The 72,089-nt window shown below is 37.4% G+C and overlaps 1 long non-coding RNA gene and 2 other non-coding genes across 3 annotated transcripts; 2 read left to right on the top strand and 1 right to left on the bottom strand.

Annotated features, from left to right (window-relative positions):
* Positions 1-5,020: 5,020 nt before the first annotated feature.
* On the top strand, positions 5,021-5,126 carry LOC145561104 (small nucleolar RNA R71). Its single transcript, XR_014093684.1, has one exon. It is a non-coding gene; the product is annotated as a small nucleolar RNA R71 (small nucleolar RNA).
* A 15,705-nt stretch (positions 5,127-20,831) lies between these two features.
* LOC145561126 (small nucleolar RNA R71) lies at positions 20,832-20,937 on the top strand. The gene has a single exon (XR_014093706.1). It is a non-coding gene; the product is annotated as a small nucleolar RNA R71 (small nucleolar RNA).
* A 20,897-nt stretch (positions 20,938-41,834) lies between these two features.
* LOC145559730 (uncharacterized) lies at positions 41,835-42,926 on the bottom strand. Its single transcript, XR_014092907.1, has 2 exons — positions 42,599-42,926; positions 41,835-42,162 (listed from the first exon to the last, which is right to left on the bottom strand). It is a non-coding gene; the product is annotated as an uncharacterized LOC145559730 (long non-coding RNA).
* Between the last annotated feature and the right edge of the window lie 29,163 nt (positions 42,927-72,089).

Genomic DNA, 72,089 nt, shown 5'->3' with positions numbered 1-72,089 from the left:
ATTTCGTAGGCTCCATATGGAAACACTTCCATGACAATGTACGGCCCACTCCACGTTGACCTAAGTTTGCCCGGGAAAAGCTTCAAGCGGGAGTTGAATAGGAGGACTTTTTGGCCTTTGACGAATTCCTTCTTGACAATTTGAGCATCGTGCCAAGCCTTAGTCCGCGCCTTATACATGCTTGCGCTATCATAGGCATTCATCCTCAACTCCTCTAACTCATGTACCTCTAGAAGCCTTTGCTCACGCGCACTATGGAGATCAAAATTGATTTGCTTGATTGCCCAATGCGTTCGATGCTCCATCTCCACGGGCAAATGACAATTTTTCCCATAGACAAGCTTGTAGGGTGTGGCCCATATTGGAGTTTTGAAGGCGGTCCTATAAGCCTATAGTGAATCAATGAGTTTGGAGGACCAATCCTTCCTTGTTCTAGCAACCGTCTTCTCCAAAATCACCTTGAGCTCTCTATTGGTGACCTTCGCTTGACCCCTCGTTTGAGGGTGGTAAGCAAGCCCTCGCTTGTGAGACACCCCATACTTATCAAGTAGTCGAACGAAGGTGTGGTGCTTGAAATGCGATCCCCCATCACTAATTATTGCTCTTGAAACACCAAATCTCGGGAAGATCACTTTCTTGAAAAGATTGACCACCACCTTAGAGTCATTCGTTGGAGAAGCCACGGCCTCCGCCCACTTAGACACATAGTCAACGGCGACCAAAATATACTTGTTCCCATGTGAAGAAATGAAAGGGCCCATGAAGTCTATAGCCCACACATCAAAAACTTCAAGCTCAAGGATGGGGTTTTGTGGCATTTCATCCCTTCTAGAAATATTCCCCATCCATTGACATCTATCACAAGTCTTGACAAATATCCAAGCATCCTTGAATAGAGAAGGCCAAAAGAGCATAGATTGAAGGACCTTTGAGGCGGTCTTTTGAGCACTCATATGCCCACCACAAGGAGAAGAGTGGCACATATGGAGAACACTTTGATCCTCGTCGTTGGGGACGCATCTCCTCAACAAACCATCGACCCCTCTTTTCAATAAAATGGGATCATCCCAAATGTATCTCTTGGCCTCGTGCTTGAGTTTTCGACGTTGTTGCGAAGTGAAATCCGGCGGTATGGCACTACAAGCTAAGTAATTCACAATATCCGCATACCACGGCTCCGATTTCACTTCAAGGACATATAGCACATCATCTCTTAGAGCGTCCTCTATTGGCAAGCCATCATCTTCAAACCTTGCACCGCCCAACCTTGAGAGGTGATCCGCCACCACATTCTCGGCTCCCTTCTTGTCTCTCATCTCATAATCGAAGTCTTGGAGGACTAAAACCCATCTCAACAACCTTGGTTTAGCTTCCTTCTTCCCTATCAAATATTTGAGAGCCGAGTGGTCGATATACACAATTGTCTTAGAACCAATGAGGTAGGTTCTAAACTTCTCAAATGAATGGATAACCGCTAGGAACTCCTTCTCGGTAGTTGTGTAGTTTCATTGGGCATCATTGAGAGTTTTAGACAAATAATGTATGAAATGAAGTTTCCCATCCTTTCGTTGTCCAAGAACCGATCCAATGGCCTCGTCACTTGCATCGCACATGAGCTCAAATGGAAGAGACCAATCCGGACCTTGGACAATAGGAGCGGTGCAAATGGCTTCTTTCAACCTACAAAAGGACTTATGACAAGCATCATCAAACACAAACTCCTTATCTTTTGGCAATAGGGATGTGAGAGGCTTAGCGATTATTGAAAAATCTTTTATAAAGCGCCGATAGAACCCGGCATGTCCTAGAAAAGACCTCACTTCCCTTACGTTGGTGGGGGGAGGAAGTTTTTCGATGACCTCAACCTTGGCTCTATCAACCTCAATGCCGGCATGGGAAATTTTGTGCCCAAGAACAATCCCACTTTCCACCATAAAGTGGCACTTTTCCCAATTCAACACGAGGTTAGCCTTCTCACACCTTTCTAAGCAACGAGATAAATTAGATAGACAATCTTCATAGGTGGCTCCTCCAACGGAGAAGTCATCCATGAAGACTTCTATCTCATCCTCAATCATATCACTAAAAATGGACATCATGCAACGTTATAATGTTGCGGGGGCATTACAAAGCCCGAAAGGCATCCTACGATACGCATAAGTACCGTAGAGGCATGTGAAAGTCGTCTTCTCTTAATCCTTGGGGTCAATCGGGATTTGAAAAATCCCGAGTAACCATCAAGGAAACAATAGAAGGAATGCTTTGTAAGCCTTTCCAACATTTGATCAATGAACGGTAGTGGAAAATGATCTTTGCATGTACTTGTGTTAAGTTGGCGATAGTCAATACACATGCGCCAACCGGTAACAAGTCTAGTGGGTACTAGTTGATCATGATCATTTTTCACTACCGTCATGCCCCCTTTCTTAGGCACAACTTGCACGGGAGATACCCAATCACTATGAGCAATTGGGTAAATAATTCCCGCATCAAGAAGCTTAGCCACTTCTTTCCGCACAACCTCTTGCATGGAGGGGTTAAGCTTTCTTTGCCTTTGCCTAACGGGTTTGGAATCTCCCTCTAGATCAATTTTGTGCATACATAAAGATGGACTAATACCTTTGATATCATCAATGGTATAACCCAAAGCTTTCTTGTGTTTTCTCAAAACATTGATCAAGAGGGAGGTTTGCTCCTCCGTTAGGTTAGAATTTACAATCACAGGGAAAGACTCATCGGGACCAAGAAATGCATACCTCAAGCCTAAAGGTAGAGGTTTCACGTCTACCTTTGGTGCTCCCTTACCATTGGGGCTCTCTTCTCTTTCTTCAACTTGAAAGAGGTCATGAATGTAAGGATCCTCTTCTTCCATGCTCGCGCCCTTGCACTCCTTCTTGCTTTCCTCAAGCAAATCCTCATAGAATTATATGTATTCTTTGTGAGTACCTATCTTTGATTCATTCAACAACACACTTTCAAGAGGATCATTTTAATAGCATGCAAGTGGGAGCGAGAAAATTCATTAAGAACGGTATCAAAAACATCTACCCTAAAGCATTCACCACTTGAGGAGGGTTGTTGCATGACATTATTTAAATCAAACTCAATAGAATCATTGTCAATTTTCAAGGATATCTTCCCCTCCTTCACATCGATGATAGCTCTAGAAGTAGCTAGAAATGGCCTACCCAAAATTATAGGAATCCTCTCATCCTCATCCATCTCTAGCACATAGAAATCCACAGGGAATGTGAACTTTCCTACCCTAAGGGAAATGTCCTCAACTTTGCCCATGGGGAACTTAACGGAACGGTCCGCTAGTTGGAGAGTAATGTTAGTGGGAGAGAGGGTTCCTACACTAAGCTTTTGGTAGACGGAATAGGGCATGAGACTCACACTTGCTCCTAAATCACACAAGGCTTTATCAAATTCAATGCCATTGATAGAATAAGGGATGTAAAATTTACCCGGATCTTTCAATTTGGTAGGTAGTTTGTTGGAAAGAATTGCACTACAATTGGCGGTCAAACCCACCGTCTCACACTCCCTTCTCCCACTCAAAAGGTCTTTCAAAAATTTGGAATAGTGGGGCATTTGCTTCATAGCATCAAGAAAAGGGACGGAAATATGCAAATTCTTAATGACTTCCAAAAACTTCCCAAATTGGGCATCAAGTTTAGCTCTCACAAATCGTTGTGGAAAGGGTATCTTCTGCTCTCTAGGTTGGCGATTTAGGGGCAAGGGGGTGGCTTCTTTTTCCTTGGGCACCTTAACATGTTTTTCCTTTTCAACACTCAATGGCTCATTGGGTTTTTCACCCTCATTCTCTAACTCCACCTCTTCTTGGGGTTCTTTCTCAATTAAAGGGTCACCCCTTACTACCTTCCCACTCCTAGTTGTCACGGCATACAAAGGTTTTGGGTTGACTCCTTGACTTGGGATGTGAGAAGAAGAAGAAGAATAAGAAGGGGATGAATTAGATGAAAGTTGAGCAATTTGGGTCTCAAGCATTTTCATATGAGCATTGGTTCGTTTTTGGGCCTCTTCATGTTTCTTTTGATCCTCCTCACGCATTTTCAAAAGAGCATCTAATTTAGCCATTACGGGATCGATTGGAGGGGCTTCAAGTTGAAGAGGTTGTTGAGGTGGAGGAAGTTGGGGTTGATGGAAACCCGGAGGCCTATTTGTTTGGGCATAGTTAGAAACAAATTGGCCCCTATTGCCTCCGGTGCCCTTGTTAGGAACATTGCTTTGTTGATTATTTTCCATGTTACCTTGGTCACCAAAATTTTTATTTTGGTGGTCATGGTATCAGGAATTAGGTTGTTGGTTTTGATTACCATACCCCCTTTGGTTAGAGTAGCCTCTTCCATTGAAATTGGAAGGGTCTCCCCCACCATGGTATTGATTATCATAACCACCACCACTTTTGTTCCAACCACGGTTTCCACCTTGATTCCAATTCCCCATTTGATTGGAGTTTGGCCTCAAGTTTCCTACATTTCCCATTATAGGAGTAAAATTCATAGCATTGACATTTTCCATATTACCATCATGTTCATGGGAAGGGGGTTGAACTTCACAAGTATATACACAATGAGAGGTATCATGATCATAGGTTTCACAATTAGAACAAAACATGCATCCTTGGGGCATTGTATTGTAAGAAGAGGGGGAGGAAGTATCCATACCATTGCCTCCCTTGGTTGAAGGGGAGGTATTACCATGAGGGTTGGACCTTTCTTTCATCAGCTCATCCATTTGCTTGGTCATTTTGGAGATTTGGGTAGAAAGGTTGTTGATTGCGTTGGCTTGCTCCAATGCATAAACACCCTTGCTAGAAGTAGCATCCCTTTCTCCTTCGTACCAATCATCACAGTGCTTTGCGGCCTCCTCTATAATACACTCCACTTCATGCTCTCCTTTGTTCATGATTGGTCAACCGGCCGCGGCGTCTAGGCTTGTTCTTCCTTGAGGTGTGAGACCTCCATAGAAAGTGTGAATGAGTTGATACTTGGGTATCCCATGGTGTGGGCATTGACGTTGAAACTCTTTGTATCGTTCCCATGCCGCACTTAGAGACTCACCACTTTTTTGGCAAAAACCTTGAATCAAAGACCAAGCCTCGGCGGTCTTCCTATGGTTATAAAACCTCCTCAAGAAAGCCGTAGTCACTTGGTCCCATGTTGTGAGAGAATTAGGGGGCACCTCCTTCTCTAGCCATTCTAGACCTCTCCCAATTAGCGAAAATGGAAACATTTTGAGGCGAATATATTCTTGAGTCACTCCATTGGCCTTTATTGTGTCACAATATTTCTCAAACTCTTTTAGGTGCTCATGAGGACTCTCAAACTTTCCACCCGAGAATTGTTTCCTCTCAAGCAAGGCAATCAAATTAGGCTTGATCTCGAAATTGTTGGCTTGAGTAGTAGGAGTTAGGATCCCACTTTGCGCTCTAAAAGCTTCGGGGGCCCCAATACGACTCAAAGGCGTATTCTCTCCCATTTTAGAACCTTCTTCACTCTCAAACTTATAGGTTGAGAAAGGGTTGATTTCTGAACTCGAAGATGATTTAAGGCTATCTAATTCTTCACTTGAGGGTGAAGAGGGTGGAGTATCTTCTAATTCTCTTACTCCTCTCGTTGGAGTGTATATGGTAAATAGAGGATCGATGGGAATCAAAGATCTTGAGCGGGTTCGTCCTCTGTTCATACCACAAAGCTAAGAAGAACGTAAGCACTGACAAGTAATAAAAGTAGCAAACACTAACAAATAAAGATTAGATAGTCTCAAACAAGCAATGAAATAGCAATGGAAGCCGTCTCCCCGGCAACGGCGCCAATTTGACAAGGCAATAATCGTGTCGTTGAGCGACTACACCTAAATCAAATGAATTTATAACGTTTTACTAACCTAATACGTGTATATGGTAAATAGAGGGGTCTAACCACACGGAGAAATGCTTAAGCACTGCATTCATTACCTAGGGTCTAAGCTATCTCGGAACAAGACGTGTGAATAACTAAAAGGTTAAACTAAAAACGAAATGGATTAAAATTGATATAGCTAGGCACCAAGGGAAATGGGTAGGTGAAGTTGACGCTTAATCATGCAATAACAAAGTAGCATATCAATGGTAAACTAAACATGCATGAATACCGAAGTAAAGGGGTCCAATCTAACCGCCTTCCGGGGTTAATTGGCTTCTCCTAACATAGCCTCTATGTTACCACATTAGAACCATATATTAGAAGGTGCAAACAAAGAATTATCGATGGTAATGAATCTAAACTAAGTCAACTTCCGTTACTTGTTAGCAAAGACTCATCTTTGATCAACTAACAATGTGCACTTGCAAGAAGACCAAAGAATATCAAGCATGCAAAGACTTTAACCACCATTAACATAACCCCAACATTATAAGCATGAACAATTAGCAACTACACCATCCCCACACCCTTGGCTAGGTGACTACTCACAAATGATATTGAAAACAATATCAATCATCAAATCAATAAGCATCAACATGATTAATAAGCAAAGAAGAAAAATCAAAGCATATAAGCAAAATCAAAAACAAAGGTAAAGAGAAAGAGTAAGAGATTGCTCATTAATTGAAGATGAAGGTCTGCAAAGGATTGAACAAACTCCTTCTTAAAAATCCAAGTTCATCAATGAAGAAAACCACACTTTCTCTCTCTACAAATGAAGACTAATAGTGTTTCTCTCTCTAGATTAAGCTAAAATGTAGAAAAATTAAAACTAAGTTAATCTAATCTCTCAAAACGTTCTAAGATGGGACTTATATAGTCCGTACAGAGCCAGCTGATAAAAGGAGAGGTCCGTCCGAACAATGGGAAGGTTCGGCCGGACTACAGGGTAGGTTCGGCCGGACTACAGGGTAGGTTCGGCCGAACCATGGGTAAGTTCGGTCGAACCTCCCTAATCCTGGTCTGGCCAAACTCCTGTGGTTCGGCCACTCCTGCAAAACTGCCAAATTTCATCTTGTCCATACCTCGACGTTCGGCCGAACCACTGAGCAGGTTCGGCCACACCTTGGTTCGGCCACACCTTCAGGAGGTTCGGCCGAACTTCTTCTGAATCATATCTCCTCCAGCTTCCCTTCAGCTTAGCTTCCTCCTCTTGAAAATCCCGATGGTTCCTACAAAGCATAAGCATGAAAATCACAATAAGAACAAAGCGAGAAGACTAAGAAAAGGGAAGATAAAGGAGAAAGAAAAGAGGAAGCAAAACTAAGGAAAAAGGCTAAGAAAAAGGGCCAAACAAGTGCAAATGAGGGGAGAATCCTTAGAGAAAAAGGATAAAAGAGTGGCATAAATGGCACTCATCACTATGGTATTTTAGTCATAACGTTTGATCTGTGACTCTGATTGGAATGAAACCAACTCCAAATTAAAGATAAAACTCGGGGCTACAGATCCATAGTTTTTACGACTCTAAGTTCTTCCTAGAACTCCGTCTATGACCAAAACAAGTTTAGTCACATAATAAGTATGCACAAGTAAGAGATGCCCAAGTAGTCAAGTAGTCACAACATGATGCAATGAGTTTGCAACCTAACCATGGCTCTAGTTCTCTAAAGCTCGGGATACGGATTAGTCAAAGAGGGTCCATGGTTAATTGTCCAGCTGCACCGCGCGGAAGCCTTACCTTTTGAAGGGTTGGCGCGAGTAGATGGGACCTCGCGAGTTAAAAACTCACTTCCATGGTTTGGTGAATTCAACATTCTCGGATGTACCCTTTTTTACAAAGAGCGTTCAATCAGGTAGATGGAGCATGAATTCCCAGAGGGTTATGTCCATATGTAGAACACATATGGGTTTCAGAAAAGTGAGAAAAACTCAATCAGGAAGTAGGAACGAGCAAATAGTGCTAAAAACTGGTTAAATTAGAACGCATATTTCTTGCTTGGTATTGGAAGAACTTGGTGCCAGCAAATAGAGGCCGGGGCCATGATTTGGCTTTGGCGCCTGGCGACAAGAGTTGTCGCCTGGCGCAAGAGTCAAATCATCAGCGCTAGACTCTGTTTTCTGACGATAGTTCCTACATTCCTCAGCAGCTTTCTATGCTCGATAAAATTTTCCTATTTCGCGCAGCATTATTTCGATCCTAGTTGTGAAAGATATTCCTTAAATTTCCTACGTGTAAAAATCCTATGTTTTTAACTCATTACGGATGGTCTTTCCAATGAGATCTTTTTATGCATATAACAATAATGTTAATCAAAATTACGCACATTAAATACTTAGAACTTTTCGAGTCTCATCCACTCATTCTAAATCATTGCCAAACAAATTTAAGGAATTAAAATAGAAATCCTCCCAATGGAGTCGCCAAAAACTATAGGGAATATTTCAAGCATTACCCCAAACTTGAACCCCACTGTGATCATACACTACAGTACGGTGGCGTCCAAAGGGAAAGAAGATAGAGCAAAAGAGTCGCCAACAAGTTTTAGGAACTTGTAAACCGTTCACGAGGTGAAGGTTACACCCCTTAACGATCCAGGAGTCAACTCTAATATGTCTAGAACCATGACTAGCAGTTCGAGGATGAACGTACAAATCCAACCTAAAATTGATTGAACCTGCCCTAATAATAGGCCTTTACTTTATTCTGATCGTATTCATGTGCGCTTTCTGACTAACATGGAATCGTTAGAATAATCCTAAACTTGTTTAATCTATGTTGGTTGAATATTAATGCACAAATAAAATATTATTAGCGATCACTTGAATTATAATCATATTAACCCTAAACAAGATTATTAAATATCTAATTAAGCGTGATTACAAGTACAAATTCCCTTTAAACATGCATAAAAGGCGTGATCAAGAAATAACATTACATATCAAGCAACATAATCATCATCATAATAATAACAATTATAATCATAATAATCATAATAATAATAATTATAAAAATAATCATAATCATGTTAAAGCATAATAATAGCAAGATCCTAGGCAAGATCCTAACAAGATAACTAATAAACCCTAGCATGTCACTAAACAGTAAAAATCAAAGCTTTAACCCTAACATGATACTAACATGAATATTAGGAAAAGAATAGGAATCATCGCATGAATTATAATTATCCTATTTGAAATTAGAAATTATAGTTGTTACCCTAAACATTATACTAGGAAGATCAACACGCCCTAGCTAACATAACACTAGGAATAATAATATCAATAAATCAATTAAAGAATTTACTTGAATAACTCGTATCTCTTTCTAATAACAAAATACACACATTAGTAACTTCAAGGAAAATAATAATCAAACAATTAAATTAAATAATTGAAATAGAGATTTTGGACCGAACCCTTAGAAATATCAAACCTTTCACGTCTAGGGCGAATGCAACTTCGAACTATTTTATGTGTGTCTAGTGCTAATGTATGAGGAATTGTGTTTGTAAAAGGGTTGGTTTTGAAAGAGAGAGAGAATCAAGAAATTCTTGATGAGAGTTGATGAGAAGAATTGATGAAAATTGATAGAAATTATGATTGAAAACAGAGGTTTTAGGAGGCTATTTATAGAAAAAATGAATCAGAGTTTCGAAAAGAATAAAAAATGATCGCATCGTCAAAAACGCGCGTGGCGCCAAACACTGGACCCTAGCCCCAGACGCCAGAAATGGCGCAAATGCTAGACTCTAGCACCAGACGCCAGGAAAGGCGCCAAGCGCTGGAAAACAGTTTTTTCGAATTTTATTTTATATCATATCTTTTGATCCAACCTTATTGGAATCAGAGTAAAAGCTTTTGTAGATAAAAAGATATGGCCGAAATAGTGGAAGGGTGTCAGTTTTTGATAGAGTTTCATATCTCATTCATATCTTTTTCGTTATAGCTCGGATTTAAAATTATAATATATCATTGGAAAGATAATTTCAAGATCTATCCAACCATATAATTTGTTAATAAAGATTATGAGGCACAAAAGGAGTAATTTTATTCAATTTCAAACTCTTTGAATAATAATTATCAATCCTAACTCCATTAGGATTTAAAAGAACCTTCTAGAGTATTCTAGAATACTAAAATCAATCCTAATAGCATTAGGAATGATAATTAATAATATGCCCTCCTCTAGATCATTCGGCCGTAGGTAAAAACCAAACCGGGCCCAGTTTAGTATTTTGGCCATAACTACCTCATTATTCATCGGAATTGGGTTATAATCTATTGTTGGAAAGGTCTTTTCAAGCCCTATTAAACTACACTATTGTTGGACCCTTTTCATGGACCAAGATAAACTGGAATGCACGTTTTTCATAAATAAGGTATGAAAAGGAGATATTTTAATAAAAACATTCTCATCACTAGAATTTTCACACTTTCACTTCATTGGATTATGATTTGAAGTGAAAGGTACTCATCACTTGGTTTTGTTTTGGGGAGACACAAATGGGTGTCTATTGAAGCCACCAATTGTCGATTGAGTTTGATTTGTGACGTTCTTAGTTAGTGTCTCTCGTAGTTGGCGCTACTTAGACCTCTAGGAGATAGCTTGTCGAGCTCTTTTGATTGATTTTGCTATTAGTCTTCGCAACCATTGATTTACATATTGTTCCCGAGTTTCTACAATTGTCATGTTTAATGGTTGATCCCTGTTCCTAGTGCTTTATGTGTTTGGTTTCTTTGTTTGGTAGTTGGTTAGTCTTCTCTCTTTATCTTTGTCTTCGACCTAGCTTAGGCGCATAATTGAGAGCGCTTGAACATTACTGTTCCTTTGGGTTCGACCCTTGACTTGCCTCTATACTAGTATTTAGGTTGGTTAAGTGTTTATAAATTTAGTTTGACTGAGGGAAGATTTGTTTCAACGACCTAGTTCCCCCCTCATCAGTGTCGTTGACACCTTAAATGCATTAAGCGCCACAAATCCTATCTCTCGGTGTTAAAGACACCTTAAGTGCACTAGGCGCCAACATACAATTTATTCCTCGTGTACATAGACACTTATATAGCTCTTTCCTCATGCTTATAGCATCAATAAAAGTTATATAAACTATAATTAAATTCCTTTTTAATATTTCAAACCAAATTAAACATCTAGTTTAATTAAACATGCTCTCTAACATGCCTTAAATAAATATGGTGTTCATAAATAATAAATAATATTCCAAACTATTATTTTCCATTCAATAATCCATCACAAATAAATCATGCTTCATAATCTAATCACCAATAATATCCAACTTATGATTTCCAATCCAAACCTAGCATGATACTACTCGTAATCAATCACACACATTTAGCATGCTATTTTATTAACATAATTATGCTAAGTACGCGAACGTACCTTGTATACGATCTTAGATTCGCCATGACAAGTAAAAATCACTCACTTCGAAATCTCCTACAATTTAAAATTATAGAAGAGTATTAAAATCCACTTTACACAAATTTCCAAAAATATATACTATTATAAAACCCCTCATAGTTAAATTAAAACATGCTGAAATTATATTTAAAACATCATAATTTAATACCAATTAATGGGTAATTAAAATTCCTTAAAGAAACTTGATTTTAAGTGCTCTACTAAAAATTCCAGCACTATATTTTAATTAAAACTTGTTGTAATTAAGCCTTAAAACACTTTGATCAATGGTGTAAATCATTATACATCATAACCCTTTAATAATTTACAAATCAAGAATCTAGTGTTTCAAAAATTAAGGCTTTTTAATTAAAACATAAATCTAAAAATTAATTAACATAATATTTATAATCGAACATCAAAATCAAATCCCAAAATTCATAATTAACAATTAGATTTAGGAATAAATTAGTTTTAAGCAATAAAGATTCAATTTTTTTAAATTCGAAAAAGGGGTGGGGAGATTAGCGACAGCCACAACGCCGACTGCCAGCACCGGCCACCTGTTGCCGGTGGTTGGCAGTGGTAGGGGGGAAAAGAGCAGCCGAAAAAAAGAAAGGGAAGGGAGAAAAAGGAGAGAGAAAAAGAAAGAAAAATACAGAGAAAGGAGAGCGAAGTTTAACTTAGGTTTTCTCCACTGTGGGCAAAGTTTGATTTGCCACATATGCGGGATATTTATACCACTTCTCTACAAACCCTTTTTACCTAACTTTCCTCTTTTAATTTTCCTAATCCCATTCCTAATAAAAATTTACTAAATTAAAACTTTTCTTAAATTAAACCCCACTTAATTAAATTAATTAATTAAATAAACTTTCCTTTTATAAATATTTCCAAACTTATTTAAAATAAATAATTAATATACTTTAAATAAAGCAATTAAATTTTACAAAATACGTCTCAAAATACTTATTTTACTTAAAATACGTATAAAAATACGAGGTATTACAGGATTTGATTTCCTTATTTTAGTATTTCAATAAATTTTTGGACAATTTTAATGCAAAGCACTATGATGAACCATTCAGTTTTGGAAAATTTTAATGTTTCATGCAATTTAAATCACTACGTTGACTATTTAATTGTGGTTTAGAATTAAATATTGAGTCTATTCAATTCTTGGAATATTCAAAATAGGGTATCAAGACTAGTCTTGGTAAGGAACACCAATTAAGTGAACGTTGAATATTATAATAAAAAATTATCCCTAATCGAGGTCATTTAAACGATGGACGAGTAATGACCATTTGAGATTAGTGTGTAGTTTTATTTATAGCGCCGTTTCTTTTGCTACAAGGACATGATCGTTATGAATCATTTGCAAATGTATTGGTTTAGAAACGTATCGGATCGACCTATGAGAATACTTTAAGAGATTAAAAAGCGTCATAGGTATACTTCTCATTGTTGCTATTGGAACCTTTTTCCTCGACCATGAGTATTGTGAGCTTTTTTGTTTGAGTACTAGTCCACTTTGATGATTGTCAAACTTTTGCCGCAATAGGGGATTATAACGGCATCACTCGGGCGGCTAGGTCCTCTTAGTAAGAGAAGCTACATTACAACACTGGAAATGTCCCCCTATTAAAAATAAGGAAAATGTCTTTGTTGTTTACAAGGCCTCTCTTAGAGCGAGATTGTAAAATGCATGGCCGTGCTTGGTTAGTATTTAGAAATCATCTGTTTTTTGACAGTCGAACTCGGAACCGAGAAACACTTCTGGACGTACTAAGGATGACAAATAAATCTTACCTTATAGTTCATGAAAAGGCATTAAGCGACATAGGAAAATGGCTATACACTAAAAAGCACACTTGTCCGGAAGGATAAGTGGGAGATTGAAAGGAATGGTGTCCGTCGAACAAGTGTATTATTCCAATAGAGGGTTCGGAATTATAAGAAAGCTAATTTTTCAGTGACGTCAAGTGATTGGAATGCCTGGGTGCAAGCCGCTTCCGATCAGTAATATTAATGCATAATTAATATTACATCTTAATCTTAGCTGAACCCTTCGGGTCACACCCAAGAAACTAACGAGCCAAAGCGACGAATTAATTAGGAATTAAGTAATAAGTCGATTGATTAATTAATATTTAGACGTCGGAAATTCGAGCTTAAAGCGTCCAAACCGAGTGTCGGAAAGTCAAGTCGGAAATAGTAAAGAGACGAGACGTGAAAGTAATAACAAATCAACATTGACAAAAATACCCCTAGCATCGAAAAATCGAGTGCTAGGGGAGCGACAAATGCTAGCAGCCCGAACCAAGTGCAGGGCTAGGCTAGCATACCATATCTAGCAACCTGTACTAGTTTGCATGGTTGTGCTAGCATACGATAGCTAGTAGCCCGCACACTTGGTGCGTGGCTTGGTAGGCCGAGGCAGCCAGCAGCCCGCACATTAAGGTGTGTGGTGAGCTAGGTTGAGGCATCACAGCAGCATCATGGTAGCCCACAAGGGTGCCATGGTTGCCTAAGTGAGCTTCCACGTGGCCGAAGCTAATTGGAGGGCTAGGGGTAGAGGTGGCCGGTTATTGGAGTAAGAGTGGGGGGCAAGTTTGGTCCCCACCTCCTCTAAATGGTCCTCACCTACTCTTCGTTATGAGCTTGCAACTTCTTAATTTATTATTAGTTTGATTTTTAATTTTACTTTAGGTTTAAAATAAAATTGGGAAATCAAATTCTCCCATGTTGATGGGAGAGCTTTTCACACTCTTGCATTCCCTATAAATACCAAACTTTGGGTATTGGAAAAAGCACTTGAGTAAGAGCTAAAAAAGGCATCACCATTGTGAAAACCTATAAACTCATTAATTACTCGGGTTTAGGTCGGGCCTCGCTAACTCCAAGGCATTGGACCCTTGTTGGTGTTCGAGTTGTGGGTGGACTTCCGTTGGAGGTCATCGTAATTTCGAGGCTAGCTTTTGAAGTAAGAGCCTCTCGAGGTCGGGCAAAGCACGCGTCAAAGGTATAATTATTATCTTAATCTTGTTATTAAGTTAACTATGTTTATGGTTTTATTTATTGCGAGTGCGGTCTTGTTTTTGGGTTTGTTTCCGCGGTGAGTCGGACTCACAAACCCAACAGCTATCACATAAAATACCCGTGAGAGAGAAAATAACCAACAATGGTGATTCAAGGATTTAACAAGGTATACAAATTCATCATGAAAAAGCTTCAATTTAAATTCCAATAACATCATTCAACACAAAATACAAGCAAAAAGAACCGACAATGGAGTTCTACCATTAAAGCAAAAACAAGGATTTCAAGCTTCAAAAATAACGAAGAAGATGATTAGAGAATGAGAAAATATACCTCAATGAAGCTTTAAATCACTTGAAAATTGCAAAAATGAAGAGTATAGACCAATTGGAACACCCAAAATCAAGTTCCAAGCATAAAATCAAAACCCCAAAATTTCAAACTAATGCCCACTTTTCGAATTTCAAATTCAAAATTTCTGAATTTTTCAGTTGTTTTTGAAAGGATTTTATTATGTGTTTTTGTATTTTATGGAGAATAAGGTTAAAATGTGTTATTGGATGAATTTGCAATTGATTTGGAAGGAGTAGATGAGAAAGGAATGAAAATGGGAAGTGGGGATAGGAAGTCAGGGAAAGAGGGTATGAGTGCGGGGGTTTGTGAGGCTGCCACAAAAGTTGGGGGTTGGGTGCTGCCACGGCTGCTGCGCGCGCACACACCCCTTTGTGCGTGCGCACCAGTTGTGTTAGGGAGGCTGATTTTGCTTGGAAACGCACCTGAATAAAGCCAACCTCTGACCTACCTGATGTGTGCATGCAACTAAGTGGTGCGTGCGCACCAAATAAAGGCATGGGGAGGCTGAAATTTCTTGATTTTTGCACAAAAACAGGCCAAATTGCTGACTTCCTTGGTGCGTGCGCGCAACCCATGGTGCATGCGCACCAACCACAACCTTGGGGAGGAATTTTTATTCGGAAAATCTGACCCTGTTGGTGCGCATGCGCAGCCATATGGTGCGTGTGCACCAACCATGGCCTAAAGGGTCAATTAATTTATTTTACTCTAGTGCGCACTCTCGTGCTTGCGCTTATGAGCGTCATGATCAAGTGCTTAAAAATCACACAGAAATTTTAAAAAATCACTCGGCCAGGAATAAAAATTCATGATAACGCAAACATGAAAGCGCATTTGATCATCAAACTCCTTCACCTTTGTTCAACCAAAACTCGTGAAACCTTGAACAATAACCGAAATTGTTTGAAATCATTATCGATTCAATCTCAAGGTACCTAAATCAAGAAAACAAAGAAAAATAAGAAAAGTTCTCAAAAATAAAATAAATGGAAAGAATAAAGGGTTAGAAAACCAGGTTGCCTCCCGGGAAGCGCTTGTTTAACGTCATAGCTCGATGTTCTCCACCTATTAAGGTCGTTGTCAGAGAAGCAATGTGTGAATAAGGCCAACAAAAGCACCATCAAAATACTTCTTGAGTTGATGACCATTGAACTTAAACGGAGATCAAGAATCCATCATTGAAATTTATACAACACCACTTGGAAAGACATCCTGAACCAAGTAAGGACCGCTCCATCTTGACATGAGCTTTCTAGGAAACAACTTCATCTTGGAATTGTAGAGAAGAACTTTTCCACCTACACAAAACTCTTTCTTCTCAATAAGCTTGTCTTGAGTTTCCTTGGAACGATCTTTGTAGATACTAGCACAATCGTAAGCATCAAGTCGAAGCTCCTCTAGCTCATGTAGATCTAACCACCTTTTCTCCCCCGCACTTGCCAAATGAAAGTTTATCTTCTTGATTGCTCACAAAGCACGATGTTCGAGTTCTACCGAGAGATGACATGATTTTCCATAGACTATGCGGTATGGATTGGTACCTATAGGTGTCTTGAAAGCCGTTCTATAGGCCCAAAGAGCATAATCCAACTTGTCCGACCAATCCTTCATATTCCTTGCAACCGTCTTCTCAGGATTTCACTTGATTTGACGATTGGAATCCTCAACTTGCCGCTTGTTTGAGGATGATATGGAAGACCAAATTGTGGATTAACTTCATGCTTGTGCAACATCTTTTGAATGGTATTGTGAATAAAATGAGAACTATTATCGCTTATCACCGCCTTAGGTACACCAAACCTTGGAAATATGATCTTTTAGAACAATTTCATCACCACCTTGTGGTCATTTGTTGGGGAGGCAATGGCCTTAACCCATTTAGACACATAATCCACTTCCACAAGAATATATTTATTTCCAAAAGACGAGGGAAACGATCCCATAAAATCAATTCCCCACACATCAAATACTTCCAACTCAAGAATAGGTTGTTGAGGCGTCTCATTTCGCTTGGAGATATTCCCAACTCGTTGACAATGATCACATGACTTAAAAAACCCCCATGAATCCTTGAAGATATGTGGCCACCATAAACCACTTTGAAGAATCTTAGTGGCGGTTTTAGAAACACTCATATGGCCACCACTAGGATTCGAGTGGCACATCTTAAAAACACTAGGCACCTCTTTATTTGGAACACAACGCCTAGGTAAACCATTGACTCCTCGTTTGTACAAGATGGGATCATCCAAAATCCCATAAATAGTGTCTTGCCTTTCTCTTGAGCTTCTTTCGTTGATTCTTAGAAAAGGAAGATGGAAACTCCCCAAATGCAAGAAATTTCACTAACTTGGCAAACCATGGGAGCACTTTTGCCTCGATTGGAGCACCATCATCATGGATTTGGAAATCCTCAACGCAAGAGAGATGGTTCGCCATAACATTTTCCGCTCCTTTCGTATCCCTAATCTCAATATCAAAAGTTTGAAGTTCAAGCACCCACCGGATCAACCTAAGCTTGGACTCCTTCTTGGCAAAAAGGTACTTGAGAGCCGCATGACCCGTGAAAAAAATTGTCTTGGAACCCAACAAATAATAACGGAACTTCTCAAAAGCATGAACAATAGCCAAAATTTCCTTTTCAGTTGTGGTGTAGTTCCTTTGAGCACCATTTAAAGTCTTGGACATATAGTAGATCACATGGATCTTCTTTTCCACTCTTTAACCTTAGACACCATCAATTGTCGAATCTCTCGCATCACAGATTAACTTAAAAGGTAAATCCCATCTTGGGGCTTGAACAATAGGAGTAGAAACTAGAGCCTTCTTCAACTTATTGAATGCTTCCAAACACTTATCATCAAATACAAACTCGGTATCCTTTTAAAGAAGATCATTGAGGGGCTATGCAATGAGTGAGAAATCCTTGATGAATCTTCTATAAAACCCAGCATGTCCTAAGAAAGATCTCACTCCTTTCACATTGACCGGCGGGGGAAGCATTTCAATAACCTCAATTTTTTCTTTCTCCACCTCAATCCCCTTGTGAGAAATCTTATGGCCAAGGACTATGCCTTCCTCCACCATGAAATGATACTTCTTCTAATTCAAAACCAAGTTCACCTTCTCACACCTTGCCAAACATTACTCAAGTTTATCAAGGCATGCCTAAAATGAAACACCTCCTACAGAGAAGTCATCCATAAACACTTCTATATCCTCCTCCAATATGTCCCCAAAGATACTCATCATACATCGTTGGAATTTGGCGGTAATATTACAAAGTCAAACGACATTCTCCTATAGGCAAATGTACTATATGGACAATTGAGGGTTGTTTTCTCTTAGTCATCTAGGTGGATGGTGATTTGGAAAAATCCCGAATAACCATCAAGAAAGCAATAGAACTTGTGCCTTGTTAGTCTCTGAAGCACTTGATCAATGAAAGGAAGGGGGAAGTAATCTTTCTTGGTGGATGTGTTTAAACGTCTATAGTCTATACACATCCTCCATCCCGTGACCGTCCTCGTCAGGATGAGCTCACCTCTCTCATTCTCGACGTGGTCATGCCTCGCTTCTTTGGGACAACATGAATGGGAGAGACCCACGTAGAACTCGATATGGGGAAAATAATTCCTACATCAAAAAGTTTGGTGATCTCCTTATTCACTACCTCTCCCATTTGGGGATGTAGCTTTCGTTGCCTCTCAATAGGAGGTTGAGCACCCTCCTTAAGGGTTATGTGATGTGTACATAAAGCGGGGCTTATACCTTTGAGGTCATCAATGGTATAACCCAAATCACTTTGGTGCTTTCTCAAAACATCGCACAACTCTTAAGCTTGGCATTCACTTAAAGAAGAGCTAAATGTCACGGGAAAGGTGGAGTTGGGTCCCAAAAACTCATACCGAAGATGTGATGGAAGTGGTTTGAGCTCTACCGTAGGAACACCTTTACTTTCATTTGATGTAGCCACTTGTAATTCTTCTTGGCTAGAAATGCTCATGCATATTTGCTCTTCAACATCCTTAAGGCTTCCATAGAGCACATCTTCATAAAAAGTCATCTCCTTGCTAGGAGCACCTATCTTTTCCTTATACAACTAAACATTCTCAAGATCATCGTTAAAGGTGAGCAATTGCTCAGTCATGGAAGACACAACATGATGTAAAGAGAACCAATCAACATGTAATTTTCTAAAGAAGAACTTGGATACTTCATACAATCATTCAAGTAAAATTCAATCACCTCATCCCCTACTTTTAGTGAAATTTTAACACTCTTCACATCTATCATGGCACCCGAAGTAGCAAGGAATGTCCTCCCTGGAATGATAGGAATGCTAGCATCAGTCCATATCAAGCACCACAAAATCCACTAGAATAACAAATTTCCCAACCCTCAAAGGGACATCCTCCACCTTACACTTAGGAAAATTAATTGACCTATCGGCCAATTGCAAAGTGATGTTAGTAGGTAAGAGTTCCCCTAGCTCAGGTCTTTGGTACACCGAATATGGCATAAGGCTAGATCCTAGGTAAGATAAGGCATTCTCGATTTGCATTTTGTAAATGGCACAAGGGATGGCAAAGTTTTCAAGGTCTTTTAGCTTAGGTGGCATCTTGTTCATTATGATTAAGCTACAATTCTTTTTCAAGTTCACCGTCTCTAAAACATCATAAGTCCTCCTACCGTTCAAAATGTCTTTGAGGAATTTTGCATAGTTGAGCATTTGGGTGACAACTTAAGTAAATGGTAGAGAAAGGTGAAGTTGCTTGAGCATGTCAATAAATCTTCCAAATTGTTCATCCAACTTGTGTCTCATGAATTTTTGTAGCTAAAGAAGCTTGGGTTTCGCAATTTCCTTCTCTACTCTCACTTCACTAGGTTTCTCAATCTCAACCTCACTCAAAGATGCACCATCTATCTCATCTTCTACCAAAACCTCCTTTGTAGCCACCTTAATCTCACTCTTCCTAGGAAAACTATATTCAAGAACCTTACCACTCCTTGTAACAATAGCATTGATGGGTCCCTTAGGATCTAGGCCTTGGGCAAGTAAAGAAGAAGGACTAGCTTGGTCTTTTAAAGCATTGGCAAGTTGAGAAATTTGGTTTTCAAGCATCTTATTATGAGTATCATTTCATTAAATTTCTTATCACTTACAGCCATGTAAGTGTTCAATAACTTTGTTTAGTTTTCAATGATTTCTTCTAAATTAGTCGTAGAAGAAGAAGAAGAAGAAGATTGAACATAGGAAATACCATTTTGGGTCTTTGGTGCAAATTCGGGTAGAGGACCCCTTTGAGAGTTATTTTGAAAATTTCCCCTATTTTTATTGTTCTAATTCCCTCTACCTTGATTATGGTTACCATAACCTTGGTTATGATTACAATATTTTTGGTTTTGATTTTAGCTACTATAACCTTTGTTGTATAGTTACCTCTGGAATTTAGGTTCCCATGGTTCCTATTACCACCACCTTGGTTGTAGTTGTCAAAATTGCCATGATTGTTGTAATTCTTATTCTAGTGACCTCATTAATTCTCTAACCCATAATCATTATTGTTTGACACATAGTTCACATGCTCATTCAGATTTCCATCTTGATCATCACAAACATCCATACATGCAAGAGGGCAATTAGAAGCATCATGATCATACGATCCACAAACATCACAAAACAAGCATTCACTAAGCATGTTACTATAAGAGGGAGTGGGTTGAGAATAGAAGACATACCACTCCCCTTAGATTGGGAGGGAAGACTTGAAATTTGGGAGGTAGCACTATCCAACTTTGCGTTGATAGAGGACATTTCCTTCCCCAAGTTTGTCATTTGTGAGGAGAGATTGTTGATTGCATTTAGATGATCAACCAAGTACACCAAAGAGCTACTCTTTCTAGTTGACTCCCTTTCTTCATCTTGCCAATCTCTATAGTGTCTCACTATGTCTTGAATTATGTCTACCACCTCCTCTTCCGTTTTATTCATGATAGGACCTCCGGCTCCTCTATCTAGACATGACTTCCCTTGAGAACTAAGGCCTCCATAGAATATTTGAATAATTTGGTAAGTAGGAATTCTGTGGTGAGAACATTCTCTTTGATACTTTTTGTATATCTCCCATGCTTCAAAGAGGCTCTAACTAGGCTTTTGCTTAAAACCTTGAATCAAAGCTCTAGCCTCCGCCGTTTTCTTTTATGGATAGAAAATCCTTGGTCACTTCGTCCCATGTCCTTAGAGAATTCGTCTTAACCTCCTTGCCTAGCCATTCCAAGGCACGCCCTAAGAGGGAAAAGGGAAAAAGCTTGAGGCGGATTAATTCTTAGGAAATTCCATTCACATTGATAGTATTGCAATATTTTTCGAACTCCTTGAGATGTTTTACAGGGCTTTCATTCTTGGCCCCACTAAATTGTCGCCTCTCTATCAAAGTAATCATTGCCAGCCTTATTACAAAATCATTCTCCGATGTTGTAGGTGGAGCAATCCCACTCTTAAATCTATATGCACCGGGACCAATTCTTTCAACGCCACCCTTGGATTTTCTCCCATTCTTGATTGTTCCTCTTGTTGTGGTTCTTCTTTACTTGAAGTGCTAGAACTCAAAGATCGTAGAGCCAAACAAAATTTATAAACGCTCGATGAACCTAATACGAGTATATGGTAAGTCAAGGGTCGAACCCAAAGGAATGAATAGGCACAAGCTATAGCCTAGGTCAAGCTACTTCGAAGATTGGAAAGATAAGGTTGGTAACTAAGGTATCAAAAAGCTAGATAAATTTATAAATTCAATACGCTAAACACTAGGGATATAGGTTCCACATGCAAGCTCAATGTTTATGCTAATTGATGGATCACTCAATCGATTTTAACACTACAAAGGACAAATAATAGTTGCAACTAATGGAATAAAAAATCTATCTCCTATAAGCCAAGCTAGGGTTCACTATGAATGGCTAACAAGGAAAATCACAATCAAATTCAATCAATTAAAGCAATTCCCAAATCAAGGGTTCATGTCATTGAAATTTGTAATGCAATCTAGATTAATCATATAGGTTAATCACTCCTAATCTAATTAATCACATACACAACTATGTCAACCAATTTAATTTGCTACAATTTAATCAATCAAGGTTCATCAACTAGCAAAAGTCATCAATCAAGCATTCTTTCCCTTCTCCCTAGCAACTAATCTACTCACTAATCATGGTGAAATTGAAAAACAAAAAAAAATTGAATCACAAACATATTCATTTCAAGTTTAATAAAAAAGAAATTCAATCATTCAAAAATTTCTCAAGCAAAGATTAAAATTCAAATCAAACATTCAAGAATTAAAGAAAAATTGCAATAAAAGTAAATTTAAAGGAAATAAATCTCAAAACTTTCATTGATTTGAAGAAGAAATCCAAGATCAAGTTGAAATCAAAGATCAAATTGAAGTACAATCAAGTAATCCTAAGCTTCTCTCTCTACTTTCTCTCTCTTCTATTTCTGCAAAATAAGTGTCAAGTACAAATGAAGTCGTCTCCCTAAAAAAAGAAAAGTCAAAATCTATAAATAACAAATCGAGCGAAGGGAAGTAGAGGCCTCCGTGCGCACACACCACCCTTCTATTTCTAGTGCTCATAGCTTGCCTCCTTTTCTTACCCAATCGATCTTTGCGCTCTCGAGCATCCCTATCATCGGTGCAGTCGAGGCGATGCCCGTGAGAAGGGAAGCCTTTTATTCTCCAAGCACGTGTATACTCCGAACCAAAACATTGCTTCCATCATGCTTGTGCTTGCGAAGCTCGCTAGAATTGCATGCTGGGATTCCCAAACTTAGCTTCATATACTTCCTTGAATGCGCTCGAGATTCCTCCTAGATAATTAAACCCCGGGAAACTAAACGCACCTATAAAACAAGGCAAAGAAACGAAGAAGCAAGAGAAATAACCGAGAAATGAATAAAATAGTAAGAAAACCATCAAAAGCACACATTTTTCTAAACTTACACACAAACACGCAAAACAATCATTATTATGTAAAAACAAGACATAAAAGACTAAAAACGAGCATTAAACTACAAAGAAAACCTAGCCTAATTGTGCCATAAATAATAATAATCAGTAGCCTAAACACTAGCCTACCTTATTCTCTCAAAATACTTCCTTTAAGCTCTCCGAGGAGTCCGTACATTACTCGAGGTTTTGTCCTTTAACCAAGACGTGAAAGGTAGAATTTTTTGAGGGTTTGGCCCCAAATCTACTCTATTTAGTTTAATTTTAATTATTGTTTAATTTATTTCCTTTAAGTTGCTAACGCGTTTATTGTTTTAAAAATGCAAGCAAGGAAAATCAAAGTAAGGTATCATGTTCCTTTTTTTCTATTATTTTGTAATGATTTTATATTGTTAAATTTATTATTACATTGCTTCCAATATTAATGTTTATTCTATTACTATTTTTTATCACCATATTACATGTTTAAAGGGATTATCTCATTGAAAATCGCGGCTAATAAGATAATTTGGACAACCGGTTTAGGTTCCTTTTTAATCTTGTTATTAAATAAAGTGATCACAATATTTTAGAATTATATGTTGCATTAATATTCAACTAATTTAGCTTAATAGTAGTTTGGAGCAAATTGAATATTTTGTTTGCATGCCTTTGAGATCGCAGGAATTACTTTTCACTATCAGAAACGAGTAGAGGCCAATACGGGCAAATGTGACTCCATGACTCACTTTGTACCATCATCCCCGATCCTCTTTTCGTGGTTTTGAACCATATGGAGTTAGTAATCTCATGGATTATGAATGGGGTGTAACCTGTACGGGTCAATCGTTGTTGCATATTGTTGTCCCTTTATTCGTGGTTGCCTTATATGATCCGTGAACGGTTTACAAGTTCCTTACAAACTTGTTGGCGGCTCCCTACTTTCCTTGTCCCTAATCGTATATGTCAATTCCCACTTCCTAAGAGTGCCAAGCATATTCACACATGCTTAACGTAGGCGCACTTCGAACGACGCCAATAATTTGGCAACTCCACTGGGAGGATTCTTAGTTATTTATTGATTTCAGTGATCGGTATTTAATTAAGATGAGTGGATGAGACTAGAAAGATTCTTGAAAAGTATTCCTGTGATTAATATGGCATTTTTTTTGCATATGCATAGACGTTTTAACGTCGCATTCAGGTTTGTCCCGTAGGAAAAATTGAATAACCTGATTGCGAACGAAGGAAAAAAGGCACTAGTTAGATTTTCTGACTGCCGCGCCACGACATATCTTGACGTGTCACGGCGCTAGGCACTATTACGCGGTGTTCAGTACCGTGACACGGTACATTGTGTCGTATTGTAGCAGTCTTGAAATCTTTACAGTGGTTTTATTTCTCTTGTTACAATCAGCTTCCTTCAATTTTTCTAAAAAACTTGTGTGTTCTTGTAAGGATTATTTCAAGTCATCCCACACTTGAGCCCCACTGTGATCATACACTTAAGCATGGTGGTGTCCAAAGGGAAAGAAGCTAGAGTAAAAGAGTCGCCACCAAGTTTTAGGAACTAGTAAACCGTTCACAGGGTGAAGGTTACACCCCTTAACCATCCACCAGATCGTTAACTCTAATAGGTCTGGATCCATGACTGGTAGTTCGGGGATGAAGGTACAAATCCAACCTAAATGAGACTTAACTTGCCCTAAAAATAGGCTTTTACTTTATTTTCTTCTCGTATTCATGTGCGCTTTCTGACGTACATGCAATCATTAGATTAACCCTAAACCTGCTTAATCTATGTTGGTTGAATATTAATGCACAAATAAAATTATTATTGGCGATCACTTGAATTATAATCATATTAACCTAAACAAGATTATTAATTATCTTATTAAGCGTGATTACAAGTAAAAATTCCCTTTAAACATGCTTTAAAGGTGTGTTCAAGAAATAACAATAATAATATAATATATCAAGCAACATGATATTAATAATAAAAATAATAATCATCAAAATACCAATTATAATTTAAACAATCATGTTAAAGCATAATATTAATAGCAAGATCCTATGCATGATACAAACAAGATTAATAACAAACCCTAGCATGTCACTAAACATTAAAGATCAATTAGCCCTAACATGATATTAGGAAAGAAATAGGAAGCATCATCATAATCATACTTGATATTAGAAATTACCCTAAACATGAGACTATGAAGCAATAAAACAATTAAAGTACTTACTTCGATGCCTCGTACCTCTTTCTAATAACAAAATACACACGTTAGTAACTTCAAGGAAAATATTTAAACAAACAAATAAATTAAATAATTTAAATAGGAATTTGGGACCAAACCCCCAGAAATATCAAACCTTTCACGTCTAGGGGAAAGGCAACTTCGAACATGGTTAGGTGTTTCTAGAACTAATGAGTGAGGAATTTTGAGATAGGGAAGATTTAGAAAAAGAACAGGGAGAGAAAGCTTCTAGCTTTTAGAGAGGGAGAGAATTCTAGGTGTGATGATTTGCAACAGGGAGATACGACCCCTATTTATAGGAAAAATAGCACGAGATCAAAGAAAATCATATTTGGAAAAATAAACCTCCTATCGCAAACGACAAGAGTCAACGCTAGACGACGAAGGCCAGCGCTAGGCGACGAAGGTCAGCGCCTAACGACGACTCTGTCGTCTCCCATTTGTTTAAAATTCAACGCCCTATTATATGTGTAATTACCTTCCAAACCGGTTGCAGGTAATTATGCGTCCAAGCAGATTTAAAATAAGATTTAATATATTTTATTCTAAATAAAACATCTTTTAATATAATTATCAATCATAAACTCATTAGAATTAAAGAGAGCCTTTTAGGTATTCCTAGTCGACTAAAATCAATCCTAATCATTTTAGGAATAATAATTAATACGCCCTCCTCCAGATCATTGGCCCACATTAAAAATCATTGGGCCTAATTTAATGTAATCCATAACTTCCTCATAATTCATTGAAATTGGGCTTATAATATATCATTGGAAAGCTCTTTTCGAGCCCAATCAAACTACACTATTATTGGACCCTTTTTATGGATCAAACCAAATTGGAGCAGCAATTTTTCATAAAGTAGAGTAAGAAAAGAAATATTTTTGAAAACAGAAAGAGAAATATTTTAATAAAAACATCCTCATCATTAGACTTTCCGCACTTTCATTTCGTACGATAACCAGATGACGTGAAATGTATTCACTACTACAAAAGCGCGTTTTTTTTTACGCTTTTAAGCCTTATTTTCGGCATAGAAAAGTGTCGCAAAAATATCTCTCGACGCTTTTATAAGCGTCAAAAATAAGTGAGTCGAGAATTTTGTTGGACATCAAAAAGCGTTGAGAATCTCGACGCCTTTTAGTGTCTAAAATAATATACGAAGCGTCGAAATTTGTTGTAGTTGGCGTACTTTCTTGACTTTATCGATGCTTTTTAGTGTCTAAGACCATTAAATTGGTGACGCTTTTTAATGTCTAGAGTTTCAAATATTTGATGTTCAATAATTTGGGAAGCTTTTTTCCTCCTATATATTTTCTATGTTGGGGACGCTTTTTTACCAAAAAACATGCATCTCAATAAAAAAAAACAAATACCAAAAACATATTTAATACCAAAAAAGTATTACTAGTATAACCAAAATATGTGTATATACCAAAAAAAAATGGGCCAAACTTCTTTTTATTTCATATAGTAATATTATAGTATATGTACAATATCTCATAGTAATAAGTTTTCTATTACAATAGATATTATTCCAACTTATACTTAATTCGTGACTAGTTGTAGTGGAAGAAATTTGCTCATTTCTTCTAAAAAAAATCTTCAATCAATCTCCAATTTAGCTGCTCCTTAATATGCTTGCAAGAGGGCGTAAAGCAAAGTTCATCATGAATGAAGGAAGAAGGGAAAATTTAGAGTGGAAGCAACTGCCCTTGAAGGTTGTCTGATGAAAAAAAAATCAGTTAACTTAATCAATAATCTTGTACCTGTAATCCTCAAATAGAAATAACCGCAACAATAAAAATTTGCCACACTTAGATACAAAAAATGAAAATAAGGACCGGGTATGTTGATTACTAACCTTTGTAGGACAGATTGTATATAATTAACATGAGAGAATGCCAAATGACACTTCCACTTTTCCATTATTTGGAATTTTGGTGATGGTTTTAATAGTGTATCATGTAATTCGGAGAATTATTAGTAGTCAAGCAACTACTTGAACATATAAGGAAGGTTTATTAGGCTATGCTAGACTGCTAAGTTTAAATGACAAGTTTACTAGAATTGAAAGCATAAACTGCACAATTTCATTGCTAGGTATCACCAGCAACCTTTCCAAGGAATTTGATGTTGGGGTTTGGTAAGTCCAACTTACCGCGGAAAAAACCTCGACCCAAAGAACCACTTGCAATTAATAAAACCATAAAGCATAACAAATAAACATAAAAGGATAAAATCGGAATTTACCTTTGTAGCGTGCTTCACCCTCAAAGTTGGGCTCTTATTTGAAAGCTTTAAGCTCTGAAAATACGCGAGCCTCCTATGGAAGTCCACTCGCAAAAACTACTAGCGACTTTTAGGTCCGTTACCTTGAGGTAAGCGAGGTCCGACCAAAACCCGAGTATTATGTGAGTTTAAGAGTTTTTGCTAATGCAATGCTCTATCGAACTCCTACTCAAGCACTCTTCCCAAAAACCCAAGATTGGTATTTATAGGCAAGAGGGAGAGTGGAAATTTCTATCCCATCAATTTGGGGGTCATGAAATTCCACAATTTATTTTAAAGCTAAATTAAAATAAATAAGCAAACTAATAATAAATCTACAAGTCTCACTATTATATGTAAAGGGAAGTGAGGACCACTTAGAGAGTAGGGGACCATACTTGCTCCCCACTCCATACCTCTCCTTGTGACACATGTCCCTCACCTTTAACCCTCCCTTTACTAGCTTCCCCTTTTGCACACGGCCCACCACCCGCACCTAGGTGATGTGGGCTGCTGCTGCTGCTTGTGGCCAGCAAGCCACGCACACCTTGTGCGGGGTGCTGCTGTTGCTTGCGGTTGTGGCGGCCTTTGGCTGCCAACGTTGGTGCGCTAGCATGCCCCTGCCATCCTAGGCTTGGCTTGGTGCGCATGCTATCAACCAATGCTCAGCACATTATTCCATTAGCACTCGGATGCTCGGGGCTTTCTGATGCTAGTAGTATTTTGGGAATTATTGTCGATTTATTATTATTTGCGCGTCTCGTCATTAACTATTTTTTACTCGACTTTCGACGCTCTAAGCTCAAAATTCCGACGTCTAAATATTTAATACTCGGGAGACGAAATAATTTCTTCCGAATTAATTCGTCGAGTCGGTTCGTTTACTACTAAGGGTGTGACCCGAAGGGTTCAGTCAAGATTAAGCTGTAATATATTACTGATCGGAAGCGGCCTCCACCTAGGCATTCCGATCACTTGACCTTACTGAATATATTAGCTTTCTAATAATTTTGAACCCACTAACGGAATAGTACACTTGTTCGAAGGACACCATTCCTTTCTATCTCCCACTTGTCCTTCCAGACAAGTGCGAATTTAGTGTACAACCTTTTTCCTATGCCGCTTAATGTCTGTTCATGAACTATAAAGTAAGATTATTTTGTCATCCTTATTACATCCAAAAGTGTTTCTCGATTCCGAGTCCGACTCTCAATGTACAGATGATTTCTAAAATCCATCCGAGCACGTCCATGCATTTTCACAGTCTCGCTCTACGAGAGGCCTTGTATACAACAAAGACATCTTCCCTATTTTAGTAGGGGGACATTCCCAGTCTTGTAATGTAGTTCCTCTTACTGAGAGGACCTAGCCGCCCGAGTGTTGCCGTTATAATCCCTTATTACGGCAGACGTTTGACAACATCAAATCGGACTAGTACTCAAACAAGATAACTCACAATACTCATGGTCGAGGAAATAGGTTCCGATAGCCATAATGAGAAGTATACTTATGACGTTTTAATCTCTTAAAGTATTCTCATATGTCGATCCAGTATGGTTCTAAACCAATACCTGTGCAACTGATTTATGACAATCATATCCTCGTAGCACAAGAAACAGTGCTATAAATCAGACTACACACTAATCTCAATTGGTCATTAATCGTTCATCGTTTTAGATGACCTCGATTAGTGATGATTTTCGATTACAATATTCAACGTTCACTTAATAGGTGTTTCCTTACCAAGACTGGTCTTGATACCCTATTTTGAATATTCCAAGAATCGAATGGACTCATAATTTAATCCTAAACCACAATTAAATACCAAACGAAGTGATAAGATATTGCATGAAATATATATTACTCCAAAACTTGAATGGTTTTTCTTAGTGTCTTACATTAAATGTTCAAAATTTAACTAAAACACTAAATAAGGAAATCAAAGACAGTCTCCTACATGCTTAATTCCCATTGCCTTAACGTGCTTGTTGTGCTTCACTTAAGGCAAAGGTTTAGTAAGTGGATCGGCTACATTGTCATCCGTTCTAACTTTGCAAATTCTAATTTCACCTTCTGATTTCCATTCTCAAATCATGTGAAACCGCCGTTTGACATGTTTGACAATCTGATGTTCCCTTGGCTCTCTGACCTGAGAAATAGCTCCATTGTTGTCACAATAGAGGGCTATTGGACCCTTTATGGAGGGTACAACATCAAGTTCGCCAACAAACTTACTAATCCAAACAGCCTCCTTAGCCGCTTCAGCAGCTGCTAAGTACTCGGCTTCAGTTGTAGAATCTGCAGTTGTACTCTGCTTGGCACTCTTCCAACTGAATGCTCCTCCATTCAGACTAAACACATATCCATATTGCGATTTGAAATTGTCTCTGTTTGTCTGGAAGCTTGCGTCGGTATAACCTTCCACAACTAATTCCTCTAAACCACCATACACCAGGAATTTATCCTTGTTCCTTTTCAGGTACTTTAGGATATTCTTAGCTGCAGTCCAATGGGCCTCTCCTGGATCTGATTGGTAACGACTCGTAACACTCAAGGCATACGATACATCTAGCCTAGTACATATCATGGCATACATGATCGATCCAATAAGCGAAGCATATGGAATCTGATTCATTCTTACCCGCTCATCAGGTGTCAGTGGACACTACTTCTTGCTTAGGGTTATGCCATGTACCTTATCTTAGCCTCCTCCATACTTACATACTCAAGGTAACTTCTCTGGGCCTCCTCCATGCCAAATCGAGCAAGTACCTTATCAATATAAGTACTTTGACTCAATCCAATCATCCTTTTTGATCTATCCCTGTAGAACTTGATGCCTAGTATGTACTGAGCCTCTCCTAAATCTTTCATTGAGAAGCATTTTCCAAGATAGACCTTTACAGACTCTAACAACAGAATGCTATTTCCAATGAGCAATATGTCATCTACATATAAGACTAGGAAGCTGATGTCACTCCCACTGACCTTCTTGTAAACATAAGACTCATCTGGATTCTTGATAAAATCAAACTTATCGATGGCTTCATCAAATAGAAGATTCCAACTTCTGCTTGCTTGCTTTAGTCCATAAATGGACTTCATAAGCTTACAAACTTTCCTAGCATTGTTTTGGTCAACAAAACCTTCAGGCTGTGTCATATACACAGTTTCTTCTAAGATACCATTAAGGAAGGCGGTTTTGACGTCCATCTGCCATATTTCATAATTGTAATATGCAGCAATCGCTAGGTGTATAAAAGATTTAAGCATTGCAACTGGTGAAAAGATTTCATCATAATCAATACCATGAACTTTTCTGTAACCTTTTGCCACCAATCTAGCTTTGTAAATGAATACATTTCCATCTTTGTCGGTTTTCATCTTGAAAATCCACTTACAACCGATAGGTGTATAAACTTCGGGTAAGTCAACCAAGTCCAAGACTTGATTTTCAAACATGGAATCCATTTCAGATCTCATGGCCTCTTGCCATTTAGCAGAGTCGGTGGTTGCCATCGCTTGCTTATAGGTTGCCGGTTCATCTCCATCCATGATCAAGATGTCCTGATTCTCGGTTAATACTAAACCAAGATATCTATCAGGTTGAGATCTCGGCCTCTGAGACCTACGTAGGGTAATGGATTGAGCATTTGCATTGTCGGTTTGACTTTGCACATTTTTATCATTTTGACCTGCGTCAACAGATGCTGTTTGAGCACTTTGACTGTCATTCTGATTTTGTTGCTCATTCTCATGAAATTCGTCGAGTTACATTTTCCTCCCACTTGTCATTTTGGAAAGGTGTTCCTTCCCCAAAAAGACACCATCGCGAGCAAAAAACACTTTGTTCTCCGATTTGTTTTAGAAGTAATACCCTTTGGTTTCTTTTAGGTAGCCCACAAAGTAAACCTTGTCAGATTTGGGATGAAGTTTGTCAGAAATCAATTTCTTGACATATGCTTCGCATCCCCATATCTTTAGAAAAGACAACCTAGGAGGTTTCTTTGTCCATAATTCATATGGAGTCTTTTCCACAGCTTTTGATTGTGCACGGTTCAGTGTTAGTGCCGTAGTTAGAAGTGCGTGTCCCTAGAAAGAGATAGGAAGATCACTAAGACCTATTGTTGATCGTACCATGTCTAACAAGGTCCGATTTCTCCTTTCGGATACTCCGTTCCATTGTGGAGTTCTTGGAGGTGTCAATTCTGAAAGTATACCCTTTTCTTTCAGATGGTCATCGAATTCTTGGCTCAAGTATTCACCACCTCGATCCGATCGAAGGGCATTAATTTTCTTGCCAAGCTGATTTTCAACTTCACTCTGAAATTCTTTGAACTTTTCAAACGATTCAGATTTATGCGACATTAGGTTGACATAACCATATCTACTATAGTCATCTTTGAAGGTGATAAATTATCGGTGACCAGTTCTTGTGGTGGAGCTCATTGGTCCACATACATTAGTGTGTACTGGTCTCCTACCCTTTCTCCCAACTTGGAGAATGGTTGTTTAATCATCTGCCTAATAAACATCCCTCGCAATTCTCAAACAATTCTAAATCAAAAGAATCAAGAACACCTTCTTGTAAAAGCCTGTTTATGCGTTTGATGTTAATATGGCCAAGACGATAATGCCACAAGTAAGTTTGGTTTGACTCCATGGTCTTACCGCTTTTGTTAGTATTATTCACATTATAAACTTGTTTGTCTAGATCAAGCACATAAAGACTATTTTCAGAATGTGCAATACCATATAAAACATTATTGAGATAAAACGAACATTCATTGTCTTTTACTCAAAATTAAAAACCCTTGGCGTCCAACGCCGAAATTGAAGTGATGTTTTTGGTGATGTTAGGAACATAATAAACATTATCTAGTTCCAAAACTAGCCCGGTGAGAAAAAACAAACCGAGAGTTCCTACGGATACGTCACTAATTATGGCTCCATTGCCGACCTGGAGTTTAACCTCTCCCTTCTCTATCCTTCTAGCGTTCCTTAGTCCCTGAGAATTGGAACAAAGGTGTGAGCCACATCCGATTTCTAATACCCATGATGCTAAGCTAGTGAAGTTAAATTCTATAACGAATATACCTGATTCAGAAGTAACAGTTTCGTTCTTCTTATCTCCCTTGAACTTGAGGCAATCTCTCTTCCAATGTCCCTTATTCTTACAGTAGAAACATTCGGAATCAAATTTAGAGGACGCTACATTCTTATCTTTGTTATCCTTGGTAGATTTAGACTTAGGCGGAAAGGCTTTCTTTTCGCCCTTCCCCTTAAAGCCTTTCCTCTTCTTGCCTGAGAATTTGAACGGCTTGCCCTTTTTAATCATGAGCATATCATGCTTCCCCTCATCCTTAAGCGTTTGCTATGCTTGCTTCAACATACCATGAATCTCGGTGAGGGTTTTCTCCATGTTGTGCATGTTATAGTTCATCTTGGACTGATCATAGCCTTTGTGCAGCGAGCGGAGAATGATATCAAATGTCATCTCGGTTGAATACCACGCATCAAGCCTTCACATGTTCTCAAACAATCCTATCATTTTGAGTACATGTGGGCTGACTGGCTCTCCTTTCTTGAGCTTGCTCTCAAGGATCTGCCTGTTGGTTTCAAACCTTTCCGTTCGGGCCTGCTCATGAAACATATTCTGCAGTTCATAAATGATCTCAAAAGTCGTCTCCTTCTCAAAGAAAGTATTTTGAAGCTCAGGAGACATTGTGGCCAACATGATGCATTTGACATCTCGATTAGCAATTTGACATCGATTTAGGGCAGCCTGAGTCACCTTCTCATTGGGAGCCTCGGGCATTTCCTCATCAAGGACATATTCCTTTTGCTCTTGCATTAGAACAATTCGTAAATTCCTTTGCCAATCAAGAAAATTTGGCCCACTCAACTTTTCCTTGTCGACAATTGAGCGTAACGAGAATTGGTTGTTTGAGTTATTTGAAGACATGATTCTACAATTGAAAGAATTTGAAATGAAAAACCATTCATAATACTTTGAATAAGATTGAATTCATGCAATTTTTAATCAAACTTATTTAACGTCTTATTCACACATTTAACGTTGTCCCCAATTTGTTGAGAATAAGTCAATTCCAATATCCGAAGAAACAAAGAGTGGTTAAGCATGCTTTGGCTTGTGTTAACACTCAATCTCCTAACGTAAGCAACGCTTTGCTAATGGCTCCAAGCCACTCTTGGTTGAATAAATCGTTGCATCAAATGCTCTCTTAACAATTTATTCACTTTGCCACGACATGTTAGGACTCCATCACTCATATCGTTGAGTACAACCAAAACCAACTTGAATACTTGGTATGCCTTATGCTCCTTGGAGAGGTAGTGATGCCTCGCTTTGGCGTAGCCCACTACTACCCTCGTTTGGTTGGTAAGTGTTGTTTTGGAATGGCATGTTTTACTCAATATTTAGGGACCTAGGGTTTCTATGTTGGTTGATTTGAGTGAACATAATTAATCATCACAACATTCGAAATCCTAAACATGCATCTAACATACAATTCATATACATAAACATTTATATTTATCGAATAACATAAATATAGATGCATTTGGCAACTAGCATGACCCCTTGAAATCTTCAAATCTTCAAAAGGTCTTTTTTTGCAACTTCATGGCTACGTCTTCCAAGAACCTCTATCTTCAAGACTTGACCATAATCAAATGCAACTACTTGTATTTACGATTAGGACTAATGTAAATATTAAGGTACAAAAATACTCAACGGTACGTAGAACGTATTTAGATTTATAAAAATACGTCACGGATCGCAGTCCGTATTTTCTATCCTAATCGGGCCCAACTAGTTACCATTTCATAAAACCTATGAGAGAATATACATTCCATTCATCCATTCACTATCTGTGAATTACCCATGCATTTTACAACGATAAACAAGTAACAATGCATAAACACGCATGAACTAGTAACTAATCTAGGTGGTTAATCCAATTAACACGCCTAATTAAAACTAGTCAAAGTTGTATTTACCGGTTATGTAAATAAGCAAAATTAATATTTGAATCTCTCACTAAATTCCGCATCCAACTCAATTAATCCAATTAATTAAGTCGGTAAAACCCAAAATTTGTAAAAATAAATTTTGCCAATGTCGCTCAAAGCCGAGGCCAAGCCTCCAAAATTTATTAAAATAATTAAAAACAAATTAGATAAATAAAATAATTAAAACAACAATTTAAGGAAAAAAAATTACGTAGTCCAAAATGTCTAAGTGCCTAGCACTAAGACATGGAGTGCTCTCATTCCGCACAACCGTTTGATGCTCAATGAACGTGGGAGTGGGGCCTATGTCGCTAAGCGTTACACCGCCCACACCAGCGAACTTTCACACATCAATAATGTGGCCCTTGATGGCCATGTTGTACGAACTCATTGCACTACATTTGTAACGCCCTGTATTTTCGAACAATTATTTTATGTGTGTTTCAACTTATAAATCCTAATTTCTAATTTAAATATCATTTTCTAAATTGAAATGTTAATTTAATTTTTAAAATCATTATTTGATTTAAGGGTCATCCCAAGCTTTTAAAAACCCTTATTAAAATGTTTTAACAAAACGATTGAAAGTTATTTAAAAAGGTTCTATATTTAAATTTTAATCATTTCAATTGTATTTGATTTGTCTGAATTGATATTAGCCTTAAAGGGTGATTCCTTTAGCTTAAGCATTAATTCAGTAAGTGATACTAAATTATATATAATTTTGATATTTAACCTATTGCGATTGATACGGGTCATCATGGGTGATTCCTTGACCGAAGTACCGATCTAATAGGTATAAAATGATTTTTGGGAGTTTTAAAAATAATTTACGTGCAATCGTATCAATACAGATAAATAAAGTTGTATTGGGTGATTTCCGTCAACTCGTTTATCAAATTGGTATTGTTTATAATGTATTCTATAATTCTTTTATTTATAAAACTCATTATAATGTCTTTTTATTAATCAGGTCATTATAAATAAATAATATTACTGATTTCACATTTCGTCTTTTATGTCGCTTTTCGGTACTTATGAACTATATATATATATATATATATATATATTGTATTGCGATTTAAGTTATTATTTTCATTATTATTATTGATTTTATTATTGTGATATCAATGATATAATCTTTATTATCGTTTTCAAACGCGTTTCAAATCGCCACATGTTACATTCATTCCCTAGTCTAGTTTTGGGCCAACTAGGATTAGCTCGGAATAGAATTTGGACTAGTAATAAATCGTTCAATAGGGCTTGTATAGTTGTATACCCTTCTTTATTTTCCCTCCTTAAGCCAATGTTACTCCTTAGTTAACCCTCTTAAACTAATCCAATTAACATTCTTAATATAGGGATTTGCTTTCTAATCACATGTGTTGCTTGAGCCCAACTTCTCCTATTTCTCACGGCTATACAAGGGTCTGTTACTGTCCATTTTTTCACCATAGTAACCCCCCATTTACACCCACAAACAATCCCATTCAATCACCAATTAAATACTGTCCAAAACAACTTGATATTCCCTACCATTCACATACAAAAACAACGCTTCTTGTGCGTGAGGTTGCTGCACCATCACAACACTTTTCTCCTCTCAATTTCCCTCAAATCTTCTGGTAATTATCAAGGGATAGTCGTGGGTCATTGATGTTGTATTTTACCCTCTTATTTAAGCAGTCAACACCATAGAACCTCATCGATCAAGGCTAGCAAGAGGCGTAACTTTGGAGCAGCTCGGGCGGATTCAAATTACGATCTTTTCCTCTATTCTAATCTGATTTTTCATGCTCTCCATTCAAGTTAACTAGCACTATTCCAAGATTTAGAAATCATGGCTAGGATAGGTTAAGGCTAGGTGCAAATTAGAGTTGGTTAGATTAGAAATTCATTGTAATTCAAGGTGCTAGAGTTTCATGTTTGTTTGTTGTTTTGTGCGTGAGAAATGAGGGTATCTTATTCATGTTTTATTGCTGGTTTTTATGCTATATAATCATCCCTAGATGTAGTATATATATTAAGGTTTGGTTCCATAAGTTATTGTTGTGTTTTAGTAGTTTTGAAGCATGTTATACACCCTAATACACATCGAAATTGCTGCTGTAATTGTTGTTATGCTGTTGTGGGTTTAAAGCTCTATTTTTCCTAGTTTTTGGTTGATTTGGTACCTAATTTGGTGTAGCATCATGTTAGGTATGTTCCTAAATGGTTTACTCATGTTTTAATAGAAGATATGTCTTGAATTTAAGCACTAGAATCCTCACATTGCTGCTGCTATAATCAATGAAGTTACCATGTACATCTACAGCCCTTAAGCATGTTATTTACTTGTTTTATAGGCCTTTATTGTTTATTTATAATTAGGCATCATGTAAGGAATATCTCCAAGTAAAATTATCATGTTTTGGGGTATGTTTTGATGTGATTATATGCCTAAAACTAAGCAAGGTGTTGCTGCGAGGTTAGTTTGTGAGCTGCGTGAATTGAGTGGTTTTAAGTGATGTATTGCATAATATTTATGCCTAATCTTGTGTCTATTCTGATCTATGGTGTTTTTAGAATGTGTGTGATAATGGGCTAAGGTTAATTGTGAGTTTAAGGTTGGTTTTGGGTGAATTTGTTTTACAATGTGCTGCTGTAATTCTAATTAGGGGCTGCCACTTTGTCATGTTGTTTTTACCCTGTTAAAGTCATGAATTTAAGCCTATATTGTGTGTATATATTGCCTAATATGTGGATTAATATGTCCTAGTTTTTTTTTTATCATTCTAGCATGCTTTGGATGTGTTCATGAAGCATTTAAGATGTCATATATTGGCTGCCATTTTTGGGTGGTAAGTGAGTTGTCGACGTCGTTGCGCTTTAAAGTAGAATAACACTGTTTTTAGCACCACTTCGCCAAGGGTTGTGTACGGAGTGTTTTGTGATATTTTATTATAATTAGCTTCGTACCCAAATCCAGACAATAAGAGTGACACCATGTTATGATTTATAAATGATTTTGTGTACTTTGAAGAATTTTGAAGTTAAACTCTTTTGAAAGGATATTTGATGAATTTTGGTCTTAGAAGTAAAGACTTGAAGTATTTTAAGTTAGGGTTGATGATCCCTAAAATGTGGTCGGATGATTTTGAAGAAATATTTTTTACTATTTTATATGATCCGTGAGTGTAAGACAACCATTGGGCTGCGGAATTCAATGGTTGGAACATGCCAACATCTTGGGCTGTGGAATTCGAGATGTAATTTTCTAGGTTAATTGTTGTCGTCCGGAACTACTCGGGCTGCGGAATTCGAGTAGGAAAACTGGGAGTTTGGCCATTCTCAGACGCAGACGGCTGCGGAATCGTCTGTAGGTTCGCCCTGACAAACCTTTGATGGTGGGCTGCGGAATTCACCGGCGTTCATATTTTATATGCTTACCTCACTATGGATCAGTTTTCGAAAAGTTAAAATTCTCTATTTTAATATTATTACGCTTTTGAGAAGGTCTTCTTAAGTCAAGTCAAGAATTTTCTAAATCTCTTTAAAGAACCTTTATAAGTGTTAATTATTGTTTTTATGAGTTTATTGCTTATGCTTTGGGTTCTATTTATTCTTACTCTATAATCATGTGGTAATATATTCATTTTGTTTAATATACATGTTTGTTTTGTATTGTATTGTAATCATGTTGCATGTTTTGACTTGTATTCCTATCTATGTATCTTATCATGTTTATCTTGAGTGTATTGTGAAGTAGTTGTTTATCTAGTCTATATGTTGTATTTTTTTTTTTTTTGTATGCTTCTATGCTTTACTCTATGCTTAGCTTTGTGTTTCTACAAGTTTTGGGAGAACTGCTAGTTACTCCCCACTGATTGTGGAACCTAAATTTTATTTGCAGGTCAAGAGTAGCGTTTGTTGAGTCTAGGCTGAGAGCAGAGTGTTTAGGTTGTCCCCAAGTACTTTTATCGATTATTCTTTGATGTCTTTACCTCTCTTTATAAGATAGTCGAATTTGAGGTTGTTCTGCCTCGTTAAAAGTTTTCTTTGATCATTTGAGATTTCTTTCTCTTCATAATTTTTGTTTCAGTTATTTAATTTATTTATTTTGTTTAGTTTTTAGTAACCCTTAGAGTCACATTCCTTCTTGACGTTATTTTCGCTAACGTCTCGCCTTCTATTTTGGACGGGGTGTTACAACATTGCTTCGCAACCAACGTCTATGTATATTCCCTATTACACGACGCATGCACCAAGTCCAAGTACACTATGCTCTCGTGCCATCACGCCCGCACCACAACGACCCCATGCACCACGCAACACAGCACGCACACACGCACGCACAAGGCAGCATGCTGCCGCTGTGATGCTGTTGTTGTGCTGCTGCTTGCGGCTGTGTGCACCAGCAACGGCTTGGCTGCACGCACACACATGGCAGCCCCTTGGCAGCCACATGCTGGCTGCTATGCAGCCCAACTAGCCAAGGGTGCTTATGCCTTGATTTGCGTGCCATAGCCTCGGGACTTTGATCCCAAATATTCCGTGACATTTTAATTAATTCTAAATTAATTTTAGAACTAATTTGTTGAGCAAAATGAAAAATTTAAACAAGTTAAACTTAAAATAAAATTTTCAAAGTGCATGTAACCAAAATAATTCCCAAGAACCCTTCTTTAATTAAATTGGTTTAACTTGGTGCAGCAAAAATATGAGGGCAATTACTCGCTATTAATTTATTTAATTTAAATTAATCTTGAGTTTTTGACAAAATAATAGGGAGTTGGAAAAATGAACATAAGTTCAATTAAAGATTCCAACTTTAATACTTGTGAATCCTTGAAAAATTATATCTTCCAATACGAAGATAAACAATTTTCTATTACAAAGTTTCAAACTTTATGATTCCAATCAACCAAAAAATGATTAAATCAACAAAGTTTAAAAAAAAATTCATGGAATTTAGTAACTTAAAGTTTCAATCACTTAACATAATTAAAGATTAAATCTTTAGTACTTGGAAGCCTCAAAGAACAACAATTTCACACTTAATGCAATTAGTTTGCAATTATGTGAAAAATAAAACCAAGCTTTCAAGCACAAATTACCACCAAGTAATCATGCCTAAAGAGGTTTAAAATTTCATATAAAATATGTATTGAACCAATTACATAAACACCATAAATATGCAATTAATTTTAAAGGTTAGAAAGACTTAAAATTTTTCGTAAAAACGAAAAATCCCTCAAAAAGTGCATTTCTGGTCGTTTTTTGGCTAAAAACCGTCCCATTTCCAGAACACATTTCCACCCAAAATTCACTATTTTTGGGTCAAAATCTGGGTTCGAGGCTGATGATAGCTTTAATACGAGGTTAAAATAAATAAAATGAGCTACTAATCTAATTAGCACTTCAAAACCAGAAAAATTAAGCCATAAAAATACCTTGAAAAATATTATGATTTTAAAAATAAATGAGCGAGGTTCCGATACCGCTGTTGGGGTTTGGTATGTCCAACTTACCGTGGAAACAACCCCAACCCAAAGAACCACTCGCAATTTATAAAACCATAAAGCATAACAAATAAACATAAAAGGATACAATCGGAATTTACCTTTGTAGTGTGCTTCGCCCTCAAAGACGGGCTCTTACTTGAAAGCTTTAAGCTCCGAAAATACGCGAGCCTCCTACGGAAGTCCACCCGCAAAAACTACTAGCGACATTTAGGTCCGTTACCTCGAGGTTAGCGAGGTTCGACCAAAACTCCAGTATTATGTGAGATTAAGAGTTTTCGCTAATGCAATGCTCTATTGAACTCCTACTCAAGCCCTCTTCCCAAAAACCCAAGATGGGTATTTATAGGCAAGAGGGAGAGTGGGAATTTCTATCCCATCAATGTGGGAGTCATGAAATTCCACAATTTATTTTAAAGCTTAATTAAAATAAATAAGCAAACTAATAATAAATCTACAAGTGTCACCATTATATGTAAAGGGAAGAGGGGACCACTTGGAGAGTAGGGGACCATACTTGCTCCCCACTCCATATTCTCCTTGTGACACATGTCCCTCACCTTTAACCCTCCCTTTACTAGCTTCCCCTTTTGCACACGGCCCACCACCCGCACCTAGGTGATGCGGGCTGCTGCTGCTCGTAGCTAGCAAGCCATGCACGCTTGTGCGAGCTGCTGCTGCTTGCGGCCAGCAAGCCACGCACACCTTGTGCGGGCTACTGCTGTTGCTTGCGGCCGTGGCTGCCTTTGGCTGCTAGTGTTGGTGCGCTAGTATGCCCAAGCCAGCCTAGGCTTGGCTTGGTGTGCATGCTAGAAACCAATGCTTAGCACATTATGCCCCTAGCACTCGGATGCTCGAGGCATTCCGATGCTAAGGGTATTTTGGGAAATATTGTCGATTTATTATTATTTGCAGGTCTCGTCATTTAATATTTTTGACTCATCTTCTGGCGCTCGGTTTCGACGCTTTAAGCTCGAATTTTCGACGTCTAAATATTTAATACTCGGTCGACGAATTAATTTCTTCCGAATTAATTCGTCGAGTCGGTTCGTTTACTGCTAAGGGTGACCCAAAGGGTTCAGTCAATATTAAGTTGTAATATATTACTGATCGAAAGCGGCCTCCACCTAGGCATTCCGATCACTTGACCTTACTTAATATATTAGCTTTCTAATAATTTTGAACCCACTAACGGAATAGTACACTTGTTTGAAGGACACCATTCCTTTCATTCGACATCATTGGGCTTTAAATAATTCATGTTATTAAATTATCGAGTATATTATCTTTCAATGGCCAACTCCCTATTCCTTAACAATTAACCACTTCGATAATTCCAGATAACTTGTTCAAATTCCAGATCTTCATTAAACTATCATGCAGTAAGAAATGAAGAGAAATCATAATAATTTATAATTTATTTATGCAATTTGGACTAATTTATTGGGACAAAGTTTTACCTTTTTCCATCCATAACAGAATATTCCTTGACACCACTAGCAGCATGTGACCCTATACCCACCTTTCCAGCAATAGTTCCTATGTAATGAAATGAAGTAAAGGATTTTAAAGCTCTCACGCACTTGTAAAACAATTTAGAATCCTATACCAAAACAAGGCAAAGGAACAGATGCATCAATGCCTGGTAAAATAAACAGAACTTTATCGGTGGTTCTCTAACTATATTGAAGCTTAAAATGGCAGCCCCGCTGACTAAGTAACAATGAAATGTAGAAAATTTTCAATTTAATATAAATACCTAACTTATTGGTGTATGCTTGCCTACCGTAGAATGACATTCATGATATTCCAAAGTTAAAGCAAGCGATAAAAGTTAGTTTAGAGAAAGCCTCGAATCTAGCCTTAGTCTGAATATTTAGTTGTTTTGTTCTCTGATAAAGTTACTCACATTTCTAATGGAAATCAACCATAAGTTATTTTATTTAGCAATTCATCTACCTAGTAATCACATACAAGTGAAAAATAAACGCACAAGAAAAACAGTAGAAGGAAGAAACACATGGGCAATAAAGAGTGCAATAATAATTTCAAAAACTGTCAATATAATCTAAATGACACAGGAACTCCATAGAAAATAATTACAGAACAACCCTATTAAAATCCCATCCAAACAACAAGAATAAACAAATTCGAACTAAAACAGATCAGTCCAAATAAAAAGCCTAGTTTAATAGCAAATTAACTCCAAAAATTCTGAAATTTTAAAGGCAGAAAGAAGACATAACAACACCGAGATTCAAAAAATGAATCACCTAAAAAGCTTCTCTAACAAAGTAGAACGAGTCCAACGAAGTCAGCACTCACAGCAACTCCTTCGAAAAACTAACACTGCAATTTGTGATAGAATTATGAGACGAAAAACAATGTGATTATTCTCAATCAAACACATGAAAACAAAAGGATAATTTTTAGAATTAAATTAAAACAGAAGCACAAAATGAAACATAACAATATAGAAACCCTAAAATCCCATTAATTACTCGTGAAGCTAACCCATACCTAAGCATAATTCGTGAGATTATTGGAAAATAAAAATTAAAAAACAAATTACATGATTCAATTTGGAAAAAATTTTGAATAACAAAAGGAAAAGATGCATCTTTATATTATCAATCGACACTGAAAGGGCGACATAGATTACAATCTTGGGTCAAGATCTAGCAATTAATTCAAAGAGTGACAAAGATCTGAATTTTTAATTGATGTACCTGAATTCGAATTTGAATTTAATAAGAACAAAGATCTAAATTTGAAATTGATGTACCTCAATTTAAAATAACATCAAAGAGGAGCAAAAATCTGATTTACAAAATGATAATCTTCATTTTAAAATTGCTGCGAGAAAAACAAAGATCTGAGTTTGGAATCAACAGTTCCATAATTGTCTTTGTAGAATTAGGATTGAAAGAGAGAAGAATAGTTAGGTTTACAACTGAGCAGTGAGAATACAGTTTTTTTTTGTTTGTGTGTTCAGTGGGTTTTACAGTCACGTGTAGGGCACGTGTTACTGTTTCTCGACGCTTTATAGCACCGAAAATTAATTCCGACCCAGAAAAGCGTCGAGATAATGCGCATAGTACATTTAATAGTTGCCTCTCCTTGCTCAACGTCGAGGGTCCAGCGTCGAGAAAATACTCTTTTTGTAGTAGTATTCATCACTGGATTTGGTTTTGGGAAGACACATTGGGTGTCTACAGAAGCCCCCACTTTGACTGAGTTTTGAGAAACTTAAGTTTCAAAAACGAAAGTCAAAGTAGCGATAGGAACGAAGAATGATTCAGAATGTTCTGCTATCCTAAATCATTCTTGTAACGCCGATACCTGCAAACTAGCATTACTTAAAACAGATAAAAGAGTTAAGAAACGCGTATCTTGCACCGTCAAGCACACGCTTATAGCTCCTTCCAATTTTTCCTTTTGTTTGATGATCTTCATCAAGTTAGGGGTTACCGCCTAAAAACTGCCACACTTATAGCTCCTTCCAATTTTTCCTTTTTTATGACCATCTTGAAGGAATTGTGTCTTCGATAAGTGCAATTACTAGATGTATCAAGGATCACTATTATGAAGATAATAAGTTCGTTCTTTTGGGTTGTCATTATCTGTTGCTAGACTATGATCAATGAACTTTGGGCTAGTCAAATAATACAAAGCCTACTAGAATGGATCTTGTGAGGTCACACAACAAGGGTATTGGGTTAAGCAAGTAAGAGGACCATTAATTGGGCTCATGAGAATTAACTAACCATGAAATGCATTGGGCTAGCATAGTTTGATGAGAATTAGGTTTTGGGCTTTTGACATGGGCTCTTATTTAGAGATGGGATCTATAAATAAGATCCATGCCCAGGGTTACAGAGTAGTAGTCATAATTCACACAGTGTATTTTGACATGAAGGCAACCAATATCAAAACCCTAATTCCTCTCTCTAACTCACGACTATCTCTCTCCTCCCTTCGTCCGTACGGTCGGCCACACTTGGTGGCTCGTGTGGTGGTTTGTGGTGGCTCATGGTGGTTCGTTGCTCGCTCTTCTTCATAGAATGACAATTGAAAGGTTCAATTGCAACTTACTAGCCTTAGTGGAGGTCTTAATCTATGCCCGTGGACCAAGTAGAAGAATCACGCTTGAGGTTCTATATCTTGCTCAATCGCACGTGGAATTATGCTTCAAAGATACAATTATATGTTCTTTATGTGTTATGCATTAGATCTTGGGATTAGGTACTGTATGAATATGATTCATGTTTATTTCCGCTGCGTAGTACCTATAAACTCCTACATTGGTATCAATTAGCCTATGCATGTACATATATTGAATATTAATTCTTTGATAGTCTACAATTTTAATTCAATTAGGAGGGAGAATAATTTAATTATGGGTCAATTATTATTTTAAATGTGATTTAACTCTTGGAATTGATTAAATGTGATTTAATTATGCTCAAAATAGTAATGAAGAGGACCGAATTAAGTCTAGATCATTCGAAAATTTCGAACCCTAGAACCCTAGTGTAGACACCTAAAAATGTCTCCCCAAAACCAAACCCGATGATGAACAACCTTTCATCGCTCGCCATTATTTGCCGGGTTGAGTATTTAATCTTTGGAGTGCTTAAATCCATATTTCCATTTCATAAACAAACCAATTCCTAGCCCATTTCCCCAAATCATAACTTATTTTCCTCTATTTGTGTCTTTAATCTCAAAATAATTTATTTCGTGTCTTTTAAAATCATTCATTTCGCGTCCTTTTTATGAAAACGTTTAGTCCAGTTTATGTTGGTCAATAATCTAGGTACAACAATTGAATACTTGGATGGGGCTTGAAAAGAGTTGTCTAACAATATATTATAAGCCAAATCCGAGTTATAACGAATAAGTTATGGCCAAAATTTTTAACTGAGCCCAAACCGAACCTAAGCCCACCTTACCTACGACCCAATGATCATGTGGAGGGTGCAAAGGATTTAATCCCATTCCTAAACCAATTAGGATTAATTGGAAGCTTCTATAAGTTTCTAAAAGATCTTAATTATCCTTTTTGAAAAGATAAAATTAAAAAGTTTGAAATTGAATAAAACTTTTTCGTTTTGAAAGTCCTAATTCTATCCGAATTGAAAGACGTTCAAAAATAGACATATATTATTTTCATGCCTCATATTTTTATCCAAATCTTATATGGTTGGATATCCCTTCAAATTATCTTTCCAATGATATATTATAATATCAATTCCGAGCTATAACGAAAAAGATATGAATTAAATATCAAACTTTATCCAAAACTGACACCGTCCCACTATTTCGTCCATATAATTTATTCTACAAGGGATTTTAATCTCATTCTAATTGTTTTATAAAGTAGACTTCAAGAGATTTCCAACGATATCTTATTTATCTTATTCTGATTTTTGGATCAAAAGGTATGACAAAAACAAAAACCACAAAAACAACTGTCTATCGAGTTTTATTCTGATTTAATTCGGATCTTATCCTAATTTTTGCCCCTTCTTTTTTCTCTATAAATAGAGGTCATATATCCCTTTTTAAATCATCAACAAGCTTGATCATAAAATAATTCTCTTCTCCCTATTTAGCCTAAACACTAGCCACTCTATTCTCTCAAAATACTTCCCCTAAGCACTCCAAGGAGTACATACTTTACCTGAAGTTCTATACTTAAAACCAAGGCGTGAAAAGGTAGAATTAACTGAGGGTTTGGACCAAATTAACTATAATTTTAATTTAACTATTTCCATTTGATTTATATTTTTTTATAGAAGTTACTAACAATTTATTCATGATGTTGCAATTTAAAGGAACGCGTAGAATGTGAGTAATTAATTAATTAATTTAATTACTCTTATTTTATTTTTATTTTGCTAGTATCCATGATTAGTTTAATTTATTATTAGATTTGACTAACGCTATTATTGTTAAATTGCTTCCAATATTAATCTTTATTCTATTTATTGATCAGCATATTGCATGTTAAAGGGAATAAGTAATTGAAAATCACGCCTAATAAGATAATTTGGACAACCGGTTTAGGATCCTTTTTATTTTCTTGTTGTTTAATCAAGTGATCACAAATATTTTAGAATTATATGTTTCATTAATATTCAACCAATTTAGCATAATAGTTTGGAGCGAATTGAATATTTTGTTTGTATGCCATTGAGATCGCAACAATCACTTTTCACTATAAGAATCGAGTAGAGGCCAATACGTGGGAATGTCACTCCATGACTCAATGCGTACCATCATCCCCGATCCTCCTTTCGTGGTTCCAAACCATATGGAGTGCGTGTGCGTGTCACATGGCATAACCCTAAGCAAGAATCAGTGTCTAAAGACACCTGATGAGCGGGAAAGGATGAATGAGACTCCATATGCTTTGCTTATTGGATCGATCATGTATGCCATGATATGTACTAGGCCAGATGTATCGTATGCCTTGAGCGCTACGAGCCGATACCAATCAGACCCAGGAGAGGCGCATTGGACCTTAGCAAAAAATATCCTAAAGTACCTGAAAAGGAACAAGGATAAATCCCTGGTCTATGGTGGTAGATATAAATTGGTTGTTGAGGGATACACCGACGCAAGCTTCCACATAGATACAGACGACTTCAAGTCACAGTCTGGGTACATATTCTGTCTCAATGGAGGAGCGTTTAGTTGTAAGAGTGCTAAGCAAAGCACAACTACTAATTCTACAACTTAAGCCGAATACTTGGCATCATCTGAGGCAGCTAAGGAGGCAGTTTGGATTCTCAAGTTCATAGGGGAACGTGATGTTGTACCCTCCATCAAGGGTCCAATAGATCTCTATTGTGACAACAATGGGGCTATTTCTCAGGCCAGAGAGCCACCAGAACATCAGAAGGTCAAACATGTCAAGAGGCGATTTCACATGATTAGAGAATGGAAACTAGAAGGTGAAATCATAATTTGCAAGGTTGGAACGGATGATAATGTTGCTGATCCACTCACTAAACCTTTGTCTCAAGTGAAGCACAACAAACACGTTGAGGCAATGGGAATCAAGCACATTGGAAACTTGCTTTGATTTCTTTATTTTAGTGTTTTAATTAAATTTTGGACAATGTTGATGTAAAACACTATGAAGAACCATTCAGTTTTGGAGTAATTAAATTTTCATGCAATTTAAATCACTCCGTTTCTATTTAACTATGGTTTAGAATTAAATAATGAGTCCATTCGATTTAAAGAATATTCAAAAATAGGGTATCAAGACAATGTCTCAAAATAGGGTATCAAGACAATGTCTTGGATAAAGAAACACCTATTAAGTGAACATTGAATATTTTAATCGAAAATTATCTCAAATCAAGGTCATTTATATGGTGGACGATTAATGACCAATAGAGATTAGTGTGTAGTATGAATTATGGCACCGTTTCTTGTGCTATGAGCACATAAATCATTTACACATGTATTAGTTTAGAACCATACTGGATTGACCTATGAGAACACTTTAAGAGATTCAAAATAATCATAAGTATATTTCTCATTATTGCTATCGGAACTCTTTTCCTTGACCATGAGTATTGTGATGTCTCTTGTTTGAGTACTAGTCCCTTTTTTATGTCGGTCAAACGTCTGTCGTAATTGGGGATTATAACGACGGCTATCAGGCGGCTAGGTCCTCTTAGTAATAGAAGCTACATTACAGGACTGAGAATGTCTCCCTACTAATAATAGGGAACATGTCTTGTTGTTTACAAGGCCTCTCGAAGAGCGAGACTGTGAAAATGCATGGCCGTGCTCGGATGGATTTTAGAAATCATCTACTTATTGACAGTCAAACTCGGATTTTAAGAAACAATTTTGGACGTAACAGGGATGACGAATAATCTTACGATGTAGTTCATGAAGAGACATAGGAAACGGGTTATACACTGAATGCTCACTTGTCCGGAAGGACAAGTGGGAGATTAAAAGGAATAGTGTCATTTGAACAAGTGTATTATTCTGTTAGTGAGTTATGAATTATTAGAAAGCTAATATATTCAATAAGGTCAAGTGATCGGAATGCCTAGGTGGAGGCCGCTTCCGATTTGTAATATTAATGTATAATTAATATTACAGCTTAATCTTGACTGAACCCTTCGGGTCACACCCAAGCAATTAACGTAACGACTTGACGAAATAATTCTATTGAAAATAATGAGTCGCCCGAGTATTATATGTTTAGACGTCAGAACTTTGAGCTTAGATCGTCAAAACCGAGCGTCGGAATTCAAGTCAAAAATAGTAAATGACGAGACGCGCAAATAATAATTAATCAAAAATATTTCTGAAAATACCCCTAGCATCGGAATGCCCCAATCATTCGAGTGCTAGGGGCATGATGCGCAAGCATGGTGGCTAGCATTTGCACCAGGCCGAGCCAAGGCTGGCTGCTGCGTGCTAGCACACCATTGCTAGCAACAGCGACATGCAAGGGCGGTAAGCTGCTAAAAGCCCGCACTTGGTATACGCGTCATGCTAGCAGCAGACTGCGCTTGGAGTGCGTGGCTTGCTAGCCGCAAGCAGCAGCCCGCATCTCCAAATACGGGACCGGGTCGTGGCTGGGCATGGCACGGGCTAGCTAGGGCCATGCATATGGGAAGCATGTGAGGGGTGAGGGACATGTGGCACAAGGAGAGAAAGAAGTGGGGAGCAAGTTTGGTCCCCCCCCTCTCCAAGTGGTCCTCACTTCCCTTTGCATGTATTAATGACACTTGTAGAATTATGATTAGTTTTATTCTTTATTTTATTTTAGCTTTATTATAAATTGTGGAATTTCATAGTCCCACATTGATGGGATAGAAATTCCCACTCTCACCATTCCGTATAAATACCCAACTTGGGTTTTTGAAAATGGTGCTTAAGTAGGAGTTCAATAGAGCATTGCGTTTGCAAAAACTCTTAAACTCATATAATACTCGGGTTTTGGTCGGACCTCGCTAACCTCGAGGTAACGGACCTAAAAGTCGGTAGTCGTTTTTGCGGGTGGATCTCCGTCGGAGGCTCTAGTGTTTTTTGGTTTAAGCTTTCAAGTAAGAACCCAATTGGTCTGGCAAAGCACGCGACAAAGGTGTATTTCCTATTTTGCCCATTTGTGTTTATGCATTAGTGATATTATCTATTGTGAGTGTGATCCTTGGCTCGAATTTTTTCCGCGGTGAGTAGGACTCACGAAACCCCAACATTGCCTTATAGGGTCATTGACTTGAAGGGCTATACTCTTTATCAATTCAGGTAGGTTGGCCACATCCTTCTTGAGTTCATTAACTTCTTCCTGAGACGTCATTATCTTCTTAGCCTTTCTTTTCTAACTAATTGGTTTGTCAAAATGTAGTACTTGAAGAAAGGTGTTGTCCTTGATTAATAGCCCTTCCCTCCTTGACCAAGTGCTGTGGAAAGGGAAATTAGGGGTAAGTTTTTCATTTTTGACTTAAGCTCTATTCAACATGCGATGGATGGGAAGAGATGTAGATGAAGAGATATGAAAGAATTTAGGAATAAAGTGGACCCCCCAACTCGAATGACGGAAAGATTGACTCATCCATGAACCTAAGACATTGTCATGGTGACATATCCATAAAGTGTGTTTTTTAATAGTGAATGTGAGTGATATACTTTGATTCTTCTGAGAGACCATGGGACTATGTGCCTAGACTCAATTAAGGAATGAACATGATTACTGCCATTAATAAATTAATTGAACCATTTCACAAATTGATTAGATTGACTCGTCGTGAAGACTCGAGCAAGAATACAGGTTGTCGTTAGACGACAGTACCGTTGCCAGACGCTAAGGATCAGCGCCATACAACGAAATCGTCGCCTGGCGCCAGTCACTAGCGTGTGGCGCCACGGTCCAAATCTTTGTGCCATAATGGAACATCGACCTGGGACTGTTTCTAGTATTTTGCTCTAAAGGGACTAGCCTAAAAGTCGTACTAAGCCAAGTTTGATCAATTTCTTAGACTTTAATCATTAATTAATTAATTAAATTAGCAAAGTCCTTTTGTTATTAATTTATTTAACTCATTCACAAGTCAAACAAACGGTTAGGGGAAAAACACATAAAATATGCACAACAATTAATGCACAAGTAGTCATATAGTCACGATATGATGCACTGAGTTTGCAATAAAACCAAGGGCTTATTACTCTAAAATTTAGGATATGGGTTAGTCAAAGAGGGCCCATGGTTATGAGTCCGGATTCATGAAAACGGGTGGAGACTAGGTTGATGGACTAATCTTCTCTAGGCCAAACAAAATTTATATCAGTCAACACACCCTTATAACTAGTCTAGAGGTAAGTCAAGGGTCGAACCACTAGGAATGGTAGGTGGGCACTATTGCTAGAGTTAAGCTATTTCGAAGAGGTAAAGTAAGGTGTGTGTACTCTAAAAGAACAAAGAAAACGAGATTAAAACCAAATATATCAAACACTAGGGTTTAGGATCCACATATACATGCAATGAATACAACTGATTGGGATTGGAATTGACTAAGTCGAGTGTTGCGAGGGAAAATCAATTAAGCAATCAAAAGAGTATGATAAGCTATTCTCCTAGAGGTCAAACTAGCTACTCTTCAATTAATCACACACATGAACAAAACCAATTAACTAATTTAATTACAACATCAACTCCATCAATTTCCCCCAATTAAAATCAATCCATTACTCATATATGCTTCACCATTCCCCTAGCAAGAAAACTACTCACAATCCATGGAAATCAAGATCAAAACTAAGTTAACAATAAATTCGTCATCATCATATTAATCAAACAAAATCAATCTCAAATCAATCAAACTTGAACAATTAAAAAAATAATTGAAATCAAAAGCTAAAGATTGCATTAAAGTAAAAGAAATCCTTACAAACCTTGGTTAAATAAATAGAAATTATACTTAGAATCATCATCATCAATTCATCAACCATAAACTTCTCTCTCTACAACCTAAAGTTTCTCTCTCTAAAACTATCTCCAATTTTCTCTAATTGAATTCTCCCTCTAAAAATAGAAAGAAAATCTATATATATTAAAACTAACTAAGGGAAAGATTAGAAAGGTACTCCAAAAAGACTCGTACAGGCGCGGTCATCTGCAAGGTGGATGCGCGGCCGCGCATAAAGGGTTACGGAACAGAGACCCAGGTGGCGCAGCGCGCCACCAGGCTGTACGACCGCGCTATGGTCGCGCACACTCGCGCCTGGGAGCAGGGCTGCCTCCTTCACCCTCGACTTTACTCTTCTTCGTGTGCCACACTTGATGATGTTGATGAACACGGAAGGTGGCAGTCTTCAAATAGCCTCCACGGTGGGTTCAACACCAAGAATGGTGCCCCCACCGCTTGAATGCACTAGCTAGAAGACTTTGAGTTTACACTCCTTCAAACTTGAACTTCAAAAGGTAGGAAAGAGGCATCCAAAACGATATAAAACTTGGGAAGAAGACTCGGGAATCCTCGGATTATGATCTTAACCTGAAAAATGAACGAAAACAAACAAATAAAAGAGAAAATAGCAAAATTAACCAAGAAATGCATAAAAATAGAAAATCAACCAAGACAATGCAAACTAAAGAAATAAAGAGTAAAACAAAGGGAAAACTAAAGAAAAGAGCTATAAAACAGCATGAATTTCACCCTAAAGAGGATCAAATGAGTGCCAAAAATGACACTCATCGAATTCCCCCAAGCTAAAATTTTGCTCGTCCTCAAGCAAAACAAAGCAAGAAAGAATAAGGATGTAAGACTTATTCAAAAAGAAAAACAAAGACACAAGAAGGGAATATACACTAAGATTCACTAACGTGGGAATCACGGTTGTTTTTAGCTACAACAAGCCCTTTGAACCCCAAAGTCGCCTATTAGGACGAGTGAGGTCTCGTAAAGGTTTCCTAAGAGCTTAACCTATAACTCTCCACCAACATACGTGAGGCAAACAACAAAAAGTTAAAGAAAAAGAAAGAAAAACAAAATCGAAACCTTTAAGAATTGGACTTTACAAAATGACTACACTTTAAATGAATAAACATCTTTCTTAAGCGAAAAGGGGTATGCACGTTCCAAGATATCCGAGGTTGATTGAAACATAGAATATGCTAAGCGTAGAGAACTAGTTATCACAATCCACCTTCATCCCATTTGATCTTACCGCATTCTCCATACTAGTCTCATATCTTCCCCTAGTGAGAATCTCAATAGTTCCACAAAGGAACCGGAAAAGAAAGTATTTTAGGCAACTCGACATCTTGACTATGCATCCCCTCTCCTTAGGCTATGACCCATAATTCCCCCCCCCCAATAAGTGACTCAACATCTAGGTCAAAAGGACTTTCAAAGGTTGTAACGTAAGGGCGAGAAGGGTGAGGGTAGGCTAAAATTTAAAAATATGGTTGTATCCCTAATAATGCAGCAAAGAACGGGCCCTTTCTTAAAATCATAATCATGTAATCACCGAACCAAAAAAAACTAACACCCCCAAGCTTATTCAAAACTATACTCACAAACATATATACAAAAAGCGTAAACGCTTCTCCCCAAGCTTAAATGAAGCATTGTCCTCAATACTTAGAAAGGGAGAATAATTCACATCAAATTTTATTTTTTTAATTTTCTCATTTTCACTTTGTTTTGTTGTTTTCATTTTTTCAAAGCAATTGTCCTTGCCTCTTTTAACTATGGACGGCTCTTACAACTTTGCATTTATTATGTCCTTGCCTTTTTTAACATTAGACAGCTTTTTTCGTCATTCATTTGCCATTATTCAAAAAATATACACAAAACACAAGCTTGCTTACAAAAGGAACCAATATCAATACTTATATACCATAATCTCCAAAAAAAGTGATCATTTGCTTCACAAAAACCAAAAATTGGAACAAAATGAAACAAAAGGCTCAAAATTCTAAAGATGTGGCTTGAAAATAAGGGAAAAGGCTCAAATTCTTAGCAAGTAGGCAAATGTAAACCCAAAAATAAAAAATGATTAAAACTATCCGAGAAAAGCAAAATTACCACCTCGAAAAGATGTCTTTGTCCTCCTAGATGGTTCGGTCTCGGGTTTAAGAACCATAAATCGAGCTTTTAGGTTAGATTCGTAATAGTCAAGGATCCATGCCGCTCATGCAAATAAATGTTGAAGGCTTGAAAAATGATGAACCTCACATGGATGTAGCAAAAACTCACTATTGGTATCAAATCGACTATAGGAAGCAACTACCAACATGGCACAAACAAGTAGAATCCGTTTTCATGATCCCCGTAGTTCTTAGACATGCTACCTTAGCATACACCTATCCTAGAGTCAACCAAGCATACTCTCAAACCGTTCATACCATTACCACTTAGGAATATGTTCATTCAAAAGCAAAAATCGGTTATATATAGTCTAATTCAAAAGAAAGACAAAAAGTAAAAAATAAAGCCTCAAAACATACCACAAACCAAAATTGAGAAGTAAGAAAAATAAAAGAAAAGAAAAGAGAAAAGGAAAACCATAGATAAAGGAAGAGTAGCAAAAGAAATAAAGGAACAAAGATGCAAGTATAACATATAATTCCCAATCAACTAACAAGTGATTAATTGACAACATTACTAATGATCCAAAACACTCTAGGTGTTACAAGCATCCATCCTCTAACCATTCAACTTATGCTAAAACTAATCCGAAACTATGCATCCAAGAAAAGAAAAGAGATAAAGAAAAATAAGAAAGATCTCACCAGCTTCCGAGCAATGCTAATAAAAACAGGTGGTAAAATCAACCACCTTCGTTGAGCTCCAAAGACAATAGCATCTATAACACCCCCAAATCTCCCTCTACAAAAATACTAGTATAATACGTATAATTATTCCGTAGAGATTGACCTGGGTGTATTACCGACGCGTAATTATGCAAGGCTATCCAAAACACTTAAATCAACAACAAAACTTGCAGCGAAAACTTTCTTTTATTAATACTTAAAAAAATAGTAACATTGTTATGAGTGCTCAAAAATAAAGACAAGACCAACATTCCTAAACTAGGTGAAGCAAATCCCGGGACTCCCATATGCTCATTCATGACTCCACCTGAAAATAGTCAACTGCTTACCATTACGGTAAACAGAGCGAACCAAAACAAATAAGAAATAAGGTTTAGCAAATTATGTTAAGTACGATAAGTGCAAGATAGTGTAAACTCGATTTATTTGCAAACATGCTTTTAAAATCAATTCCAATAATTAATCCAATTATTTCAAAACTCATTATTCCAAAGCCGATTCCAATGATTCATATTCAAAATAATAGTTAATAAAACCAATTACTTTATTAAGAACCAATTCCTTTTAATCAAATTCCTCACCCAATTGTGCACCCCCCAAGCTAGTCTCCTATTATTACAAAACTGTTCTTGAGGAAAGACCCGGTCATACAAAGTCCAAGGCCTTATCAATAAACCAAATCCGCATAGTGGGATTACCAACAAGCTTATAAAGCATTAATAATAATAATAATAATAATAATAATAATAATAATTCAATGGTTCAATAAATCCTTTTAATAACTAATAGTTCCAATATAATTAAAAATCCTTTATAATTAATTCCACATGCTTTCAAAATCAAACCTTGTAAATAAATACTTGAGAATAAAATCAAATCAACAACTTTTCCATGAAAAACCTTTATTTAATTCAACAAACCTTTTAAAATCAATTCCTTTATTTAAACACGATAAGTAATACAAACCATTCAAAACATGATTTAAACGATCATTAAAAATACTTTTATTAAAATCAATACCTTCAACATAATTTATTTCAAAATCATAATTCAAATCAATTTAATTCAATCACCAATCAAACAATGTAAAACATGTTATTCAAACCAATTACTTTCAAAGGTATCTAGCCACCTAAACGTACCTTGATCCTTGCTAGCAAAACCACAAAAAAATAACCTCAAGAACCTTATTCCAAATATCAATAAACATTTCGCACTTTCAAAGTTCAATCACGAATACACCATGCAAATAACATAACCATAAGGTTATCACAACATAAACTCAAATATAATGTGCATGGACTATAAAACTCTTTTAAAATAATACTTTAATATAAAATTATAGCTTTAAAATAGGTATTTGTATTTTGGAAAACTAACCATGGAGAAGATAAAGGAATAGGTCTAAAGAGAATTGAATTTTCGTTGGAAAGAATAGGCAGAATTTGCAGAGCCCATAACTCCTTCAATATAACTCCGAATTGGGTGATTCTTGAGCCTAAACTCTATTATATTTTGAGGGGAACAATCTTCTGTGAAACATCAAATACCCCAAAACTGGCTTCGAAGATAAACGGGATAATATTTGTATGAAAAGAGGAGAAGAAAAGTATGAAAAGGTTTAGGGAAAAGAAGAAGAAGAGAGATGAAGAGAATTTGGTTTTTGGTGTGAAGAATATGAGAGGTATAAAGGGATATTTATAGGCTCATGAATGAAAGAATTATGGTAGGAGAATGTAGGAAGAATTATGGCAAAAAGAATTACAGAAATTACTTAGAGAAGTAAATAAAGAAATATGTAAACTTTTGATAATAAGGTGATTAAGAATAATAGCATTTAGGAAAGTGTGTTGGTCATGAAAATAATATGGCAAAAGAGATTACTTGGGGAATAATCAAGGATTAAATAAGGTAGGGAAATAAGATGATCAAATCTTTGTGAGATCAAAAATAAAATTAAGGAAAATAAGAGATTTTAGGAGATAGTTAAAAATACAATTTACCAAAAAAAAACCCAAAATCCAACTAAAGTGGTCATATATTTTGGGCTTCCATAGCTCAAAATTTCGGACCTCTTATGCAGAATTTAGTAAATTACTTTTTAAGATTTAAAGATTAATAATAATTGTGTAAATAATATATTTTGTATAAAATAATTAATTAGGAAAATACCAATTATTCACTAATTAATTTAACTAAGAAAAACCAGTTTTTCAACTTAGGATATCCGAATATTTTGGCTAATTAATTAGGGAAATTTGGCTCTTTTAAATTAAGTAAGAAAATATAATTTTGTTTAATTAAAATATCCAAAATATATAAAAATAATCTGATTTTTAATATAAAATAAATGGATAATAAATCTTATCCAAAATCCAAATATAATAATCGAGTTTAAAGTACTTTTGGCGACAAAATTTAAATATCATTTAGGCTCCAAAATTCAAATATTAAAATAAATTACTAAAATACCCTTTTTAAGAGAATACTAATTAATTAATTAATTAGAAAAACGTTTCAAATGTACGGGGTATTATAGTCTACCCCCCTCAAAAGAAGTTTTGTCCCAAAACATAGCCAACATAGAAGAAATTGTTTTTAAATTCTTAGACTCATGCACATCCTAACTAAACTCAAGATCATAACTAACTCAAGAAAGACTCAATTTTAATCATAAATGACTCAAAAAGCAAACGCACAAAACTCTATTGCCCTCTACCCCCTTAAAAGGAGTTACGCCCCTGTAACTCGACCAACACTTTAACTCACTAAATAAATCAACTATATTAACGATTTCTCAACAATCATCAATCAAAGAAGGGAAAACCTGAAAGTTTCAAACATCCAAAGAGCTTAGGTTTTAAAATGATTTGAATAAGAATAAAAGTGGTGAGTAAACTCATAAAAATATTTCTATAAGTCATTCGAAAAATAATTTAAAATACTTACATTAGGAGAAATTGATGTAAAAGTCTCGTATATATATATATATATATATATATAATTATAAAGTATGAATTGAAATAAAAATACTTAATAAAATATTTTAAAAGATCTATGAAAGTTTTCAATCTAAACAACTATTTAAAAACAAATAATGCAAAACTTTATTTTGAAAATTGTGTATTTGAAAATTCATTTTCCATACTTGTAATAAATACTTTTTCATAAATAAACTCAATAATCACATACATATTCAACTTCATAGCAAGGACTGTTATGGGTATTAAGCATAAAAGGAACACATCTTATCTTGACCCTCTTATCGCTAGTAGATTAGTAACTTGTCTCAAGGTATCCTCCAAAAGTATTAACAACTTCCCCAACACATTCATAAATTCTAGTAATACATCCTTAAATCGTAATCATTAACTCTTGGTTACTTCATAATATTTCATTTTAAACATTTAAAAACTCTCTCATTTTTTCTCATAACTCCAAATTCCTCATTCTGATTGTTATTGTCTATAACTCATCTTAAAGGCAATTCATTAATATCTCAATGCAAACATTGATTATTCCATCATTAATAACTTCTCTATATCAATTAACTTTGTCGTCAATCCCTTAGATTAAAATCCTTTAAGTAACCATCCAATCATTCCTTTATATAACTTCAATAAAATCCCTTCACAAAACTTCGATTTACAACAAATACCTTTTATCTCAAATACATCCTTTCACTTGAATTGCCTCAAAATCCTCTAATTTTCACATTAATTGTCAAAATCCTCTAACTTTTGTGTTAAGTTTCTTCAAAGATTCAACCATCATCCATTTTGCTTTAAATAATAACCACAATACTCATCTTCACACCGTATGGATACTTTCCACCATTAGGTACAAACTATCATAAATTAATGCGAATATCCAATTCGTATCTCCCAAAAATACATACCTTACTCCAACACTTATACAGAACTAGTTCAACTCATCATTACCACAAATAATATTTCCTTGATAAACATAAATTATATTCCGAAAATTCATGATAACAATTCGAAATAACTTCTCATTTATCTCATAGTAATCATCAAATCCTTTAATCACAAAAATAACAACTCAACCATATTGACCACATGTACCACTCTTATGATCCCAATACTTGCCACATATCACATATCCAAATTATACTTCTCATAAAGGGTTAAGTCTAGAGTGACAATTCCAGTCATGAACTCCCTAACTGTGACTCCACTATCTTTCAAGTAATGCAAGTTAAACAAATTATGTCTAATTTAATCAATCCTTTCCATCTGTTTCACACACACATGCAAAACAATTAATTCAATGCTAAATCACATAAGCAATTTGATTTAAAATCCATTTGCAATAAGCAATTCATAACTCAATCAACCAAGCATAACTCAAGATCACCCAACCATGGGTAATAACTCAAAAATTTCGGACCCTTATACCATACGCTAAGTTGTTTTAACATCAACTTTAATGCACACATAATCACATGCACAACTTCAATTTCAAATAGTTTCAATTCTTTTTATTTTCGAAAATAATAAATATGTACTTGAATCAAAATATAGGATGGTCGAGCCCGCGTCTCTGATGACTGTCATTTATGGCACTCATTTGGTTCTCTTTAGGGTGGATTTCATGCTATTCTATAGCTCTTTTCCTTAGCTTTTCCTTAATTTTACTCTTTATTTCTTTAGTTTGTATTTTCTTAGTTGAATTTCTATTTTATGCATTTCTTGGTTTATTTTGTTATTTTCTCTTTTATTTGTTTGTTTTCTTTCATTTTTCAGGTTAAGGTCGTTATCCAAAGACTCCCGAGGCCCCTTCCCAAGTTTGGCATTGGTTAGGATGCCTAATGTTCTCCATTTGAAGCTTAAGCACGGAGAAGTGCAAGTTCCTAAAGACTTTAGGCCGTGCTTTCAAGTCGTGGGGGCACGGATTCTCGTGTTGAACCCACAATCATGGAGTTTAGAAACTGCAAGGTCCTATGTTTATCAAGAGCATTGAGAGGAACGTAGGAAGAGAATCGACATGATGCTGAAGAAGGCTTTTATGTTTCGAGGCGCGGGCGCGCGTGACTATGGCGTGGTCGCGCGGCCTGGTGGCACGCGCACGCCTCCCTCGGGCGCGGGCGCGGGCGCGCTTGTCTGGGTCTCTGTTCCGTACCCAGATTGGCGTGGTCGTACTTCACCTTATAGTTGGTTGCACCTGTACGGGTTTATTTGGGACGATCTAACTAATTTTTCTTTGTTAGTTTTACTATATATAGATTTTCATTCTATTCATAGAGGGAGATTATTAGAGAGTTCATTTTTTTTTTTTTAATTAGAAGAGGAATTTTAGATCATTTTGTAGAGAGATAAACTCTAGATTGTAGAGAGAGAAATTCTTGATTGATGATTGAAGATTGATGATTCTAGCATTTTCTCCATTGAATTGAAGCAAGTTTGTAAGGGTTTCTTTTACTTTAATGCAATCTTTTGCTTATGATTTAAATAGTATTGTTGATTGTTCAAGTTTGAATTGAATTTGTGATTGTATTAGTTTTATTGATATGATGATGATGAAATTGTTTTTTAGCTTAGGTTTGATATTAATTTCCATGGATTGTGAGTAGTTCTCTTTCTAGGGGAATGGTGAAGCATATATGAGTAATGAATTGATGCTAATTGGGGGAAATTGATGGAGTTAATGTAGTGATTAAATTGGTTGATTGATTAAGTGCATGTGTGTGATTAATTGAAGAGTAGCTAACTTTGATTGTTGTACTAGACTGCATTTTAAGGTCACATTGATACGAGGAGTATCAACGAGAATGTCCTCATCATGGAATTCCAACCTATCAAATCATACAATTTTCAATGGAAGATTGAGCCCCTAAGGGAAGTCGTGTCTTAATGCCGGAGCCAGAGGCCCGATTATGAACAAGACCGAAGAAGAAGTTGTAGATATAATTGAGGATGCAGTTCGTCACTACATGGATTGGCAAGAGGGAGAGAGAGAGAGTCCAAAAGTAAGAGTGGCTCAACGGTTTATTCGGTTGATCATCTTAATGCAATCAATAACTTGTCTTCCCAAATCTCAAAGTTAGGAAAGGAGATGACATTGATTAAAGCCAAGCTAGAGAGTTCCTCTTTGATTGTAGCAAGTCTTCCCTCCCACATAAAAGGGAGAGGTACACCTTCTAAATCTACTCCTCCTTCTACCTCGAGTAATATGCCAAGTGGTTGTATCCTTTGTGATGTTTGTGGGTCTTATGACCATGATTCTTCAAATTGTCCAAATTCTTTTGAAAATTATGATGATGTTGAAAACAATGACTGTGTTCAAGTGACTTTTGTTTCCAATAATAACAATGGACAAAGATTTGATGGTCCAAGGAATTTTGGGAATAGGAATTCTCACCAACAAGGTAGTTTTGATAACTAAAACAATGGTGGTTATAGGAACAAAGAAAATCAAGGTTTCCGAGGTAACTATAACAACAAAGGTTATAATAATCAAAACCAAAGCCAACAGTATGGAAATAAAGGCCAATCTCATGGCTTTGGTGGCCAACACCAAAATTTCGGTAACAATCAAGGTCGAGGTAATTGGAACAATCAACATAAGGGAAATTTTCAAAACAACAACAAAAGGGGACCCCCACCCGTATTTGCTCCAAGACCTCAAGGCAATGGTGACAATTCTTATGCTCAATCCCCATCTTCCAAGACTACCTTAGAGGTGATCATTGAAAACCAAACAAAGATTTTGAACACCTACATGTCGGTGAGTGATAAGAAGTTCAATGAGATGATGACACACAACAAGATACTTGAAACCCAAATCACTCAAGAAACCAACACTTTAAAAGATTGTGCTAGACCTTCTTCACTACCCTCTCAAGGAGTTGATCCTAAGAAACCCGTTTATTCTATCACCATAAGGAGTGGAAAAGTGCTTGAAGAGAGAGTTTCTAGGAATAGTGAGGAGAATGAGAAGAAGAGTGATTGTGATTCAAGTGAGGAAAAAGAGAAATATGTGTCAAAGAGTGTGAGCAAAGAGGAAGTCCATGAGAAAAAGAAAAATGTTGAGAAAGTGCAAGAGGAAGTTTGAAAACCCAACCTTCCATATCCTCAAAAGTTTATGAGGAACAAGTTAGATGAACAATTTGGGATATTCCTTTACATGTTGAAGGAGGTCCATCTTTTTATCCCTCTCACCGAAGCTATGACCTAAATACCTAGATATTCAAAATTCCTTAAGGATATTTTGAGTGGCAAGAGAGAGTGCAATGAGATAGATTCGGTAGAGCTTGGTGAGTGTTGTAGTACATTAATTCATAGTGACCTACCAAAGAAGATGAAAGATCTGGGCAATTTCTCTATTCCTTGCAAAATCAAGAGTAAGTTATTTGAAAATGCATTGTGTGACTTAGGTGCTAGTGTTAGAATTATGCCTTACTCGGTGTTCAAGAAGCTAAATCTAGGAGAACTTCTTCCTACGAACACGACCTTGCAATTGGACGATAGATCTATTAAGTTCCCAAAAGGAAGAGTTGAAGATGTTCCCCTTAGGATAGTTGGTTTCTCAATTCCCGTAGATTTTATTGTGCTAGAAATTGAAGAGGAAGACCACATTCCTATTATTCTATGGAGACCATTCTTAGCTACCTCGGGTGCTCTAATAGATGTTAAAGGAGGTTGTATCACTTTGAGAGTTGGTAATGAAAAAGAAAGTTTTAAGCTAAAACCAATGCATGAATCCTTGTCTTTTGTGAAAGGATTCATGAATGATAATTCCCTTCGTTCATTGGATAATGTGTTTGTGATTAATTCTTCAACTAACGGTGTTCATGAGATTTTTGATGATGTGCTTGTGAGGTTTGATGGCATGAAAGTTAGTGAAGAAGAAAATGAGCTTTGTCCTCTAGAGGAGGAGGATGGTTCCAAGGAAGTGGATGGTGTTAACCCGTCTACAAGAAGGAACAAGGCCAAGAAGAAGGCTAGGGCTTCTAGGAAGAAGCGAATGAGATTGAAGTTGAAGAATGAGAAGGTTGTTTTTAAAGTTCAAGCAAATGAGGTTTCATCAAGCTACAATAAAGAGTTGCTACAAATCGAAGAGAAGTTTGTACTTTCTGCAACTTTGAGTATGGTGGTGTCCTTTGACCCTCCATGATTGGGAGGAAGGGTCGAGCTTAGGACCATAAGCAAGCGCTTCCCGGGAGGCGACCCGGAGATTTCTTAATTTTTCTTTTGATTTCTATTTTCCTAATTTTCTTTCTTTTATTTTCTTTTCTTTCACTTGTTTTTCTTTTAGAATTATAGGGTAAATTCATGGAAATGGATTAATTTCCCTTGCAGCCGTGCCTTTACTTTCTTCTTTTCCTTTCTTTTCCTCATTTCTCCTTCTTCCCTATCTCATTCAAACGCATCCCCTCTCATCTCACTCTCCAAACTGCACAAACCCTAACCCCTCTCATAAAATTTCATCACACAATCAACCAATTTTCAATAAAAAATCATCAAATCTTCCTATATTTTCATCCTTTTCAACAAAGACTACACTATTCCATCCATTTCAACCTTCAATCTCTCTCATCCATTGTTGAAGCAAATTGGGGCTTTTTCGTTTTTGAGGGAATTGGTGGCCAAAACGTGTTCAATCTTTCATCTTGTATGGTATAAACATCTTTTTTTACTCTTAATTGCATAATTATATCATATAGTTGAAAGTATTAGATTGTTGATGGTTGTGAATAGTAGTAGTATGAATTTTGGTAATTTTGATGGTTGATGTTGAATTTTAGTTGATTATATATGTTGTTGTTGATTGTTATTGCCTCACATTGTGTTGTTTGATGTTCTTGTAGCTAAATTGAGCGTGATTGTTGAGAATTGATGACGTCGGATTTTTGGTAGTATGATATTGATATTGTTGAACATTGGTTATTGGTTTCATTGTGATAGGTGTATTGTTGGGAAGCAATTGTTGATTTGAATCGGTGGTGATTGTGTAAATTTGGGATTGTTTGATTTTGGTAGTGAGTTGTTGATTGACGGTGATGGTAAAGGAGTGTGATTGAGGCATCTTGAATTGTTATTTGGTTTTTCTTGTGGTGTTTGTGGTATATTGTGATTGGATTGTTGAGCTATTATCTTTGAGAGATCACCATGTGATTGAGGTATCTTGAATTTAAATAACCCGCTCCTTCCCCCTTTACCACACAACCTCCCCAACCTACTCCTATTCCCAAATTACGAATTACCGACCCCATACAAAAGGCAAGATACACCAAGCTAAAAGATAACCGTTCCCTTAAACCTTCCCGACATTATTTCCAGCCGGACATGATCAAGTTGGGAATTGATGAAGACCTAAGGGAATTACTCAACAACCTCCTATGGGATAATTTGTGAGCTGGAGCTTCCGTACTTATGTTCAATCTACTTTGGAGTTTTTGGCTACGGTTGATCTTGTTGTGGCTGAGGGAGGTTACTACTGAGTTCGGTTTCAACTCTTCAACATTCATTTTGATCAATCTCTTGAAGAGTTCAATGCGGCTCTTGACTTCAATCCAAACTCGAATATTTTTGATCTGGAGCTCTTTTCAATAATGAGTATGATCAAAACTCATGGTGGGATGACATTTCAGGGTGTTGTGACTTTGTGACCCGGTATGCTAAGATTAGTAAGGTGTACCGACCATGTCTCCAAGTTTTCCATCAGCTTTTGGGGTATTCGGTATTTCCAAAGCAAGAGTTGGGTAAAATGAGTCGGTTGGAGCTTTGAATTCTTTTGGTGGTTACTCGTGAGGAGTACCGAGGTCGTCTAAATTTGGGGTACACATTTGTCAAGTATTTCCAACGATTGCAAGATAAATAATCCAGCGAGATTCCTTGTGGGATCATGTTCACAAGGCTAGTGACCAACCTTGATCTCGGCCACTATTTGTCATCTTGCACTCCGGTGGGGGATGTTGATTCTCTCTACCTCGACGTCAAGCAATTTTAGCAAATCTAGTTTTTATCAAAGAACGATGATGACGAGGTGTTTGATTTGTTTCGGGAGAACACACATTGGTGCCATCTCCCTATTCCTTTGTTGACTTCTCTCCACCGCGAGAATGTGGCAAACATTTGGCATATCCCCTTGAGTCACCGTCCTCCCTACTATGATGATGATGAATAGATGGATGAAGAAGAAGAAGAAGAAGAAGAAGAGCCGCCGCAAAAACAACAACAACAACATCAAGAACAACAACACCATTTTGCTAACTCCTACATGGATTCCCTTAGTGCTCAAATGAAGGGCATGCAAATCCGGTTGGAGAGCATGTACAATCAAGACTTTGAGGCCCTCTACTCTCAAATGAGGGGAATTTTGAAGATGCAACAAGGTATGTTTCTCCAACAATAACATTTATATGATGCGGGTGTTAACCGGGGAGACATTACTCCCTCGGTTAACTACCCTTACTTTCCACCCCAAATTGTTCCTATACCATCTTTTGGGGGTGATGGGGTACCCATGTACCCATATTGGCAAGGACCCCCGGGGTGCAACACCGAGACTCGCTCATTCCCCGATGAGCATGGTAACTATGATTACCGTGTTCCCGGTGGGAGGACTATAGGGTGATCCTAACTACCCCTATGTACACCCCGAGCACCTACTACCGCTCGCCTTGCCCGAGAAATTCATTCTCCTTGCCCCTTGGCAACAAGATAACTTTAGGGGGCACTATGGTTAGCCAACTTGTTACACCGGGGGATGAGATCCTTATGGTCCCCCATCCAGGTTTCCTATGATGGGGATGACAATGACGGCTCCGGACCGAGTGGTAGTGGTAGCTAGTTCCCTCATTTTTGTGTCATTTGCCTCAATCCCTTGTCTTTTGTGTGCTTGCTCTGTATTGATGGGATGTTGATATTTATCTATGATTAGCTTTGGGGAACTTTACTTTTCTTAGAGGTTTGTCTCGGTGGCCAATTTGTTATTGAAGCTTGCCTTATTTCTTTTGCCTCTTTGTATGATGGTTTCTTTCTTGATCTCTCTTTGATGGTGTTTGCTCTTTCATGCCTATTTCTCTCTTTCTTGATCTTGTTGTTGTGATGATTTTTCATTGATGATGATACATGTGTTTCTCCCTAGAATCCAACCCCCTTATATCCAAATCCCATAAATCCAAACCCTTGAATCTAAATTTTGTAGCTTGTACTTTGTTAATCAGTTAGATGTCTAGTTGGTTATTTAGTTCCTATTTTCTTATCTTTGCTTTCTTGATAGTTTGGTTTAGCTTATTTTTGCTTATTAGTTTCTGTCCTTTTCGCTTTCCTTTCTTTTATTTTGTTTTGAAGTTACTAACCGTTTTCTTTGTCTATAGTTCTCTTTTCTATTTTTGTTCTCACATGGCTTTGGTGATGATGCTTTGTTTCTTGGAGCTTCATGAGGTGGTTGATTCTTCACCTTACTGTTTTGGCATTGCTTGGAAGCCGGTGAATACTTTCTTATTTTTCTTTATCTCTTTTCTTTTCTTGGATGCATAGTTTAGGATTAGTTTTAGGAGAAGTTGAATGGTTCAAGGATGGATGCTTACCTAGAGTGTTTGGGATCATTAGCGATTTTGTAATTTGATCATTTGTTTGTTTATTGGGAATTATGTGTTTTACTTGCATTTTCGTTCCTTTCTTTATTTTCCTACTTTTCCTTTATCTATGTTTTTCTATTTCTCCTTTCTTTTCTTTTATTTTCTTTCTTATTGATTTTGGTCTTTGGTATGTTTTGAGGCTTTATTTGTCATTTTTTTGTCTTTCTTTTGAATTGGATTATATACAACAGATTTTTGCTTTTGAATGAATATCTTTTTAAGTGTATGGGTATGCACGGTTTGAGAATATGCTCGGTTGACTCTAGGATATATGTATGCTAAGGTAGCATGTCTAAGAACTAGGTGGATCATGAAACCGGATTCTACTTGTTTGTGGCATGTTGGTAGTTGCTTCCTATAGTCGATTTTACACCTATAGTGAGTTTTTGCTACATCCATATGAGATTCATCATTGTTCAAGCCTTCAACATTTATTTGCATGAGCGGCATTGATCCTTGACTATTGCGGACCTAATCTTCAATCTTGACTCATAATTCTCAAACACGAGACCGAACCATCTAGGAAAGACAAAGGCATCACTTCGGGGGTGATAATTTTTATTTTCTAGGTTAATTTTCTTTCTTTCTAGTTCATTGGGTTTATATTTGCCTTCTTGCTAACCATTTGAGCCTTTTCTCTTCTTTTCAAGCCACATCTTTAGAATTTTGAGCCTTTTGTTTCTTTTTGTTCCATTTTTGGTCTTTGTGAAGCAAATGGCCATGTTTTTGGAGTTTGTGGTTTATAAGGTTGGATATTGGTTCTATTTGTAAGCAAGCTTGTCTTTTGTATATATTGTGAATAATGGCATATGAATGTTTGGTAAAAGCCGTTCAAAGTTAAAAAAGGCAAGGACATAATAAATGCAATTTGGAAAAAGCCGTCTAAAGTCATAAGAGGCGAGGACAATTTCTATAAATACACCAATGAATAAATAAAAAGTTGACAATGCGAAAATCCACAAATATTTTGATGTGATTCTTTTCCCTTTTCAAGCATTGAGGACAATGCTTCCTTTAAGCTTCGGGGAGAAGCGTTCACACTTTTTGTATATATGCTTGTGGTTATAGCTTTGAATAAGCTTGGGGGAGTTACTTTGTTTTTGTTTGTTGATTGCTTTGTTATGAGGAGAAGGTTTTATCACCCTTTGCTTCACTAATTAGGAATACCGCCAAATATTAAAATTTTAATCCTACCCTCACCCTTTTTGCCCTTAAGTTACAACCATTAGGAAAGACCTTTCGACTTAGAGGTTGAGTCACATATTCAGGGAGGGCATTATGAGTTAAATCCTGAAGAGAGGGGATGCATAGTCAAGACGTCAAGTAGCCCAAAAGTGTGTTATTTTCCGGCTCCTTCGAGGAGCTATTGAGATGCTCATTATAGGGAGATTTGAGACTATAGAGAGAACGCTGTAAGATCAAATGGGATGAAGGTGAATTGTGATAACTAGTTCTCTACGCTTAGCATATTCTATGTTTCAATCAACCTCGGATATTTTGAAACGTGCATACCCCTATTTGCTTAAGAAAAATGTTTATTCATTTGAAATGTAGTCATTTTGTAAACTCCAATTCGTAAAGGTTTCAATTTTGCTTTTCTTTCTTTTACTTTACTTTCTATGGTTTGCCTTATGCATGTTGGTGGAGAGTTATAGGTTAAGCTCTTAGGAAACCTTTACAAGACCTCACTCGTACTCATAGGCGACTTTAGAATTTAAAGGGCTTGTTGTAGCTAAAACAACCGTGATTCCTACGATAGTGAGTCATAGTGTATATTCCCGTCTTATGTCTTTATTTTTCTTTTTGAATAAGTCTTTCATCCATATTCTTTCTTGCTTTGTTTTGCTCGAGGACGAGAAAAAGTTTAGCTTGGGGGAATTTGATGAGTGTCATTTATGGCACTCATTTGCTTCTCTTTAGGGTGGATTTCATGCTATTCTATAGCTCTTTTCCTTAGCTTTTCCTTAATTTTACTCTTTATTTCTTTAGTTTGCATTTTCTTAGTCGAATTTCTATTTTTATGCATTTCTTCGTTTATTTTGTTATTTTCTCTTTTATTTTCTTGTTTTATTTCATTTTTCAAGTTAAGGTCGTTATCCAAAGGTTCCGTACCCATATTGGCGCGGTCGCGCTTCCCCTTATAGTTGGTCGCGCCCGGGTTTATTTGGGATGGTCTAACTAATTTCTCTTTGTTAGTTTTAATATAAATAGATTTTCATTCTATTTTTAGAGGGAGATTATTAGAGGGTTCACATTTTTTGAATTAGAAGAGGAATTTTAGATCATTTTGTAGAGAGAGAAACTCTAGATTGTAGAGAGAGAAGTTCTTGATTCATGATTGAAGATTGATGATTCTAGCAGTTTGTCTATTGAATTGAAGCAAGTTTGTAAGGATATCTTTTACTCAAATGCAATCTTTAGCTTATGATTTCAATAGTTTTGTTGATTGTTCAAGTTTGAATAGAATTTGTGATTGTATTAGTTTTATTGATATGATGATCAAGAAATTGTTATTTAGCTTAGTTTTGATCTTGATTTCCATGGATTGTGAGTAGTTCTCTTGCTAGGGGAATTGTGAAGCATATACGAGTAATGGACTGATGCTAATTGGGGAAAATTGATGGAGTTGATGTAGTGATTAAATTGGTTGATTGATTAAGTGCATGTGTGTGATTAATTGAAGAGTAGCTAACTTTGATTGTTGCAATAGATTGCATTGTAAGTTCACATTGATACGGAAAATTGATTTGTGGCTTGTTTTTGTCTATTTAGTAGGTTTTCAAGGTTCCTTGTTATATGTCTCTCGTAGTTGACGTTAGTTTGACCTCTAGGAGATAAGCCTACCATACTCTCTTGATTGCTTAATTGATTTTCCTTCCCAACACTCGACCTAGCCATCTCCTATCCAAATTAGTTATATCCATTGCGAGTATATGTGGATCCTATTCCTATTGCTTGATATATTTGATTTCTTCTTGATTGTCTGATTGCTTTGGAATTTGCACACCTTAATTCATTGCTTTGAGATAGCTTAGCTGTAGCATTAGCATTCACCTACAATTCCTAGTGGTTCGACCCTCGACTTACTCCTATGCTAGGTATAAGGGTGTGTTGAGAAATTACAAATTTTGTTTGACTGAGGGAAGATTAGTTTTCAACGACCTAGTCTCCACCCGCGATCAGTCTCTCATGAAAGTTACCTACGACGTTGAGGCGAGCCTTTCCTAGATAGAGAGTCATACCCATTATAGGCCTCCGTAGAGAACTCGATCATCCTTTTCTCATTCATTTTTCCACAAATAGGAAAATAGTTTTTATGTGAAAATAAAGCTTTTGACTCTCACACAAATGCAAAACTCTATCTATCCTATATGCCCTTCTTAAGTCTACCCACAATTTTTATTATTTCCAATTTTAATTTATTTAGGACCTTTGAAAAACTGATTCCACTTTATAACACTAGGGGTGTTCAAAACTATTCGACCCGGTTGACCTGACCAGCCGACTCGCTGACCCAACTCATTTTAACCGGGTAATTTCCTATTTTTTCTTGAATTCAGGGGCCGGGTACCCGACCCGAGAAACAGTACAACAATCCGGGTTGGCTCATGGGCCTGCTTGTGTGATTCGCGGGTACCCGAAAATCCAGAAGCTGATCTTTTTTTTAAAAAAAAAAAATATTGTTTATACCCTGGAACACCTAACTAGGGTTATATTATTTGACTCAAAAACTTCCAGCCGCAATACCTCTTTTTCTCTAGTGTGTTCCTCTTCATTCCACTCTAATGGAGTCTAATCTCCTTCTCTCTCTCTTGAAGAACTTCTGCTTAATTGACCGCCCCACTCCACGACACCACAAGTTCTCCATTTAATTCATGGTTTTTTCACCAATTCAGCCATAATCATAATGTTTTTTTGGCGACTCTACCAAGGTGGCGTGTATTTCTCCATCTATTGATCTTTATTTTCATCTTCATTCTTTTCTCTCCTCTTTAAGTTGAGGTTCAATCATAGATTCTCTTACCCATGTTCTTCATTTTCATAGTCTAGGCTACTTGTCTTGATTATCAACACCAACCTGCTATTTATATCATATATTCTTGGTTTCTTTTGTTAGAAATAATATTGAATTCTCCAATTAGTAGGATCCTTTTCTTGTACTTGAGATGATTTTGAGCTTCTTTATTAATTTGGCAACTGCAGCAAGCAATTGGATGTCTAATTTTCATACAAAGTGTTTTGGGTGTTTTTGTCCCTCGGGAGAGTTACAACACGAAGACTGATCCGGGGTGAGCTGTACCTGCAAAACAACGGAGACACCAGTTGGGTGGTGCTCCGCCTCCGACGCACAAGTTAGAAACTTGAAGGGAGAAAAAGGTGCGGAAATTTAGGTAGGGATCTGCTCGGATTCCAAGCTCAGGATGTCACTATCAAAGAGTAAATGTGTAATAAATGATAAAACGTGCCCTCAAAAAGAGGGACATCTCCCTATTTATAGGGTCCTTGGGAATTGTGCCCCTGATTAGGTCACTGAACCCTAATCATTGGTGGGTCGCGCCGCTTTGCGGCTTTCTCGGGATTTTGGCCTGAAGGCCGCCTTTTTTCCTTAATTTCTGGAGTGACACGTGTCAAGCGGGGATTGGTCCACTTTGGGCCATCCTGAGGCTGACACGTGTCATCCTCTGATTGGACCACGTGGCGGGGTAAAATTACCCTAAACATTTGCCCCTCACAGATGTGACGTGGCACGCCACGTGGCATCTGTGACACATGTCACGCTCCGGCTGGCGGTAATTTTACCGTTAAAGAGTAACCGTTCACCTTCCGAGTAAATTACGGAAATGCCCCCGTATTTACCCTCTATATATAACCGTTTTACCCTCATAATTTTGTACGTTTACAAAAACTTTCTAGAGAGAAAACTTTGAGAGAGCAGAAGTCATCCGTCTGAGTCAGGCGCAAGCAAGAGAGCTTGTTTTCCACTGACCCAGCCGGACCCGCCTACCTTCAGATATCAAATCCCAAGGTATCGTCTCTGTCTCTCAGCTCTTTTTCTTTTTTCACCGCTTGTACATATTTCTTGCAATAAATGGATGCATCACCAACACACACGGCACAGCCTAGGTTAGAGTCCAGCCGGTCACCAGGGACGGCTGAGTCTAGGACTGGGAGTGCCGTCTCGGGGTGTTGGGACCACCCTTTGCCTTGGATTCCGACCAGTTATGTGTCTGTGCAGGACATCATGGCTCGGACAATTGACGGCAACTGATCCAAATTACAAGAGCGAAGGCTCAGGCGGCCAAACGCCTGAGGGAGAAACGTCTGGTCAGGGAGGCCTGACGGCTTTGGAGGGATCCCCTCCGCGCGCCCCTTCAACTCCTGCTGATTCCTTCTTGGAGGAATGCGACCAAGGCGGCGACGAGGCCGCCTCTGCCCCCTTGAATCAAAGTGAGGAGGAGACGGAGAGCGACAGCTCCGCCTCTACCTCTGAGAGCAGAGACGACTTACCCCCGCTTCCGGATAGCGAGGAGGAAGAAAGGAAAAAGTGGAACGAGAAGGATGATCCCTTCAACATCCACGTCTCCTCCAAGGACCGGATCCAAATGGAGGAAAACTTGGAGAATTTTACTAAAATGCACCCGCTAGGAGACGGGTATAGGATCCGGGTGCCGCCTGAGAATGGCACCGTCGCCTGGGAGGACGATGAACAGAACGCCAACAACTATTTTGGCTGTTATGAGGCGGCGTTCAAGGCTGGTCTCCGCTTTCCCCTTCACCAGGCGGTGAAGGCAATTTTGAGAGGCTACGGCCTCGGAGTCTGGCAACTTACCCCCAACTCTTGGACAAACATTCTGGGGTTGTTGCCGCTTGTGAGTTTCAAGGGCTTAACCCCGGCTGGGAGGCTTTTGCTAGTATGCATTATCTTAGCAGAAGCCCAGGCGGCTGGAGGGCGTGGTACACTCTAACCACACAGCCCCAATATATGATGACCTTGGACAAGGTCTCAAAATTCGACGGCTGGAAGAACAGGTTCTACCTGATGTCAGCTCCAACCAGACGGGAGAATTACGAATTCCGTCTGTACAATAAGAAGCCCGACTTGTTGGGCCGGAAGTGCGCTCTTCCCCGGATCCCAGAGGAATATTTGGACAAGATCATTGAGGCAGACTTGTTCGGCCTCACAGACGTAACTTTGTCAACCGAGGAAACAATAAAAGTTCCCAAGAACTGGATCCCCAAGAGCGCCTGGTTCAGGGACGAGTGTTTCCTAGCCGCCTGCGGGCTAGGACACATGTTTACCAAACGTATGTGCCTGAGTTTATATCCGTCTGTAGTAGCTTCTTATTAGAATTGATTTATGATATTGACCAACTTCTCTTTTTTCAGAAGAAGCATTAAAAATGTTGTAGTCGGAGAAGACCCCAAAGCGATCCTCTGCTGTCATCCGCAAGGCGCTTGCGGAAAAGGCTGCGGCTGAGGTCAAAGCCAAGGTAACAAACGCCTGACCCTTTCATAAGTTGATCTTTTAAAATCATTTTTCCCGGATGCTAACCGTAACTTTGGTTATTTTTGAAGAGAGGAGAGGTTGGAAAGTCGTTTGAGAAACAACTCAAACGGGCTAGGGAGGAGACCCCTGCCGTTCTCAACAAAATCAAAAAATCCACCTCTGCGTCAACTCCTGGCGCCTCAGCCGGTCATCAACAGATGCGGATAGCGGGGCGTAACAAGAAGGTAGGCGGCAACCTGGGCCTCAGCCTCGTTAACCCCGTAACAGCAACCGGGGGGTTCTCAACGCCTGCAAGCGGTTCCCGCTTGGCTGGCTCTGAAGGTAAGAACCCTTTTGAA

Source organism: Chenopodium album, chromosome 9 (assembly GCF_948465745.1).
Source record: "Chenopodium album chromosome 9, dcCheAlbu1.1, whole genome shotgun sequence".
Taxonomy (NCBI): Eukaryota; Viridiplantae; Streptophyta; class Magnoliopsida; order Caryophyllales; family Amaranthaceae; genus Chenopodium; species Chenopodium album.
This window is presented reverse-complemented; position numbering and strand designations above follow the sequence as displayed.